The sequence below is a fragment of the Colletes latitarsis genome, unplaced genomic scaffold (genome assembly GCF_051014445.1).
Source record: "Colletes latitarsis isolate SP2378_abdomen unplaced genomic scaffold, iyColLati1 scaffold0025, whole genome shotgun sequence".
Taxonomy (NCBI): domain Eukaryota; kingdom Metazoa; phylum Arthropoda; class Insecta; order Hymenoptera; family Colletidae; genus Colletes; species Colletes latitarsis.
In genome coordinates this window covers 7,409,961-7,482,049 of record NW_027488375.1, presented here as the reverse complement: position 1 = coordinate 7,482,049, position 72,089 = coordinate 7,409,961, and positions in this window count along the sequence as shown.

Below are 72,089 nucleotides of genomic sequence, written 5' to 3'. Positions count from 1 at the left end.
TATGTGAAAAACGCGAAAGTATGAGTCTGATGAGGGCGAATCCCAGACCTATGCCAGACCTAACTTGCGTTATCCTCTAAAGTATTGATCGAAACCAGGTTTAATTGACTGTTTCAGCGTGGTACCACATTACTACGTGATACAATCCTGAAACAGCCCAGGATCTAGCCATGAAGTATGAGAAATATGCGAGAGTATGAGCCTGATGAGGGCAAATCCTAGACCTAACCCAGACCTAACATGCGTTATCCTCTAAAATATTGATCGCAACCAGGTTTAATGGACTGTTTCAGTGTGGTACCACACTACTACGTGATCCAAACCAGAAAAAACCCAGGATCTGTTCAACAAGTACGTGAAAACCGCGAAAGTATGAGTCTGATGAGGTCAAATCCCAGACCTATCCCAGAATTAACTTGCGTTATCCTCTAAAATATTGATCGAAACCAGGTTTAATCGACTGTTTCAGCGTGGTACCACATTACTATGTGATACAATCCAGAAACAGCCCAGGATCCAGCCATGAAGTATGAGAAATATGCGAAAGTATGAGCCTGATGGGGGCAAATCCTAGACCTACCCCAGACCAAACATGCGTTATCCTCTAAAATATTGATCGCAACCAGGTTTAATTGACTGTTTCAGTGTGGTACCACATTAATACGTGATCCAATCCAGAAATAGCCCAGGATCCAGTCATGAAGTATGAGAAATATGCGAAAGTATGAGCCTGATGAGGGCAAATCCTAGACCTAACCCAGACCTAACTTGCGTTATCCTCTAAAATATTTATCAAGACCAGGTTTAATTCAATGTTTCAGTGTGGTACCACATTACTACGTGATCCAAACCAGAAAAAACCCAGGATCCGTTCAACAAGTATGTGAAGAATGCGAAAGTATGAGTCTGATGAGTGAAAATCCCAGACCTAACGTAGACCTAACATGCGTTATCCTGTAAAATGTTGATCCAAACCTGGTTTAATCGACTGTTTCAGTGTGGTACCACATTACTATGTGATCCAAACCAGAAAATAATCCAGGATCTGTTCAACGAGTATGTGAAGTGTGCGAAAGTATGAGTCTGATGAGTGAAAATCCCAGACCTATCCCAGACCTAACATGCGTTATCCTCTAATATATTTATCAAGACCAGGTTTAATTGATTGTTTCAGTGTGGTCCCACATTACTACGAGATCCAAACCAGAAAAAACCCAGGATCCGTTCAACAAGTATGTGAAGAATGCGAAAGTATGAGTCTGATGAGTGAAAATCCCAGACCTAACCTAGATCTAACATGCGTTATCCTGTAAAATGTTGATCCAATCCAGGTTTAATGGGCTGTTTCAGTGTGGTACCACACTACTACGTGATCCAAACCAGAAAAAACCCAGGATCTGTTCAACAAGTATGTGAAAAACGCGAAAGTATGAGCCTGATGTGGGCAAATCCCAGACCTATCCCAGACCTAACTTGCGTTATCCTCTAAAATATTTATCAACACCAGGTTTAATTGATTGTTTCTGTGCGGTCCCACATTACTACGTGATCCAAACCAGAAAAAACCCAGGATCCGTTCAACAAGTATGAGAAGAATGCGAAAGTATGAGTCTGATGAGTGAAAATCCCAGGCCTAACCTAGACCAAACATGCGTTATCCTCAAAAATATTGATCGAAACCTGCTTTAATCGACTGTTTCAGTGTGGTACCACATTACTATGTGATCCAAACCAGAAAATAACCCAGGATCTGTTCAACGAGTATGTGAAGTGTGCGAAAGTATGAGTCTGATGAGTGAAAATCCCAGGCCTAACCTAGACCTGACATGCGTTATCCTCAAAAATATTGATCGAAACCTGGTTTAATCGACTGTTTCAGTGTGGTACCACATTACTACGTGATCCAATCCAGAAATAGCCCAGGATCCAGCCATGAAGTATGAGAAATATGCGAAAGTATGAGCCTGATGAGGGCAAATCCTAGACCTAACCCGGACCTAACATGCGTTATCCTCTAAAATATTTATCAAAACCAGGTTTAATCGACTGTTTCAGTGTGGTACCACTATGCTACGTGATCCAAACCAGAAAAAACCCAGGATCAGTTCAACAAGTATGTGAAAAACGCGAAAGTATGAGCCTGATGAGGGCAAACCCCAGGCCTAACCTAGACCTAACATGAATTATTATCTAAAATATTGGTCGAAACCAGGTTTAATTGACTGTTTCAGTGTTGTACTTCATTACTACGTGATGCAATCCAGAAAAAGCCCAGGATCTAGCCATCAAGTATGAGAAATATTCGAAAGTATGAGCCTGATGAGGGCAAATCCTAGACCTAACCCAAACCTAACATGCGTTATCCTCTAAAATATTGATCAAGACCAGGTTAAATGAATGTTTCAGTGTGGTACCACATTATTACGTGAACCAAACCAGAAAAAACCCAGGATCTGTTAAACGAGTATGTGAAGTGTGCGAAAGTATGAGCCTGATGAGGGCGAATCCCAGAACTATCCCAGACCTAACTTTTTTTTTTTTTTTTTTTTTTTTTTTTGTCGTGGGGAAAATCTTCGAAAGACTCCCTCCCACCTCCTTGGGGAGAGGTGGGAGGGGTGTGTGGGATTCCCCGCGCCCGTACAACGACAGGCGCGGGACCTACCCACTAAAAACCCCACGGTGACCCTTCGGCACGCTTTGGGAGGATACCGGGAATCGCTCGAAGCATTCTTCCGGTATCCTCCCCGTGCCCGCGCTCTCGCGCCCATCCCCCGTGGGGACAATCGGTCCCCCCAGTAGACACACTGCCTCATAGCGGCGGGACGGGGCCACTCCATCCCGCCGCTATCCGTCCCGGGGCCGCGTTTAGTGGCGGCTGCGAGCCCCAACTCGCAACCGCCCGCGACCCCGTTTCCACCCCTCGGCGGCCGGGCGTTCATGGCCGCACCAGACCGCCGAGGGTGCCTCCCCTTGCGTCGGACCGGTAGGGGGAGGCACTCCTACCCCCAACCGGTCCGACCCGGCGCCGCCTGGCGGGAGGAGGGTCCCCTCAGGACCCCCCTCCCAGCCTAGGTCATCCGCCACGCCGAGGCGGGCGCCCGCGACGCCTCGCGACCGGGCGACGACCTCGGGCCACCGCACGAGCGCGAGCTTCAGCGCGCCGCTGAAGCTCGCGCTCCCTCCCCGCGGCCTCCTTCTGCAACATTACGTTCTCGCAGAAGGAGGCCACGGCCCTCCACTTCTCCTCGCTGCCGAGCATGGCGCGCACCACGCCCGGCAGCGAGACATCCCGCCCGACGACGCCGACCAGGACACGGCGCTCCCCCTCCCACGCGGGGCATACCTCCAGGGTATGATCCGCCGTGTCCTGCTCAGCGTCGCAGTGGCAGCAACGCGCCGTCGGCTCCTTCCCTATCCGGCACAGGTATCTTCCGAAGCTGCCATGCCCGGAAAATACCTGTGCCAGCCGGTAGGTGAGGCTGCCATGGCCTCTGTCCAGCCACTCCTTCAGGAGTGGCCGAACAGCCCCGACAGTCCGGTGCCCCGCGGTTGGCAGAGCCAGCCGCTCCTGCCACGCGAGCAACACGGACTGCCGGGCCTGGCGCTTCAAATCGCCCCAAGCAGGTTCCTGCCCGCCCGGGACCGCCCCCACCCCCGCGCGACGGTCGACGCGGTGCCGGTACATCACCGCGTGCGACCGCGCGAGCAGGATCCCAGACCTAACTTGCGTTATCCTCCAAAATATTGATCGAAACAAGGTTTAATTGACTGTTTCAGCGTGGTACCACATTACTACGTGATACAATCCGGAAACAGCCCAGGATCTAGCCATGAAGTATGTGAAGTGTGCGAAAGTATGAGCCTGATGAGAGCAAATCTTAGACCTAACACAGACCTAAGATGCGTTATCCTCTTAAATATTTATCCAGACCAGGTTTCATTGAATGTTTCAGTGTGGTACCACATTACTACGTGATACAATCCGGAAACAGCCCAGGATCTAGCCATGAAGTATGTGAAGTGTGCGAAAGTATGAGCCTGATGAGAGCAAATCTTAGACCTAACACAGACCTAAGATGCGTTATCCTCTTAAATATTTATCCAGACCAGGTTTCATTGAATGTTTCAGTGTGGTACCACATTACTACGTGATCCAATCCAGAAATAGCCCAGGATCTAGCCATGAAGTATGAGAAATATGCGAAGGTATGAGCCTGATGAGGGCGAATCCCTGACCTATCCCAGACCTAACTTGCGTTATCCTCCAAAATATTGATCGAAACAAGGTTTAATTGACTGTGTCAGCGTGGTACCACATTACTACGTGATACAATCCGGAAACAGCCCAGGATCTAGCCATCAAGTATGAGAAATATGCGAAAGAATGAGTCTGATGAGTGCAAATCCCAGACCTAACCTAGTCCTAACATGAATTATTCTCTAAAATATTGATCGAAACCAAGTTTAATTGACTGTTTCAGTGTGGTACCACATTACTACGTGATCCAATCCAGTAAAACCCCAGGATCCGTTCAACAAGTATGTGAAGAATGCGAAAGTATGAGTCTGATGAGTGAAAATCCTCGGCCTAACCTAGATCTAACATGCGTTATCCTCAAGAATATTGATCGAAACCAGGTTTAATGGACAGTTTCGGTGTGGTACCACACTACTACGTGATCCAAACCAGAAAAAACCCAGGATCCGTTCAACAAGTATGTGAAGAATGCGAAAGTATGAGTCTGATGAGAGAAAATCCCAGGCCTAACCTAGACCTAACATGCGTTATCCTCTAAAATATTGATCGAAACCAGGTTTAATTGACTGTTTCAGTGTGGTACCACATTACTACGTGATCCAATCCAGAAATAGCCCAGGATCTAGCCATGAGGTATGAGAAATATGCGGAAGTATGAACCTGATGAGGGCAAATCCTAGACCTAACCCAGACCTAACATGCGTTATCCTCAAAAATATTTATCAAGACCAGGTTTAACTGAATGTTTCAGTGTGGTACCACATTACTACGTGATCCATACCAGAAAAAACCCAGGATCTGTTCAACAAGTATCTGAAGAATGCGAAAGTATGAGTCTGATGAGTGAAAATTTCAGGGCTAACATAGACCTAACATGCATTATCCTCTAAAATATTGATCCAAACCAGGTTTAGTGGACTGTTTCAGTGTGGTACCACTTTACTACGTAATCCAAACCAGAAAAAACCCTCGATCAGGTCAACATGTATGTTAGAACTGCGAAAGTATGACCCCGATGAGGGCAAATCCCAGGCCTAACCTAGACCTAACATGAATTATTCTCGAAAATATTGATCGAAACCAGGTTTAATTGACTGTTTCAGTGTTGTACTTCATTACTACGTGATGCAATCCAGAAAATGCCCAGGATCTAGCCATCAAGTATGAGAGATATGCGAAAGAATGAGCCTGATGAGAGCAAATCTTAGACCTAACACAGACCTAAGATGCGTTATCCTCTTAAATATTTATCCAGACCAGGTTTCATTGAATGTTTCAGTGTGGTACCACATTACTACGTGATCCAATCCAGAAATAGCCCAGGATCTAGCCATGAAGTATGAGAAATATGCGAAGGTATGAGCCTGATGAGGGCAAATCCTAGACCTAACCCAAACCTAACATGCGTTATCCTCTAAAATATTGATCAAGACCAGGTTTAATTGAATGTTTCAGTGTGGTACCACATTACTACGTGAACCAAACCAGAAAAAACCCAGGATCTGTTAAACAAGTATGCGAAAAATGCGAAAGTATGAGCCAGATGATTGCAAATACCACAGCTATCCCAGTCATAACCAGCGTTACCCTCTAAAATATTATTCGCAACCAGGTTTAATTGACTGTTTCAGTGTGGTACTTCATTACTACGTGATGCAATCCAGAAAAAGCCCAGGATCTAGCCATCAAGTATGAGAGATATGCGAAAGAATGAGCCTGATGAGAGCAAATCTTAGACCTAACACAGACCTAAGATGCGTTATCCTCTAAAATATTTATCCAGACCAGGTTTCATTGAATGTTTCAGTGTGGTACTACATTAATACTTGATCCAATCCAGGAAGAGCCCAGGATCTAGCCATGAAGTATTAGAAATATGCGAAAGTATGAGCCTGATGAGAGCAAATCCCAGACCTAACCTTGACCTAACATGAATTATTCTCTAAAATATTGATCGAAACCAGGTTTAATTGACTGTTTCAGTGTGGTCCCACATTACTACGTGATCCAAACCAGAAAAAACCCAGGATCCATTCAACAAGTATGTGAAGAATGCGAAAGTATGAGTCTGATGAGTGAAGATCCCAGGCCTAACCTAGACCTAACATGAATTATTCTCTAAAATATTGATCGAAACCTGGTTTAATCTATTGTTTCAGTGTGGTACCACATTACTATTAGATCCAAACCAGAAAATAACCCAGGATCTGTTCAACGAGTATGTGAAGTGTGCGAAAGTATGAGTATGATGAGGGCAAATCCCAGACCTATCCCAGACCTAACATGCGTTATCCTCTAAAATATTTATCAAGACCAGGTTTAGTTGATTGTTTCAGTGTGGTCCCACATTACTACGTGATCCAAACCAGAAAAAACCCGGGATCCGTTCAACAAGTATGTGAAGAATGCGAAAGTATGAGTCTGATGAGTGAAAATCCCAGACATAACCTAGACCTAACATGCGTTATCCTCTAAAATATTGATCCAAACCAGGTTTAATTGACTGTTTCAGTGTGGTCCCACATTACTACGTGATACAACCCTGAAACAGCCCAGGATCTAGCCATGAAGTATGAGAAATATGCGAATGTATGAGCCTGATGAGGACAAATCCTAGACCTAACCCAAACCTAACATGCGTTATCCTCCAAAATATTTATCAAGACCAGGTTTAATTGAATGTTTCAGTGTGGTGCCACTTTACTACGTGATCCAAAGCATTAAGAACCCTCGATCAGGTCAACATGTATGTTAAAACTGCGAAAGTATGACCCTGATGAGGGCAAATCCCAGGCCTTACCTAGACCTAACATGCGTTGTCCTCTAAAATATTGATGGAAACCAGGTTTAATTGACTAATTCAGTGTTGTACTTCATTACCACGTGATGCGATCCAGAAAATCCCAGGATCTAGCCATCAAGTATGAGAAATATGCGAAAGAATGAGCCTGATGAGAGCAAATCCCAGACCTAACCTAGACATAACATACATTATTCTCTAAAATATTGATCAAAACCAGGTTTAATTGACTGTTTCAGTGTGGTACCACATTACTACGTGATCCAATCCAGAAATAGCCCAGGATCTAGCCATGAAGTATGAGAAATATGCGAAAGTATGAGCCTGACGAGGGCAAATCCTAGACCTTACCCAGACCTAACATGCGTTATCCTCTAAAATATTTATCATAACCAGGTTTAATTGAATGTTTCAGTGTGGTACCACATTACTACGTGAACCAACCCAGAAAAAACCCAGGATCCGTTCAACAAGTATGTGAAGAATGCGAAAGTATGAGTCTGATGAGTGAAAATCCCAGGTCTAACCCAGACCTAACATGCGTTATCCTCTAAAATAATGATCGAAACCAGGTTTAATTGACTGTTCTAGTTGTGGTACCACATTACTACGTGAACCAAACCAGAAAAAACCCAGGATCCGTTCAACAAGTATGTGAAGAATGCGAAAGTATGAGTCTGATGAGTGAAAATCCCAGGACTAACCTAGACCTAACATGCGTTATCCTCAAAAATATTGATCGAAACCAGGTTTAATTGACTGTTTCAGTGTGGTACCACATTACTATGTGATCCAATCCAGAAATAGCCCAGGATCTAGCCGTGAAGTATGAGAAATATGCGAATGTATGAGTCTGTCGAGGGCAAATCCTAGACCTAACTCAGACCTAACATGCGTTATCCTCTAAAATATTTATCATGACCAGGTTTAATTGATTGTTTCAGTGTGGTCCCACATTACTACGTGATCCAAACCAGAAAAAACCCATGATCCGTTCAACAAGTATGTGAAGAATGCGAAAGTATGAGTCTGATGAGGGCTAATCCCAGACCTATCCCAGACCTAACTTGCGTTATCGTCTAAAATAATGAACGAAACCAGGTTTAATTGACTGTTTTAGTTGTGGTACCACTTTACCACGTGATCCAAAGCAGAAAAAACCCTCGATCAGGTCAACATGCATGTTAAAACTGCGAAAGTATGACCCTGATGAGGTCAAATCCCAGACTTATCCCAGACCTGACATGCGTTATCCTCTAAAATAGTTATCAAGACCAGGTTTAATTGATTGTTTCGGTGTGGTCCCACATTACTACGTAATCCAAACCAGAAAAAACCCAGGATCCGTTCAACAAGTATGTGAAGAATGCGAAAGTATGAGTCTCATGAGTGAAAATCCCAGACATAACCTAGACCTAACATGCGTAATATTGATCCAAACCAGGTTTAATGGACTGTTTCAGTGGGGTTCCACTTTACTACGTGATCCAAAGCAGAAAAAACACTCGATCAGGTCAACATGTATGTTAAAACTGCGAAAGTATGACCCTGATGAGGGCAAATCCCAGACCTATCCCAGACCTAACTTGCGTTATCCTCAAAAATATTGATCGAAACCAGGTTTAATTGACAGTTTCAGCGTGGTACCACATTACTATGTGATACAATCCAGAAACAGCCAAGGATCTAGCCATGAAGTATGAGAAATATGCGAATGTATGAGCCTGATGAGGACAAATCCTAGACCGAACCCAAACCTAACATGCGTTATCCTCTAAAATATTTATCAAGACCAGGTTTAATTGAATGTTTCAGTGTGGTACCACATTACTACGTGAACCAACCCAGAAAAAACCCAGGATCCGTTCAACAAGTATGTGAAGAATGCGAAAGTATGAGTCTGATGAGTGAAAATCCCAGGTCTAACCCAGACCTAACATGCGTTATCCTCTAAAATAATGATCGAAACCAGGTTTAATTGACTGTTCTAGTTGTGGTACCACTTTACCACGTGATCCAAAGCAGTAAAAACCCTCGATCAGGTCAACATGCATGTTAAAACTGCGAAAGTATGACCCTGATGAGGTCAAATCCCAGACTTATCCCAGACCTGACATGCGTTATCCTCTAAAATAGTTATCAAGACCAGGTTTAATTGATTGTTTCGGTGTGGTCCCACATTACTACGTAATCCAAACCAGAAAAAACCCAGGATCCGTTCAACAAGTATGTGAAGAATGCGAAAGTATGAGTCTGATGAGTGAAAATCCCAGGTCTAACCCAGACCTAACATGCGTTATCCTCTAAAATATTGATCCAAACCAGGTTTAATGGACTGTTTCAGTGTGGTACCACTTTACTACGTGATCCAAAGCATTAAGAATCCTCGATCAGGTCAACATGTATGTTAAAACTGCGAAAGTATGACCCTGATGAGGGCAAATCCCAGGCCTTACCTAGACCTAACATGCGTTGTCCTCTAAAATATTGATGGAAACCAGGTTTAATTGACTGTTTCAGTGTTGTACTTCATTACTACGTGATGCAATCCAGAAATAGCCCAGGATCTAGCCGTGAAGTATGAGAAATATGCGAAAGTATGAGTCTGACGAGGGCAAATCCTAGACCTAACTCAGACCTAACATGCGTTATCCTCTAAAATATTTATCATGACCAGGTTTAATTGATTGTTTCAGTGTGGTCCCACATTACTACGTGATCCAAACCAGAGAAAACCCAGGATCCGTTTAAGAAGTATGTGAAGAATGCGAAAGTATGAGTCTGATGAGTGAAAATCCCAGGCCTAACCTAGACCTAACATGCGTTATCCTCAAAAATAATGATCGAAACCAGGTTTAATTGACTGTTTCTGCGTGGTACCACATTACTACGTGATCCAAAGCATTAAGAATCCTCGATCAGGTCAACATGTATGTTCAAACTGCGAAAGTATGACCCTGATGAGGGCAAATCCCAGGCCTTACCTAGACCTAACATGCGTTGTCCTCTAAAATATTGATGGAAACCAGGTTTAATTGACTGTTTCAGTGTTGTACTTCATTACTACGTGATGCAATCCAGAAATAGCCCAGGATCTAGCCGTGAAGTATGAGAAATATGCGAAAGTATGAGTCTGACGAGGGCAAATCCTAGACCTAACTCAGACCTAACATGCGTTATCCTCTAAAATATTTATCATGACCAGGTTTAATTGATTGTTTCAGTGTGGTCCCACATTACTACGTGATCCAAACCAGAGAAAACCCAGGATCCGTTTAAGAAGTATGTGAAGAATGCGAAAGTATGAGTCTGATGAGTGAAAATCCCAGGCCTAACCTAGACCTAACATGCGTTATCCTCAAAAATATTGATCGAAACCAGGTTTAATTGACTGTTTCTGCGTGGTACCACATTACTACATGATACAATCCAGAAACAGCCAAGGATCTAGCCATGAAGTATGAGAAATATGCGAATGTATGAGCCTGATGAGGACAAATCCTAGACCTAACCCAAACCTAACATGCGTTATCCTCTAAAATATTTATCAAGACCAGGTTTAATTGAATGTTTCAGTGTGGTACCACATTACTACGTGATCCAAACCAGAAAAAACCCAGGATCCGTTCAACAAGTATGTGAAGAATGCGAAAGTATGAGTCTGATGAGGGCTAATCCCAGACCTATCCCAGACCTAACTTGCGTTATCGTCTAAAATAATGATCGAAACCAGGTTTAATTGACTGTTTTAGTTGTGGTACCACTTTACCACGTGATCCAAAGCAGAAAAAACCCTCGATCAGGTCAACATGCATGTTAAAACTGCGAAAGTATGACCCTGATGAGGTCAAATCCCAGACTTATCCCAGACCTGACATGCGTTATCCTCTAAAATAGTTATCAAGACCAGGTTTAATTGATTGTTTCGGTGTGGTCCCACATTACTACGTAATCCAAACCAGAAAAAACCCAGGATCCGTTCAACAAGTATGTGAAGAATGCGAAAGTATGAGTCTGATGAGTGAAAATCCCAGACATAACCTAGACCTAACATGCGTTATCCTCTAAAATATTGATCCAAACCAGGTTTAATGGACAGTTTCAGTGGGGTACCACTTTACTACGTGATCCAAAGGAGAAAAAACACTCGATCAGGTCAACATGTATGTTAAAACTGCGAAAGTATGACCCTGATGAGGGCAAATCCCAGACCTATCCCAGACCTAACTTGCGTTGTCCTCTGAGATATTGATCCAAACCAGGTTTAATTGACTGTTTCAGTGTGGTCCCACATTATTACGTGATCCAAACCAGAAAAAACCCAGGATCTAGCCATCAAGTATGAGAAACATGCGAAAGAATGAGCCTGATGATAGCAAATCCCAGACCTAACCTAGACCTAACATGAATTATTCTCTAAAATATTGATCGAAACCAGGTTTAATTGATTGTTTCGGTGTGGTCCCACATTACTACGTAATCCAAACCAGAAAAAACCCAGGATCCATTCAACAAGTATGTGAAGAATGCGAAAGTATGAGTCTGATGAGTGAAGATCCCAGGCCTAACCTAGACCTAACATGAATTATTCTCTAAAATATTGATCGAAACCTGGTTTAATCTATTGTTTCAGTGTGGTACCACATTACTATTAGATCCAAACCAGATAATAACCCAGGATCTGTTCAACGAGTATGTGAAGTGTGCGAAAGTATGAGTCTGATGAGGTCAAATCCCTGACCTATCCCAGACCTAACTTACGTTATCCTCAAAAATATTGATCGAAACCAGGTTTAATTGACTGTTTCAGCGTGGTACCACATTACTACGTGATACAATCCAGAAACAGCCAAGGATCTAGCCATGAAGTATGAGAAATATGCGAATGTATGAGCCTGATGAGGACAAATCCTAGACCTAACCCAACCCTAACATGCGTTATCCTCTAAAATATTTATCAAGACCAGGTTTAATTGAATGTTTCAGTGTGGTACCACATTACTACGTGAACCAAACCAGAAAAAACCCAGGATCCGTTCAACAAGTATGTGAAGAATGCGAAAGTATGAGTCTGATGAGTGAAAATCCCAGGTCTAACCCAGACCTAACATGCGTTATCCTCTAAAATATTGATCCAAACCAGGTTTAATGGACTGTTTCAGTGTGGTACAACTTTACTACGTGATCCAAAGCATTAAGAATCCTCGATCAGGTCAACATGTATGTTAAAACTGCGAAAGTATGACCCTGATGAGGGCAAGTCCCAGGCCTTACCTAGACCTAACATGCGTTGTCCTCTAAAATATTGATGGAAACCAGGTTTAATTGACTGTTTCAGTGTGGTACCACATTACTATGTGATCCAATCCAGAAATAGCCCAGGATCTAGCCGTGAAGTATGAGAAATATGCGAAAGTATGAGTCTGACGAGGGCAAATCCTAGACCTAACTCAGACCTAACATGCGTTATCCTCTAAAATATTTATCATGACCAGGTTTAATTGATTGTTTCAGTGTGGTCCCACATTACTACGTAATCCAAACCAGAAAAAACCCAGGATCCGTTTAACAAGTATGTGATGAATGCGAAAGTATGAGTCTGATGAGTGAAAATCCCCGGCCTAGCCTAGACCTAACATGCGTTATCCTCAAAAATATTGATCGAAACCAGGTTTAATTGACTGTTTCAGCGTGGTACCACGTTACTACGTGATACAATCCAGAAATAGCCCAGGATCTAGCCATGAAGTATGAGAAATATGCGAAAGAATGAGCCTGATGAGAGCAAATCCCAGACCTAACCTAGACCTAACATGAATTATTCTCTAAAATATTGATCAAAACCAGGTTTAATTGACTGTTTCAGTGTGGTACCACATTACTACGTGATCTAGTCCAGAAATAGCCCAGGATCTAGCCATGAAGTATGAGAAATATGCGAAAGTATGACCCTGACGAGGGCAAATCCTAGACCTAACCCAGACCTAACTTGCGTTATCCTCTAAAATATTTATCAAGACCAGGTTTAATTGATTGTTTCAGTGTGGTCCGACATTACTACGTGATCCGAACCAGAAAAAACCCAGGATCCGTTCAACAAGTATGTGAAGAATGCGAAAGTATGAGTCTGATGAGTGAAAATCCCAGGCCTAACCTAGACCTAACATGCGTTATCCTCAAAAATATTGATCGAAACCTGGTTTAATCGACTGTTTCAGTGTGGTACCACATTACTATGTGATCCAAACCAGAAAATAACCCAGGATCTGTTCAACGAGTATGTGAAGTGTGCGAAAGTATGAGTCTGATGAGGGCAAATCCTAGACCTATCCCAGACCTAACATGCGTTATCCTCTAAAATATTGATCGAAACCAGGTTTAATTGACTGTTTCAGCGTGGTACCACATTACTACGTGATACAATCCAGAAACAGCCCAGGGTCTAGCCATGAAGTATGAGAAATATGCGAAAGTATGAGCCTGATGAGGGCGAATCCCAGACCTATCCCAGACCTAACTTGCGTTATCCTCTAAAATATTGATCGAAATCAGGTTTAATTTACTGTTTCAGCGTGGTACCACATTACTACGTGATACAATCCAGAAACAGCCCAGGGTCTAGCCATGAAGTATGAGAAATATGCGAAAGTATGAGCCTGATGAGGGCAAATCCAAGACCTAACCCAAACCTAACATGAGTTATCCTCTAAAATATTTATCATGACCAGGTTTAATTGAATGTTTCAGTGTGGTACCACATTACTACGTGAACCAAACCAGAAAAAACCCTGTATCCGTTCAACAAGTATGTGAAGAATGCGAAAGTATGAGTCTGATGAGTGAAAGTCCCAGGGCTAACCTAGACCTAACAAGCGTTGTCCTCTAAAATATTGATGGAAACCAGGTTTAATTGACTGTTTCAGTGTTGCACTTCATTACTACGTGATCCATACCAGTAAAAACCCAGGATCCGTTCAACAAGTATGTGAAGAATGCGAAAGTATGAGTGTGGTGAGTGAAAAACCCCGGCCTAACCTAGACCTAACATGCGTTATCCTCAAATATATTGATCGAAACCTGGTTTAATGTTCGGTTTCAGTGTGTTACCACATTACTACGTGATCCAATCCAGAAATAGCCCAGGATCTAGCCATGAAATATGAGAAATATGCGAAAGTATGAGCCCGACGAGGGCAAATCCTAGACCTAACCCAGACCTAACATGCGTTATCCTCTAAAATATTTATCAAGACCAGGTTTAATTGATTGTTTCAGTGTGGTCCCACATTACTACGTGATCCAAACCAGATAAAACCCAGGTTCCGTTCAACAAGTATGTGAAGAATGCGAAAGTATGAGTCTGATGAGTGAAAATCCCAGGTCTAACCCAGACCTAACATGCGTTATCCTCTAAAATATTGACCCTAACCAGGTTTAATGGACTGTTTCAGTGTGGTACCACTTTACTACGTGATCCAAAGCATTAAGAATCCTCGATCAGGTCAACATGTATGTTAAAACTGCGAAAGTATGACCCTGATGAGGGCAAATCCCAGGCCTTACCTAGACCTAAGATGCGTTGTCCTCTAAAATATTGATGGAAACCAGGTTTAATTGACTGTTTCAGTGTTGAACTTCATTACTACGTGATGCAATCCAGAAATAGCCCATGATCTAGCCGTGAAGTATGAGAAATATGTGGAAAGTATGAGTCTGACGAGGGCAAATCCTAGACCTAACTCAGACCTAACATGCGTTATCCTCTAAAATATTTATCATGACCAGGTTTAATTGATTGTTTCAGTGTGGTCCGACATTACTACGTGATCCAAACCAGAAAAAACCCAGGATCCGTTTAAGAAGTATGTGAAGAATGCGAAAGTATGAGTCTGATGAGTGAAAATCCCAGGCCTAACCTAGACCTAACATGCGTTATCCTCAAAAATATTGATCGAAACCTGGTTTAATCGTCGGTTTCAGTGTGTTACCACATTACTACGTGATCCAAACCAGAAAAAACCCAGGATCCGTTTAAGAAGTATGTGAAGAATGCGAAAGTATGAGTCCGATGAGTGAAAATCCCAGGCCTAACCTAGACCTAACATGCGTTATCCTCAAAAATATTGATCGAAACCAGGTTTAATTGACTGTTTCTGCGTGGTACCACATTACTACATGATACAATCCAGAAACAGCCAAGGATCTAGCCATGAAGTATGAGAAATATGCGAATGTATGAGCCTGATGAGGACAAATCCTAGACCTAACCCAAACCTAACATGCGTTATCCTCTAAAATATTTATCAAGACCAGGTTTAATTGAATGTTTCAGTGTGGTACCACATTACTACGTGAACCAAACCAGAAAAAACCCAGGATCCGTTCAACAAGTATGTGAAGAATGCGAAAGTATGAGTCTGATGAGTGAAAATCCCAGGACTAACCTAGTCCTAACATGCGTTATCCTCAAAAATATTGATCGAAACCAGGTTTAATTGACTGTTTCAGTGTGGTACCACATTACTACATGATACAATCCAGAAACAGCCAAGGATCTAGCCATGAAATATGAGAAATATGCGAAAGTATGAGTCTGACGAGGGCAAATCCTAGACCTAACCCAGACCTAACATGCGTTATCCTCTAAAATATTTATCAAGACCAGGTTTAATTGATTGTTTCAGTGTGGTCCCACATTACTACGTGATCCAAGCCAGAAAAAACCCAGGATCTGTTCAACGAGTATGTGAAGTGTGCGAAAGTATGAGTCTGATGAGGACAAATCCCAGACCTATCCGAGACCTAACATGCATTATCCTCTAAAATATTTATCAAGACCAGGTTTAATTGAATGTTTCAGTGTGGTACCACATTACTACGTGATCCAATCCAGAAATAGCCCGGGATCTAGCCATGAAATATGAGAAATATGCGAAAGTATGAGCCTGACGAGGGCAAATCCTAGACCTAACCCAGACCTAACATGCGTTATCCTCTAAAATATTTATCAAGACCAGGTTTAATTGATTGTTTCAGTGTGGTCCCACATTACTACGTGATCCAAGCCAGAAAAAACCCAGGTTCCGTTCAACAAGAATGTGAAGAATGCGAAAGAATGAGTGTGGTGAGTGAAAAACCCCGGCCTAACCTAGACCTAACATGTGTTATCCTCAAATATATTGATCGAAACCTGGTTTAATCGTCGGTTTCAGTGTGTTACCACATTACTACGTGATCCAATCCAGAAATAGCCCAGGATCTAGCCATGAAGTATGAGAAATATGCGAAAGTATGAGCCTGATGGGGGCAAATCCTAGACCTAACCCAGACCTAACATGTGTTATCCTCTAAAATATTGATCGAAACCAGGTTTAATCGACTGTTTCAGTGTGGTACCACACTACTACGTGACCCAAACCGGGAAACACCCAGGATCTGTTCAACAAGTGTGTGAAAAACGCGAAAGTATGAGCCTGATGAGGGCAAATCCCAGTCCTATCCCAGACCTAACTTGCGTTATCCTCAAAAATATTGATCGAAACCTGGTTTAATCGACTGTTTCAGTGTGGTACCACATTACTACGTGACCCAATCCAGAAATAGCCGAGGATCTAGCCATGAAGTATGAGAAATATGCGAAAGTATGAGCCTGACGAGGACAAATCCTAGACCTAACCCAGACCAAACATGCGTTATCCTCAAAAATATTGATCGAAACCGGGTTTAATCGACTGTTTCAGTGTGGTACCACACTACTACGTGACCCATACCGGAAAAAACCCAGGATCTGTTCAACAAGTATGTGAAAAACGCGAAAGTATGAGCCTGTCGAGGGCAAACCCTAGACCTAACCCAGACCTAACATGCGTTATACTCTAAAATATTTATCAAGACCAGGTTTAATTGATTGTTTCAGTGTCGTCCCACATTACTACGTGATCCAAACCAGAAAAAACCCAGGATCCGTCCAACAAGTATGTGAAGAATGCGAAAGTATGAGTCTGATGAGTGAAAATCCCCGGCCTAACCTAGACCTAACATGCGTTATCCTCAAAAATATTGATCGAAACCAGGTTTAATCGACTGTTTCAGTGTGGTACCACATTACTACGTGATCCAAACCAGAAAAAAACCCAGGACCTGTTCAACAAGTATCTGAAGTATGTGAAAGTATGAGTCTGATGAGGGCAAATCCCAGGCCTAAACTAGACCTAACATGCGTTATCCTCAAAAATATTGATCAAAACCTGGTTTAATCGACTGTTTCAGTGTGGTACCACATTACTATGTGATCCAAACCAGAAAATAACCCAGGATCTGTTCAACGAGTTTGTGAAGTGTGCGAAAGTATGAGTATGGTGAGGGCAAATCCCAGACCTATCCCAGACCTATCATGCGTTATCCTCTAAAATATTTATCATGACTAGGTTTAATTGATTGTTTCAGTGTGGTCCCACATTACTACGTGATCCAAACCGGAAAAAACCCAGGATCCGTTTAACAAGTATGGGAAGAATGCGAAAGTATGAGCCTGACGAGGGCAAATCCTAGACCTAACCCAGACCTAACATGCGTTATCCTCAAAAATATTGATCAAAACCTGGTTTAATCGACTGTTTCAGTGTGGTACCACATTACTACGTGATCCAAACCAGAAAATAACCCAGGATCTGTTCAAGGAGTTTGTGAAGTGTGCGAAAGTATGAGTATGGTGAGGGCAAATCCCAGGCCTAAACTAGACATAACTTTCGTTATCCTCTAAAATGTTGATCGAAACCAGGTTTAATTGACTGTTTTAGTGTGGTACCACTTTACTACGTGATCCAAAGCAGCGAAAACCGTCGATCAGGTCAACATGCATGTTAAAACTGCGAAAGTATGAGTCTGATGAGGGCAAATCCCAGACCTATCCCAGACCTAACATGCGTTATCCTCAAAAATATTAATCGAAACCAGGATTAATCGACTGTTTCAGTGTGGTACCACGTTACTACGTGATCCAAACCAGAAAAAAACCCTGGATCTTGTCAAGGAGTATGTGAAGTGTGCGAAAGTATGAGTCTGATGAGGGATAATCCGAGACCTATCCCAGACCTAACTTGCGTTATCCTCTAAAATAGTGATCGAAACCAGGTTTAATTGACTGTTTTAGTTGTGGTACCACTTTACTACGTGATCCAAAGCAGAAAAAACCCTCGATCAGGTCAACATGCATGTTAAAAATGTGAAAGTATGACCCTGATGAGGGCAAATCCCAGGCCTAACCTAAACCTAACACGCGTCATCTTCTAAAATATTGAGCGAAACCAGGTTTAATTGATTGTTTCAGTGTGGTACCACATTACTACGTGATGCAATCCAGAAATATCCCAGGATATAGCCATGAAGTATAAGAAATATGCGATAGTATGAGTCTGATGGGGGCAAATCCCAGACCTATCCCAGACCAAACTTGCGTTATCCTCTAAAATATTGATCCAAACCAGGTTTAATGGACTGTTTCAGTGAGGTCCCACATTACTACGTGATCCAAACCAGAAAAAACCCAGGATCCGTTCAAGAAGTATGTGAAGAATACGAAAGTATGTGTCTGATGAGTGAAAATCCCAAGCCTAATCTAGACCTAACATGCGTTATCCTCAAAAATATTGATCGAAACCTGGTTTAATCGACTGTTTCAGTGTGGTACCACATTACTACGTGACCCAAACCAGAAAAAACCTAGGATCTGTTCAACAAGTATGTGAAAAACGCGAAACTATGAGCCTGATGAGGGCAAATCCCAGACCTATCCCAGACCAAACTTGCGTTATCCTCTAAAATATTGATGGAAACCAGGTTTAATTGACTGTTTCAGTGTGGTACCACATTACTACGTGATGCAATCCAGAAAAACTCCAGGATCTAGCCATCAAGTATGAGAAATATGCGAAAGAATGAGCCTGATGAGAGCAAATCCCAGACCTAACCTAGACCTAACATGAATTATTCTCTAAAATATTTATCAAGACCAGGTTTCATTGATTGTTTCAGTGTGGTCCCGCATTACTACGTGATGCAAACCAGAAAAAACCCAGGATCCGTTCAACAAGTATGTGAAAAACGCGAAAGTATGAGCCTGATCAGGGCAAATCCCAGGCCTAACCTAGACCTAACATGCGTGGTCCTCTAAAATATTGATGGAAACCAGGTTTAATTGTCTGTTTCAGTGTTGTACTTCCTTACTACGCGATGCAATCCAGAAAAAGCCCAGGATCTATCCATCAAGTATGAGAAATATGCGAAAGAATGAGCCTGATGAGAGCAAATCCCAGACCTAACCTAGACCTAACATGGATTATTCTCTAAAATATTGATCAAAACCAGGTTTAATTGACTGTTTCAGTGTGGTACCACATTACTACGCGATCCAATCCAGAAATAGCCCAGGATCCGGCCATGAAGTATGAGAAATATGCGAAAGTATGAGCCTGATGGGGGCAAATCCTAGACCTAACCCTAACCTAACATGCGTTATCCTCTAAAATATTTATCAAGACCAGGTTTAATTGAATGTTTCAGTGTGGTACCACATTACTACGTGAACCAAACTAGAAAAAACCCAGGAGCCGTTCAACAACTATGTGAAGAATGCGAAAGTGTGAGTCTGATGAGTGAATATCCCCGGCCTAACCTAGACCTAACATGCGTTATCCCCAAAAATATTGATCGAAACCAGGTTTAATCGACTGTTTCAGTGTGGTACCACATTACTACGTGATCCAAACCAGAAAAAACCCCAGGATCTTTTCAACAAGTATGTGAAGAATGCGAAAGTATGAGTCTGATGAGGGCAAATCCCAGACCTAAACTAGACATAACTTTCGTTATCCTCTAAAATATTGATCGAAACCAGGTTTAATTGACTGTTTTAGTGTGGTACCACTTTTCTACGTGATCCAAAGTAGAGAAAACCCTCGATCAGGTCAACATGCATGTTAAAACTGCGAAAGTATGAGCATGATGTGGGCAAATCCCAGACCTATCCCAGACCTAACATGCGTTATCCTCAAAAATATTAATCGAAACCAGGCTTAATCGTCGGTTTCAGTGTGTTACCACATTACTACGTGATCCAATCCAGAAATAGCCCAGGATCTAGCCATGAAATATGAGAAATATGCGAAAGTATGAGCCTGACGAGGGCAAATCCTAGACCTAACCCAGACCTAACATGCGTTATCCTCTAAAATATTTATCAAGACCAGGTTTAATTGATTGTTTCAGTGTGGTCCCACATTACTACGTGATCCAAGCCAGAAAAAACCCAGGATCTGTTCAACGAGTATGTGAAGTGTGCGAAAGTATGAGTCTGATGAGGACAAATCCCAGACCTATCCGAGACCTAACATGCATTATCCTCTAAAATATTTATCAAGACCAGGTTTAATTGAATGTTTCAGTGTGGTACCACATTACTACGTGATCCAATCCAGAAATAGCCCGGGATCTAGCCATGAAATATGAGAAATATGCGAAAGTATGAGCCTGACGAGGGCAAATCCTAGACCTAACCCAGACCTAACATGCGTTATCCTCTAAAATATTTATCAAGACCAGGTTTAATTGATTGTTTCAGTGTGGTCCCACATTACTACGTGATCCAAGCCAGAAAAAACCCAGGTTCCGTTCAACAAGAATGTGAAGAATGCGAAAGAATGAGTGTGGTGAGTGAAAAACCCCGGCCTAACCTAGACCTAACATGTGTTATCCTCAAATATATTGATCGAAACCTGGTTTAATCGTCGGTTTCAGTGTGTTACCACATTACTACGTGATCCAATCCAGAAATAGCCCAGGATCTAGCCATGAAGTATGAGAAATATGCGAAAGTATGAGCCTGATGGGGGCAAATCCTAGACCTAACCCAGACCTAACATGTGTTATCCTCTAAAATATTGATCGAAACCAGGTTTAATCGACTGTTTCAGTGTGGTACCACACTACTACGTGACCCAAACCGGGAAACACCCAGGATCTGTTCAACAAGTGTGTGAAAAACGCGAAAGTATGAGCCTGATGAGGGCAAATCCCAGTCCTATCCCAGACCTAACTTGCGTTATCCTCAAAAATATTGATCGAAACCTGGTTTAATCGACTGTTTCAGTGTGGTACCACATTACTACGTGACCCAATCCAGAAATAGCCGAGGATCTAGCCATGAAGTATGAGAAATATGCGAAAGTATGAGCCTGACGAGGACAAATCCTAGACCTAACCCAGACCAAACATGCGTTATCCTCAAAAATATTGATCGAAACCGGGTTTAATCGACTGTTTCAGTGTGGTACCACACTACTACGTGACCCATACCGGAAAAAACCCAGGATCTGTTCAACAAGTATGTGAAAAACGCGAAAGTATGAGCCTGTCGAGGGCAAACCCTAGACCTAACCCAGACCTAACATGCGTTATACTCTAAAATATTTATCAAGACCAGGTTTAATTGATTGTTTCAGTGTCGTCCCACATTACTACGTGATCCAAACCAGAAAAAACCCAGGATCCGTCCAACAAGTATGTGAAGAATGCGAAAGTATGAGTCTGATGAGTGAAAATCCCCGGCCTAACCTAGACCTAACATGCGTTATCCTCAAAAATATTGATCGAAACCAGGTTTAATCGACTGTTTCAGTGTGGTACCACATTACTACGTGATCCAAACCAGAAAAAAACCCAGGACCTGTTCAACAAGTATCTGAAGTATGTGAAAGTATGAGTCTGATGAGGGCAAATCCCAGGCCTAAACTAGACCTAACATGCGTTATCCTCAAAAATATTGATCAAAACCTGGTTTAATCGACTGTTTCAGTGTGGTACCACATTACTATGTGATCCAAACCAGAAAATAACCCAGGATCTGTTCAACGAGTTTGTGAAGTGTGCGAAAGTATGAGTATGGTGAGGGCAAATCCCAGACCTATCCCAGACCTATCATGCGTTATCCTCTAAAATATTTATCATGACTAGGTTTAATTGATTGTTTCAGTGTGGTCCCACATTACTACGTGATCCAAACCGGAAAAAACCCAGGATCCGTTTAACAAGTATGGGAAGAATGCGAAAGTATGAGCCTGACGAGGGCAAATCCTAGACCTAACCCAGACCTAACATGCGTTATCCTCAAAAATATTGATCAAAACCTGGTTTAATCGACTGTTTCAGTGTGGTACCACATTACTACGTGATCCAAACCAGAAAATAACCCAGGATCTGTTCAAGGAGTTTGTGAAGTGTGCGAAAGTATGAGTATGGTGAGGGCAAATCCCAGGCCTAAACTAGACATAACTTTCGTTATCCTCTAAAATGTTGATCGAAACCAGGTTTAATTGACTGTTTTAGTGTGGTACCACTTTACTACGTGATCCAAAGCAGCGAAAACCGTCGATCAGGTCAACATGCATGTTAAAACTGCGAAAGTATGAGTCTGATGAGGGCAAATCCCAGACCTATCCCAGACCTAACATGCGTTATCCTCAAAAATATTAATCGAAACCAGGATTAATCGACTGTTTCAGTGTGGTACCACGTTACTACGTGATCCAAACCAGAAAAAAACCCTGGATCTTGTCAAGGAGTATGTGAAGTGTGCGAAAGTATGAGTCTGATGAGGGATAATCCGAGACCTATCCCAGACCTAACTTGCGTTATCCTCTAAAATAGTGATCGAAACCAGGTTTAATTGACTGTTTTAGTTGTGGTACCACTTTACTACGTGATCCAAAGCAGAAAAAACCCTCGATCAGGTCAACATGCATGTTAAAAATGTGAAAGTATGACCCTGATGAGGGCAAATCCCAGGCCTAACCTAAACCTAACACGCGTCATCTTCTAAAATATTGAGCGAAACCAGGTTTAATTGATTGTTTCAGTGTGGTACCACATTACTACGTGATGCAATCCAGAAATATCCCAGGATATAGCCATGAAGTATAAGAAATATGCGATAGTATGAGTCTGATGGGGGCAAATCCCAGACCTATCCCAGACCAAACTTGCGTTATCCTCTAAAATATTGATCCAAACCAGGTTTAATGGACTGTTTCAGTGAGGTCCCACATTACTACGTGATCCAAACCAGAAAAAACCCAGGATCCGTTCAAGAAGTATGTGAAGAATACGAAAGTATGTGTCTGATGAGTGAAAATCCCAAGCCTAATCTAGACCTAACATGCGTTATCCTCAAAAATATTGATCGAAACCTGGTTTAATCGACTGTTTCAGTGTGGTACCACATTACTACGTGACCCAAACCAGAAAAAACCTAGGATCTGTTCAACAAGTATGTGAAAAACGCGAAACTATGAGCCTGATGAGGGCAAATCCCAGACCTATCCCAGACCAAACTTGCGTTATCCTCTAAAATATTGATGGAAACCAGGTTTAATTGACTGTTTCAGTGTGGTACCACATTACTACGTGATGCAATCCAGAAAAACTCCAGGATCTAGCCATCAAGTATGAGAAATATGCGAAAGAATGAGCCTGATGAGAGCAAATCCCAGACCTAACCTAGACCTAACATGAATTATTCTCTAAAATATTTATCAAGACCAGGTTTCATTGATTGTTTCAGTGTGGTCCCGCATTACTACGTGATGCAAACCAGAAAAAACCCAGGATCCGTTCAACAAGTATGTGAAAAACGCGAAAGTATGAGCCTGATCAGGGCAAATCCCAGGCCTAACCTAGACCTAACATGCGTGGTCCTCTAAAATATTGATGGAAACCAGGTTTAATTGTCTGTTTCAGTGTTGTACTTCCTTACTACGCGATGCAATCCAGAAAAAGCCCAGGATCTATCCATCAAGTATGAGAAATATGCGAAAGAATGAGCCTGATGAGAGCAAATCCCAGACCTAACCTAGACCTAACATGGATTATTCTCTAAAATATTGATCAAAACCAGGTTTAATTGACTGTTTCAGTGTGGTACCACATTACTACGCGATCCAATCCAGAAATAGCCCAGGATCCGGCCATGAAGTATGAGAAATATGCGAAAGTATGAGCCTGATGGGGGCAAATCCTAGACCTAACCCTAACCTAACATGCGTTATCCTCTAAAATATTTATCAAGACCAGGTTTAATTGAATGTTTCAGTGTGGTACCACATTACTACGTGAACCAAACTAGAAAAAACCCAGGAGCCGTTCAACAACTATGTGAAGAATGCGAAAGTGTGAGTCTGATGAGTGAATATCCCCGGCCTAACCTAGACCTAACATGCGTTATCCCCAAAAATATTGATCGAAACCAGGTTTAATCGACTGTTTCAGTGTGGTACCACATTACTACGTGATCCAAACCAGAAAAAACCCCAGGATCTTTTCAACAAGTATGTGAAGAATGCGAAAGTATGAGTCTGATGAGGGCAAATCCCAGACCTAAACTAGACATAACTTTCGTTATCCTCTAAAATATTGATCGAAACCAGGTTTAATTGACTGTTTTAGTGTGGTACCACTTTTCTACGTGATCCAAAGTAGAGAAAACCCTCGATCAGGTCAACATGCATGTTAAAACTGCGAAAGTATGAGCATGATGTGGGCAAATCCCAGACCTATCCCAGACCTAACATGCGTTATCCTCAAAAATATTAATCGAAACCAGGCTTAATCGACTGTTTCAGTGTGGTACCACATTACTACGTGATCCAAACAAGAAAAAAACCCAGGATCTTGTCAACGAGTATGTGAAGTGTGCGAAAGTATGAGTCTGATGAGGGCTAATCCCAGACCTATCCCAGACCTAACTTGCGTTATCCTCTAAAATAGTGATCGAAACCAGGTTTGATTGACTGTTTTAGTTGTGGTACCACTTTACTACGTGATCCAAAGCAGTAATAACCCTCGATCAGGTCAACATGCATGTTAAAACTGCGGAAGTATGAGCCTGATGAGGGCAAATCCCAGACCTATCCCAGACCTAACATGCGTTATCCTCTAAAATATTTATCAAGACCAGGTGTAATTGATTGTTTCAGTGTGGTCCCACACTACTATGTGATCCAAACCAGAAAAAACCCAGGATCCGTCCTACAAGTATGTGAAGAATGCGAAAGTATGAGTCTGATGACTGAAAATCCCCGGCCTAACCTAGACCTAACATGCGTTATCCTCAAAAATATTGATCGAAGCCAGGTTTAATCGACTGTTTCAGTGTGGTACCACACTACTATGTGATCCAAACCAGAAAAAACTCAGGATCCGTTCAACAGGTATGTGGAGAATGCGAAAGTATGAGTCTGATGAGTGAAAATCCTCGGCCTAACCTATACCTAATATGCGTCATCCTCAAAAATATTGATCGAAACCAGGATTAATCGACTGTTTCAGTGTGGTACCACATTACTACGTGATCCAAACCAGAAAAAAACCCTGGATCTTGTCAAGGAGTATGTGAAGTGTGCGAAAGTATGAGTCTGATGAGGGATAATCCGAGACCTATCCCAGACCTAACTTGCGTTATCCTCTAAAATAGTGATCGAAACCAGGTTTAATTGACTGTTTTAGTTGTGGTACCACTTTACTACGTGATGCAATCCAGAAATATCCCAGGATATAGCCATGAAGTATAAGAAATATGCGATAGTATGAGTCTGATGGGGGCAAATCCCAGACCTATCCCAGACCAAACTTGCGTTATCCTCTAAAATATTGATCCAAACCAGGTTTAATGGACTGTTTCAGTGAGGTCCCACATTACTACGTGATCCAAACCAGTAAAAACCCAGGATCCGTTCAACAAGTATGTGGAGAATGCGAAAGTATGAGTCTGATGAGTGAAAATCCTCGGCCTAACCTATACCTAACATGCGTTATCCTCAAAAATATTGATCGAAACCAGGTTTAATCGACTGTTCCAGTGTGGTACCACATGACTACGTGATCCAAACCAGAAAAAAACCCAGGACCTGTTCAACAAGTATTTGAAGTATGCGAAAGAATGAGTCTGATGAGAGCAAATCCCAGGCCTAAACTAGACCTAACATGCGTTGTCCTCAAAAATATTGATCAAAACCTGGTTTAATCGACTGTTCCAGTGTGGTACCACATTACTATGTGATCCAAACCAGAAAATAATCCAGGATCTGTTCAACGAGCATGTGAAGTGTGCGAAAGTATGAGTATGATGAGGGCAAATCCCAGACCTATCCCAGACCTAACATGCGTTATCGTCTAAAATATTTATCAAGACCAGGTTTAATTGATTGTTTCAGTGTGGTCCCACATTACTACGTGACACAATCCAGAAACAGCCCAGGATCTAGCCATGAAGTATGAGAAATATGCGAAAGTATGAGCCTGATGAGGGCAAATCCTAGACCTAACCCAAACCTAACATGCGTTATCCTCTAAAATATTTATCAAGACCAGCTTTAATTGAATGTTTCAGTGTGGTACCACATTACTACGTGATCCAAACCAGTAAAAACCCAGGATCCGTTCAACAAGTATGTGAAGAATTCGAAAGTATGAGTGTGTTGAGTGAAAAACCCCGGCCTAACCTAGACCTAACATGCGTTATCCTCAAAAATATTGACCGAAACCTGGTTTAATCGTCTGTTTCAGTGTGGTACCACATTACTATGTGATCCAAACCAGAACAAACCCCAGGATCTTTTCAACAAGTATGTGAAGAATGCGAAAGTATGAGCCTGATGAGGGCAAATCCCTGACCTATCCCAGACCTAACTTCCGTTATCCTCTAAAATATTGATCGAAACCAGGTTTAATTGACTGTTTCAGTGTGGTACCACATTACTACGTGATCCAGTCCAGAAATAGCCCAGGATCTAGCCATGAAGTATGAGAAACATGCGAAAGTATGAGCCTGACGAGGGCAAAGCCTAGACCTAACCCAGACCTAACATGCGTTATCCTCTAAAATATTTACCATGACCAGGTTTAATTGATTGTTTCAGTGTGGCCCCACATTATTACGTGATCCAAACCAGAAAAAACCCAGGATCCGTTCAACAAGTATGTGAAGAATGCGAATGTATGAGTCTGATGAGTGAAAATCCCAGGCCTAACCTAGACCTAACATGCGTTATCCTCAAAATTATTGATCGAAACCTGGTTTAATCGACTGTTTCAGTGTGGTACCACATTACTACGTGACCCAAACCAGAAAAAACCCAGAATCTGTTCAACAAGTATGTGAAAAACGCGTAAGTATGAGCCTGATGAGGGCAAATCCCAGACCTATCCCAGACCAAACTTGCGTTATCCTCTAAAATATTGATGGAAACCAGGTTTAATTGACTGTTTCAGTGTGGTACCACATTACTACGTGATGCAATCCAGAAAAACTCCAGGATCTAGCCATCAAGTAGGAGAAATATGCGAAAGAATGAGCCTGATGAGAGCAAATCCCAGACCTAACCTAGACCTAACATGCGTGGTCCTCTAAAATATTGATGGAAACCAGGTTTAATTGTCTGTTTCAGTGTTGTACTTCCTTACTACGTGATGCAATCCAGAAAAAGCCCAGGATCTATCCATCAAGTATGAGAAATATGCGAAAGAATGAGCCTGATGAGAGCAAATCCCAGACCTAACCTAGACCTAACATGGATTATTCTCTAAAATATTGATCAAAACCAGGTTTAATTGACTGTTTCAGTGTGGTACCACATTACTACGTGATCCAATCCAGAAATAGCCCAGGATCCAGCCATGAAGTATGAGAAATATGCGAAAGTATGAGCCTGATGGGGGCAAATCCTAGACCTAACCCTAACCTATCATGCGTTATCCTCTAAAATATTTATCAAGACCAGGTTTAATTGAATGTTTCAGTGTGGCACCACATTACTACGTGAACCAAACTAGAAAAAACCCAGGAGCCGTTCAACAACTATGTGAAGAATGCGAAAGTGTGAGTCTGATGAGTGAATATCCCCGGCCTAACCTAGACCTAACATGCGTTATCCCCAAAAATATTCATCGAAACCAGGTTTAATCGACTGTTTCAGTGTGGTACCACATTACTACGTGATCCAAACCAGAAAAAACCCCAGGATCTTTTCAACAAGTATGTGAAGAATGCGAAAGTATGAGTCTGATGAGGGCAAATCCCAGACCTAAACTAGACATAACTTTCGTTATCCTCTAAAATATTGATCGAAACCAGGTTTAATTGACTGTTTTAGTGTGGTACCACTTTTCTACGTGATCCAAAGCAGAGAAAACCCTCGATCAGGTCAACATGCATGTTAAAACTGCGAAAGTATGAGCATGATGTGGGCAAATCCCAGACCTATCCCAGACCTAACATGCGTTATCCTCAAAAATATTAATCGAAACCAGGCTTAATCGACTGTTTCAGTGTGGTACCACATTACTACGTGATCCAAACCAGAAAAAAACCCAGGATCTTGTCAACGAGTATGTGAAGTGTGCGAAAGTATGAGTCTGATGAGGGTTAATCCCAGACCTATCCCAGACCTAACTTGCGTTATCCTCTAAAATAGTGATCGAAACCAGGTTTGATTGACTGTTTTAGTTGTGGTACCACTTTACTACGTGGTCCAAAGCAGAAAAAACCCTCGATCAGGTCAACATGCATGTTAAAACTGCGGAAGTATGAGCCTGATGAGGGCAAATCCCAGACCTATCCCAGACCTAACATGCGTTATCCTCAAAACTATTGATCGAAACCAGGTTTAATCGACTGTTTCAGTGTGGTACCACACTACTACGTGACCCAAGCCGGAAAAAACCCAGGATCTGTTCAACAAGTATGTGAAAAACGCGAAAGTATGAGCCTGATGAGGGCAAATCCCAGACCTATCCCAGACCTAACTTGCGTTATCCTCTAAAATATTGAACGAAACCAGGTTTAATTGACTGTTTCAGCGTGGTACCACATTACTACGTGATACAATCCAGAAACAGCCCAGGATCTAGCCATGAAGTATGAGAAATATGCGAAAGTATGAGCCTGATGTGGGCAAATCCCAGGCCTATCCTAGACCTAACATGCGTTGTCCTCTAAAATATTGATCGAAACCAGGTCTAATTGACTGTTTTAGTGTGGTACCACTTTGCTACGTGATCCAAAGCAGAAAAAACCCTCGATCAGGTCAACATGCATGTTAAAACTGCAAAAGTATGAGCCTGATGAGGGCAAATCCCAGACCGATCTCAGTCCTAACATGCGTTATCCTCAGAAATATTAATCGAAACCAGGTTTAATCGACTGTTTCAGTGTGGTACCACATTACTACGTGATCCAATCCAGAAATAGCCCAGGATCTAGCCATGAAGTATGAGAAATAGGCGAAAGTATGAGCCTGATGAGGGCAAATCTTAGACCTAACCCAGACCTAACATGCGTTGTCCTCTAAAATATTTATCAAGACCAGGTTTAATTGATTGTTTCAGTGTGGTCCCACATTACTACGTGATGCAATCCAGAAAAAGCCCAGGATCTAGCCATCATGTATGAGAAATATGCGAAAGAATGAGCCTGATGAGAGCAAATCCCAGACCTAACCTAGACCTAACATGAATTATTCTCTAAAATATTGATCGAAACCAGGTTTAATTGACTGTTTCAGTGTGGACCCACATTACTACGTGATCCAAATCAGAAAAAACCCAGGATCCGTTCAACAAGTATGTGAAGAATGCCAAAGTATGTGTCTGATGAGTGAAAATCCCAGACCTAACCTAGACCTAACATGCGTTATCCTCTAAAATATTGATCCAAACCAGGTTTAATGGACTGTTTCAGTGTGGTACCACACTACTACGTGATCCAAACCAGAAAAAACCCAGGATCTATTCAACAAGTATGTGAAAAACGCGAAAGTATGAGCCTGATGAGAGCAAATCCCAGACCTATCCCAGACCTAACTTGCGTTGTTCTCTAAGATATTGATGGAAACCAGGTTTAATTGACTGTTTCAGTGTTGTACTTCATTACTACGTGATGCAATCCAGAAAAAGCCCAGGATCTAGCCATCAAGTATGAGAGATATGCGAAGGAATGAGCCTGATGAGAGGAAATCCCAGACCTAACCTAGACCTAACATGAATTATTCTCTAAAATATTGATCGAAACCAGGTTTAATTGACTGTTTCAGTGTGGTCCCACATTACTACGTGATCAAATCCAGAAATAGCCCAGGATCTAGCCATGAAGTATGAGAAATATGCGAAAGTATGAGCCTGACGAGGGCAAGTCCTAGACCTAACCCAGACCTAACATGCGTTATCCTCTAATATATTTATCATGACCAGGTTTAATTGATTGTTTCAGTGTGGTCCCACATTACTACCTGATCCAAACCAGAAAAAACCCAGGATCTATTCAACAAGTATGTGAAAATCGCGAAAGTATGAGCCTGATGAGGGCAAATCCCAGACCTATCCCAGACCGAACTTGCGTTATCCTCTGAAATATTGATCCAAACCAGGTTTAATCGACAGTTTCAGTGTGGTACCACACTACTACGTGACCCAAACCGGAAAAAACCCAGGATCTGTTCAACAAGTATGTGAAAAACGCGAAAGTATGAGCCTGATGAGGGCAAATCCCAGACCTATCCCAGACCTAACATGCGTTATCCTCTAAAATATTTATCAAGACCAGGTTTAATTGATTGTTTCAGTGTGGTCCCACATTACTACGTGATCCAAACCAGAAAAAACCCAGGATCCGTCCAACAAGTATGTGCAGAATGCGAAAGTATGAGTCTGATGAGTGAAAATCCCCGGCCTAACCTAGACCTAACATGCGTTATCCTCAAAAATATTGATCGAAACCAGGTTTAATCGACTGTTTCAGTGTGGTACCACATTACTACGTGATCCAAACCAGAAAAAAACCCAGGACCTGTTCAACAAGTATTTGAAGTATGCGAAAGTATGAGTCTGATGAGGGCAAATCCCAGACCTATCCCAGACCTAACATGCGTTATCCTCTAAAATATTTATCAAGACCAGGTTTAATTGATTGTTTCAGTGTGGTCCCACATTACTACGTGATCCAAACCAGAAAAAACCCAGGATCCGTCCAACAAGTATGTGAAGAATGCGAAAGTATGAGTCTGATGAGTGAAAATCCCCGGCCTAACCTAGACCTAACATGCGTTATCCTCAAAAATATTGATCGAAACCAGGTTTACTCGACTGTTTCAGTGTGGTACCACATTACTACGTGATCCAAACCAGAAAAAAACCCAGGACCGGTTCAACAAGTATTTGAAGTATGTGAAAGTATGAGTCTGATGAGGGCAAATCCCAGGCCTAAACTAGACCTAACATGCGTTATCCTCAAAAATATTGATCAAAACCTGGTTTAATCGACTGTTTCAGTGTGGTACCACATTACTATGTGATCCAAACCAGAAAATAACCCAGGATCTGTTCAACGAGTTTGTGAAGGGTGCGAAAGTATGAGTATGGTGAGGGCAAATCCCAGACCTATCCCAGACCTAACATGCGTTATCCTCTAAAATATTTATCATGACTAGGTTTAATTGATTGTTTCAGTGTGGTCCCACATTACTACGTGATCCAAACCGGAAAAAACCCAGGATCCGTTTAACAAGTATGGGAAGAATGCGAAAGTATGAGCCTGACGAGGGCAAATCCTAGACCTAACCCAGACCTAACATGCGTTATCCTCAAAAATATTGATCAAAACCTGGTTTAATCGACTGTTTCAGTGTTGTACCACATTACTATGTGATCCAAACCAGAAAATAACCCAGGATCTGTTCAACGAGTTTGTGAAGTGTGCGAAAGTATGAGTATGGTGAGGGCAAATCCCAGACCTATCCCAGACCTAACATGCGTTATCCTCTAAAATATTTATCATGACTAGGTTTAATTGATTGTTTCAGTGTGGTACCACATTACTACGTGAACCAAACTAGAAAAAACCCAGGAGCCGTTCAACAACTATGTGAAGAATGCGAAAGTGTGAGTCTGATGAGTGAATATCCCCGGCCTAACCTAGACCTAATATGCGTTATCCCCAAAAATATTGATCGAAACCAGGTTTAATCGACTGTTTCAGTGTGGTACCACATTACTACGTGATCCAAACCAGAAAAAACCCCAGGATCTTTTCAACAAGTATGTGAAGAATGCGAAAGTATGAGGCTGATGAGGGCAAATCCCAGACCTAAACTAGACATAACTTGCGTTATCCTCTAAAATATTGATCGAAACCAGGTTTAATTGACTGTTTTAGTGTGGTACCACTTTACTACGTGATCCAAAGCAGAAAAAACCCTCGATCAGGTCAACATGCATGTTAAAACTGCGAAGGTATGAGTCTGATGAGGGCAAATCCCAGACCTATCCCAGACCTAACATGCGTTATCCTCAAAAATATTAATCGAAACCAGGATTAATCGACTGTTTCAGTGTGGTACCACATTACTACGTGATCCAAACCAGAAAAAAACCCTGGATCTTGTCAAGGAGTATGTGAAGTGTGCGAAAGTATGAGTCTGATGAGGGATAATCCGAGACCTATCCCAGACCTAACTTGCGTTATCCTCTAAAATAGTGATCGAAACCAGGTTTAATTGACTGTTTTAGTTGTGGTACCACTTTACTACGTGATCCAAAGCAGAAAAAACCCTCGATCAGGTCAACATGCATGTTAAAACTGTGAAAGTATGACCCTGATGAGGGCAAATCCCAGGCCTAACCTAAACCTAACACGCGTCATCTTCTAAAATATTGAGCGAAACCAGGTTTAATTGATTGTTTCAGTGTGGTACCACATTACTACGTGATGCAATCCAGAAATATCCCAGGATATAGCCATGAAGTATAAGAAATATGCGATAGTATGAGTCTGATGGGGGCAAATCCCAGACCTATCCCAGCCCAAACTTGCGTTATCCTCTAAAATATTGATCCAAACCAGGTTTAATGGACTGTTTCAGTGAGGTCCCACATTACTACGTGATCCAAACCAGAAAAAACCCAGGATCCGTTCAAGAAGTATGTGAAGAATACGAAAGTATGTGTCTGATGAGTGAAAATCCCAGGCCTAACCTAGACCTAACATGCGTTATCCTCAAAAATATTGATCGAAACCTGGTTTAATCGACTGTTTCAGTGTGGTACCACATTACTACGTGACCCAAACCAGAAAAAACCCAGGATCTGTTCAACAAGTATGTGAAAAACGCGAAAGTATGAGCCTGATGAGGGCAAATCCCAGACCTATCCCAGACCTAACTTCCGTTATCCTCTAAAATATTGATCGAAACCAGGTTTAATTGACTGTTTCAGTGTGGTACCACATTAGTACGTGATCCAGTCCAGAAATAGCCCAGGATCTAGCCATGAAGTATGAGAAACATGCGAAAGTATGAGCCTGACGAGGGCAAAGCCTAGACCTAACCCAGACCTAACATGCGTTATCCTCTAAAATATTTACCATGACCAGGTTTAATTGATTGTTTCAGTGTGGCCCCACATTATTACGTGATCCAAACCAGAAAAAACCCAGGATCCGTTCAACAAGTATGTGAAGAATGCGAATGTATGAGTCTGATGAGTGAAAATCCCAGGCCTAACCTAGACCTAACATGCGTTATCCTCAAAATTATTGATCGAAACCTGGTTTAATCGACTGTTTCAGTGTGGTACCACATTACTACGTGACCCAAACCAGAAAAAACCCAGAATCTGTTCAACAAGTATGTGAAAAACGCGTAAGTATGAGCCTGATGAGGGCAAATCCCAGACCTATCCCAGACCAAACTTGCGTTATCCTCTAAAATATTGATGGAAACCAGGTTTAATTGACTGTTTCAGTGTGGTACCACATTACTACGTGATGCAATCCAGAAAAACTCCAGGATCTAGCCATCAAGTAGGAGAAATATGCGAAAGAATGAGCCTGATGAGAGCAAATCCCAGACCTAACCTAGACCTAACATGAATTATTCTCTAAAATATTTATCAAGACCAGGTTTCATTGATTGTTTCAGTGTGGTCCCACATTACTACGTGATGCAAACCAGAAAAAACCCAGGATCCGTTCAACAAGTATGTGAAAAACGCGAAAGTATGAGCCTGATGAGGGCAAATCCCAGGCCTAACCTAGACCTAACATGCGTGGTCCTCTAAAATATTGATGGAAACCAGGTTTAATTGTCTGTTTCAGTGTTGTACTTCCTTACTACGTGATGCAATCCAGAAAAAGCCCAGGATCTATCCATCAAGTATGAGAAATATGCGAAAGAATGAGCCTGATGAGAGCAAATCCCAGACCTAACCTAGACCTAACATGGATTATTCTCTAAAATATTGATCAAAACCAGGTTTAATTGACTGTTTCAGTGTGGTACCACATTACTACGTGATCCAATCCAGAAATAGCCCAGGATCCAGCCATGAAGTATGAGAAATATGCGAAAGTATGAGCCTGATGGGGGCAAATCCTAGACCTAACCCTAACCTAACATGCGTTATCCTCTAAAATATTTATCAAGACCAGGTTTAATTGAATGTTTCAGTGTGGTACCACATTACTACGTGAACCAAACTAGAAAAAACCCAGGAGCCGTTCAACAACTATGTGAAGAATGCGAAAGTGTGAGTCTGATGAGTGAATATCCCCGGCCTAACCTAGACCTAACATGCGTTATCCCCAAAAATATTGATCGAAACCAGGTTTAATCGACTGTTTCAGTGTGGTACCACATTACTACGTGATCCAAACCAGAAAAAACCCCAGGATCTTTTCAACAAGTATGTGAAGAATGCGAAAGTATGAGTCTGATGAGGGCAAATCCCAGACCTAAACTAGACATAACTTTCGTTATCCTCTAAAATATTGATCGAAACCAGGTTTAATTGACTGTTTTAGTGTGGTACCACTTTTCTACGTGATCCAAAGCAGAAAAAACCCTCGATCAGGTCAACATGCATGTTAAAACTGCGGAAGTATGAGCCTGATGAGGGCAAATCCCAGACCTATCCCAGACCTAACATGCGTTATCCTCAAAACTATTGATCGAAACCAGGTTTAATCGACTGTTTCAGTGTGGTACCACACTACTACGTGACCCAAGCCGGAAAAAACCCAGGATCTGTTCAACAAGTATGTGAAAAACGCGAAAGTATGAGCCTGATGAGGGCAAATCCCAGACCTATCCCAGACCTAACTTGCGTTATCCTCTAAAATATTGAACGAAACCAGGTTTAATTGACTGTTTCAGCGTGGTACCACATTACTACGTGATCCAATCCAGAAATAGCCCAGGATCTAGCCATGAAGTATGAGAAATAGGCGAAAGTATGAGCCTGATGAGGGCAAATCTTAGACCTAACCCAGACCTAACATGCGCTGTCCTCTAAAATATTTATCAAGACCAGGTTTAATTGATTGTTTCAGTGTGGTCCCACATTACTACGTGATGCAATCCAGAAAAAGCCCAGGATCTAGCCATGAAGTATGAGAAATATGCGAAAGTATGAGCCTGATGTGGGCAAATCCCAGGCCTAACCTAGACCTAACATGCGTTGTCCTCTAAAATATTGATCGAAACCAGGTCTAATTGACTGTTTTAGTGTGGTACCACTTTGCTACGTGATCCAAAGCAGAAAAAACCCTCGATCAGGTCAACACGCATGTTAAAACTGCAAAAGTATGAGCCTGATGAGGGCAAATCCCAGACCGATCTCAGTCCTAACATGCGTTATCCTCAGAAATATTAATCGAAACCAGGTTTAATCGACTGTTTCAGTGTGGTACCACATTACTACGTGATCCAATCCAGAAATAGCCCAGGATCTAGCCATGAAGTATGAGAAATAGGCGAAAGTATGAGCCTGATGAGGGCAAATCTTAGACCTGACCCAGACCTAACATGCGTTGTCCTCTAAAATATTTATCAAGACCAGGTTTAATTGATTGTTTCAGTGTGGTCCCACATTACTACGTGATGCAATCCAGAAAAAGCCCAGGATCTAGCCATCATGTATGAGAAATATGCGAAAGAATGAGCCTGATGAGAGCAAATCCCAGACCTAACCTAGACCTAACATGAATTATTCTCTAAAATATTGATCGAAACCAGGTTTAATTGACTGTTTCAGTGTAGACCCACATTACTACGTGATCCAAATCAGAAAAAACCCAGGATCCGTTCAACAAGTATGTGAAGAATGCCAAAGTATGTGTCTGATGAGTGAAAATCCCAGACCTAACCTAGACCTAACATGCGTTATCCTCTAAAATATTGATCCAAACCAGGTTTAATGGACTGTTTCAGTGTGGTACCACACTACTACGTGATCCAAACCAGAAAAAACCCAGGATCTATTCAACAAGTATGTGAAAAACGCGAAAGTATGAGCCTGATGAGAGCAAATCCCAGACCTATCCCAGACCTAACTTGCGTTGTTCTCTAAGATATTGATGGAAACCAGGTTTAATTGACTGTTTCAGTGTTGTACTTCATTACTACGTGATGCAATCCAGAAAAAGCCCAGGATCTAGCCATCAAATATGAGAGATATGCGAAGGAATGAGCCTGATGAGAGGAAATCCCAGACCTAACCTAGACCTAACATGAATTATTCTCTAAAATATTGATCGAAACCAGGTTTAATTGACTGTTTCTGTGTGGTCCCACATTACTACGTGATCAAATCCAGAAACAGCCCAGGATCTAGCCATGAAGTATGAGAAATATGCGAAAGTATGAGCCTGACGAGGGCAAGTCCTAGACCTAACCCAGACCTAACATGCGTTATCCTCTAATATATTTATCATGACCAGGTTTAATTGATTGTTTCAGTGTGGTCCCACATTACTACCTGATCCAAACCAGAAAAAACCCAGGATCTGTTCAACAAGTATGTGAAAATCGCGAAAGTATGAGCCTGATGAGGGCAAATCCCAGACCTATCCCAGACCGAACTTGCGTTATCCTCTAAAATATTGATCGAAACCAGGTTTAATCGACTGTTTCAGTGTGGTACCACATTGCTACGTGATCCAAACCAGAAAAAACCCAGGATCAGTTCAACAAGTATGTGAAAAACTCGAAAGTATGAGCCTGATGAGGGCAAATCCCAGACCTATCCCAGACCTAACTTGCGTTATCCTCAAAAATATTGATCGAAACCTGGTTTAATTGACTGTTTCAGTGTGGTACCACATTACTACGTGATCCAATCCAGAAACAGCCCCGGATCTAGCCATGAAGTATGAGAAATATGCGAAAGTATGAGCCTGATGTGGGCAAATCCCAGGCCTAACCTAGACCTAACATGCGTTGTCCTCTAAAATATTGATCGAAACCAGGTTTAATTGACTGTTTTAGTGTGGTACCACTTTACTACGTGATCCAAAGCAGAAAAAACCCTCGATCAGGTCAACATGTATGTTAAAACTGCGAAAGTATGACCCTGATGTGGGCAAATCCCAGGCCTAACCTAGACCTAACATGCGTTGTCCTCTAAAATATTGATGGAAACCAGGTTTTATTGACTGTTTCAGTGTTGCACTTCATTACTACGTGATCCAAACCAGTAAAAACCCAGGATCCGTTCAACAAGTATGTGAAGAATGCGAAAGTATGAGTGTGATGAGTGAAAAACCCCGGCCTAACCTAGACCTAACATGCGTTATCCTCAAATATATTGATCGAAACCTGGTTTAATCGTCTGTTTCAGTGTGTTACCACATTACTATGTGATCCAAACCAGAAAATAACCCAGGATCTGTTCAACGAGTATGTGAAGTGTGCGAAAGTATGAGTCTGATGAGGGCAAATCCCAGACCTATCCGAGACCTAACATGCATTATCCTCTAAAATATTTATCAAGACCAGGTTTAATTGATTGTTTCAGTGTGGTCCCACATTACTACGTGATACAATCCAGAAACAGCCCGGGATCTAGCCATGAAGTATGAGTGTTTAAATATCGCATGAGTCCGAGACGCAGAAACTCGGCCGCGATGCCCGTATCTATATGGAATTCGCGTAATTCTAGATGGTTGTGCTGTCATGGAAATTTTCCATCGTTCAGATTGGTATACCGCGGCTATTTACGTGTTTTTTCAAGCTAGCTTCACTGAAATTCTCGAGTTTTGGAGCAAATTCCAGGAATGTGTTGTTAGCGCTGAGAAAGAGAGAGAAAAGAGATCTATCGGAAAAAGATCGACAGACGAAACGCGGCAGCGCCGCGCCGTGGCCACGCGGCGCGTAGCAGCCCGGGCCCAGCAACGCGAGGCGTAGCTACCCGGTTCTGCGCTTGCGCGACGGAGCCGGCCGCGGCCGTCGCTGCTTGCAGATCGTCACGGTTCTTTCTTGAGCCGTTGGCGATCGAGAGCGGACCTTGTGACGGTCGCGTTCCCATTTCCCTACGAGCTCCGAGGTGGATGAGCCGATCTCTCTCCTCGTAATAGAATCAGTTTGCGGACAAATAGTTTATTGGAAAATCTCGTCATAGCGACTTGAGATTTTCCCCAGAAAACGGACAATCTGCCTGACGTTGCAGCGATCGCAAGGCACGCCGAGTGTGAAGCGATCGTAGACGCAGGATTGTGATTGAACGTTGCAGTTCGTGGATGCGACTGCGACGTTGGAGATTCGGTGTGGATCGCCTTGAGTCTTCTTCCAATTATCCGGTTAGAGCTACTGGAGGGCTGATACCGACATACAGGTATCACCTAGTGGTAGTTCACCGTTTCTAGAGGTCATACGAAACCCACTGGAACCACCCGTCCTGTGTACCAGTGAGAGTACACCGACCGGTGGGGTGGAAAGTTTCACCGACCAAGATTAGAGCTATACGGCGTAGGAGCCACCGGAAGATAGATATTCAGGAAGAATATCACTTCCAAATGTTAAAGTCCCTTAGTACTTTAACATTTGGTCCTTCGAGCCGGATTCGAGGAAAGAAAAGACAGTAGAGAGTTACAAGTACGTTCACGTAAGTCGCTACTTACGAGACGAATTTTCGAGTTGATTTTCAATCCTCGAATAAAAGATCACCATGGCATTGGCCAGAGAGGTCGGTCGTAGCGAGATTGAAATCGATTTCGATGACCTGACCTGCCGGTTTGAAGCAATGTCACGGTCGATAACAAATTTAAAGAAACGAGGTCGAGCTCAGTACAATGAGATACTTCTCAAGTCAAAGCTCGACTCGGTTTCCGAACAGTACAAGAAAGCTGTTGATCAGTACTTGGCTGTTCGAAGAAAATATCCACCTGCGAAGTGCGAGAAAAGCAACTTCGTTTTGAAAGGTGGAATTGAAGCATGGGAGACTATGTTTATGGAGTTTCAGGCGTACATTGCTACGGAACTGACGCAACTAGCCGCTGAGAGAAAAACAGCGGCGTCGTCGGTCGACCAGCATGATGTCGCTATTGAGCTTCCAAAGCAACGTCTGAATAAATTCGGCGGGGATCCTCGTAAATGGAGCCATTTCGAGGATCTATTCACCGCTAGTATAATCAATAACCCGAGGCTTTCAGATGTGCATCGATTGCAATATCTGAACGCCTGTGTGGAAGATCAAGCGTTGGCTGCGATCGCACACCTTGAAATTACTGAAGGTAATTTCGAGGTAGCGTGGCAAACCCTGAAAGATCAGTTCGGGCTTCCACGTATGGTGACCGCCAAACTGCTTGATCAATTGACAAAAATGAAGACGATTAAAAAGGATGACCTGACTAGCTTACATCAGGTCACTGTCGTCTTCAAGCAGGCTTTTGCCGCTTTTGAAAAACTGGGCACGACAAGAGAGCAGCGAGATTGGCTGCTGGCCCATGCAATCAAAAGCAGGCTTGAAGGGTCTCTCCTTCTGGAGTGGGAACTGTCGCAGAAGCTCTCCACGAAATATCCCTCGTTTCACGAACTAGTGGAATTTCTGGAGGTGCGTGCTCGCGCTATCACAATAACGGATGATGGTAAGGGCAAATCTTCGACGAGTAACCCACCGAAAATTAAAGTACGGAGTTACAACTCCGTCGTGGAAAGTCGCTCGGAGAACAGCGAATCTTGTGGATTTTGCGGCCTCGAGCATGGAATAGCACAATGCAGTGCTTTCCAAGGCTTGACGGTAGACTACCGCTATCGTTACGCAAAAGATAGTCGGTTGTGCATTATCTGCTTGTCGCCGGGTCACGAGCGGTTCAGCTGTCCATCCGAAAAAGTATGCTCTAAATGCAATGGCAGACACCATACTCTGCTGCATTTCGAGCGTTACGGAAAGGAAACGGAAAGTCGTAAGCCTACGACAGAGTTTTCAAAGGACAAAGAAAAGAAAAAACGGGCAGTCGACCCGCAACGTCTCTACCTGGCAGGACAGAAAAGTCAACCGGGTGGCGACGAAACGGAGAAAATCCCCGATACTGAATGAAGGCATTTCGCGAGCGTTCCAATACCGCGAATTCAAATTCGCAAGAAATGGAAGCCGCGGAACTTCTTCAATTCAAGCGGTGGATTTGTGGAAAAAATTGGTTCGGACAATCAAGAGATTGTTGGCCAAAAGACGCCTTCGTGCATCGAGATCGATGCGGTAGAAGCGAAGGTCGATGTAGCGAATCAGATGCGGCACGTAATTTTCAAAATTGCAAGCTGTATCGATAGCACGCATTTTTGATAAATCACCGGTGTGAAAACCAGTGAAATCTCACTGAAAGCGCACTCTGAGTGAATTCACGCAAAAAGCGGAGAAATATAGATTTGTTTCTGTACGATCGAAGCGGAAAATCGCGATCGATCGCTGCTTTAAGTGATAACTCAGACGATTAAGCGTCTCTCACACGGAGTTATGTTCGGTCGAAAGTCGATTGAAAGACTTTCCGACAGGAATCAGTGGAAACTGAACGTCTCTCGCGTTGTTTAACCGATCGAGGGCGATTCAGAAATTTCCTGAAGTGATCTAGAGACAAGCGGGACGTGATTATTTCATGTTTCGCCAAAGTCTTGATCAGAAGATGCGGGACGTAATTATTTTACGTTCCTATAAAGTCTTGGAAAGAGGCATATGGCCCATAAATTGCTAAAATCAAATTATGTGGTTTTAGTGCAGAACTCTCTATTCTCCCATAAATCTATGGAAAATGGGACGAATAGAGAATGTTTCATTGGTAAGGGATAGGCACGTGTCGTTAAAGAACGCACGGCCGAATCTATCTCTACACGACCAATTTCGGGGTCGTGTAAATTTTCTGTGAATTTTTCCACGATAGCGACAAGTGGCAACGTCGCTTTCGAGGAAACATTGAAATTCCAGATTTTGTTGTCGAAGAATTCGGAAGGTGAAGTACCACCGCGTTCATAGAAACCGGTGTCTACTTGCATCTATCCGTCGTTGCTAGGGCTCAATCCGAGGTACGGGTTGCCTAGCAACGTAAACAACCCGAGCGAGACTGCGGTCCACGCGTCGCCATATTCCATTCAGTCAATTCTGAACTACCATGAGCGACACAAGTAGCAATCCAGAAAGTACAATTATGATCTCGGGGGACCCCGAGATCGACATTCAGTTTGGACGAATCCTGAAGTTGGCGGAAACGTCTCAGCCCTCTTGGGCAGAAGAGGTAGAGGCCGCCGCTGCTCCCGAACCGGACGTCGAGATAAATTTGGGGCTGGACAAGGTCCGGATCCGGGCTCGAGTTGTACAGGCCGGAGGAAAATATAATGCCCGCATCCCCGGAGGGACGTATGTCCTTCGGTGGGCACCAGGCGGGCGGCTGTTACATAGCGCCTGGCGGCCAGACAAGCTGGAAGGACCGGCCCAGCCGCGAGACCAGCAACAGGCGATACCGACGCCTCCACCGCCACGGCATGGGCAGCCAGCACCAGCGCAAGCTGGCAGCAACCCGGCTGCTAAGAAGCGACGAAGGAGAAGGCAGGCCAAACCTGCTGCGGAGCCACAGCCGGGGCCAAGCGGATTCCGCCAAACGCAGAGGCCCTTGCCAAAGAAGGCACGGCAGACAAAGGGCTATGCGGGGATGCATCTCCGGACGGTTGACGCTACCACGAGAGCATTGGCAGATCAAATGCTGCAAACCTCAATGAGGATTCTGCAACAGGCCACTGCTGGACAACAGTAAGTACTTTTAATTATTAAAAATTTTTTAATTTTTTGAATTAAAAGTGCGCGTCTCTCTTTCTCGGTTCGCGTAAAATCCTTGCCGTACGGGACAACCGCGTCCTCTTAGTGTTGCACAATTCGTGCAAGGGGGGCGGTATGTTTAAATATCGCATGAGTCCGAGACGCAGAAACTCGGCCGCGATGCCCGTATCTATATGGAATTCGCGTAATTCTAGATGGTTGTGCTGACATGGAAATTTTCCATCGTTCAGATTGGTATACCGCGGCTATTTACGTGTTTTTTCAAGCTAGTTTCACTGAAATTCTCGAGTTTTGGAGCAAATTCTAGGAATGTGTTGTTAGCGCTGAGAAAGAGAGAGAAAAGAGATCTATCGGAAAAAGATCGATAGACGAAACGCGGCAGCGCCGCGCCGTGGCCACGCGGCGCGTAGCAGCCCGGGCCCAGCAACGCGAGGCGTAGCTACCCGGTTCTGCGCTTGCGCGACGGAGCCGGCCGCGGCCGTCGCTGCTTGCAGATCGTCACGGATCTTTCTTGAGCCGTCGGCGATCGAGAGCGGACCTTGTGACGGTCGCGTTCCCATTTCCCTACGAGCTCCGAGGTGGATGAGCCGATCTCTCTCCTCGTAATAGAATCAGTTTGCGGACAAATAGTTTATTGGAAAATCTCGTCATAGCGACTTGAGATTTTCCCCAGAAAACGGACAATCTGCCTGACGTTGCAGCGATCGCAAGGCACGCCGAGTGCCCCTCAGGGGCTGCCAGCCTTTCAGCTGCAGTACGGGCTTAACGAACCCGGGGTACCCGAGTCATACACACACCGTAAGCCTCCTGTTGGTCGTCACAACGACCCATTCGCAATTCCCTATTGGTTTTGTGAATGGTACGTGACGGCAGGAGGAACGGGGGTCTTGGCTTAACCGCCTGGGCCACGAGTATGGCGACTCTATAAAATCGCCCTCCAATCCTAAGCTATGGTGCGCGGCGATGGGATGCATGGTTGGGGGAGAAGGCCCAATCCCAAGCGACCACCTCCGGGGAACCTGCCGAATCCCCGGAGTATTAGGCTTACCCGGGTAAGGCGGCTCTGTCCGGGTGGACCTTTATTTCCGACCATCTCGTGGGATTTTTATGGACACAGAAAATAAAATGGGGATGGGGCGTGTTTTGTCGGTTGGGGAGGACGGAGACGGGGTTGGGGTTAGGGTGGCGGCGCTCGCGCCCCACTCAGCGCCAGGTCCAGCTTCGTGGAGGGTGGAGGAGGACGACGAGACGGCGTCGGTCTCGTCCTTCTCCTCCAGCACGAGCCACATAGGCTCTAAGAGGAAGAGGACGGGGCAGGCCGTCGTCGAGGTGGGCGGGGCGATGAGCCCGTCGGTGAGGCTGAGTTGCCTCAGGGACGAGGTGACCGAGGAGATATCGGAGAGGATCTCCTCGTCCCTGAGGCGGGTGGAGAAAGTCGCCGCTGCCTGCGCCTTTAAGGGGCAGAAAAGCGGTGGCGCGGAGGCCCTGAAGGCCGCGGCGGAGGAAATGAGGGAGGCGGCGCGGGAGCTCAGAGGGCGGAACGCCCGTCTGCAGCTCCTGTTGGAGGAGGAGCGACAGGGGAGGAGGAGGGCAGAGGCGCTGTGGAACAGCGCGGCCCTCCCTCCCATCCTCCCTCCTCCTCCACCGCCGCGTCCCTCGGCGGAGGTAAATAAGCGGAGTGCGGCGGCAGTGGTGCGGGGCACCGCGGGCCCCTCCACCCGCACTCCGCCCGTGAAGAAGTCCCCGTCCTCCTCAGAAGACGATCTTCTGAGGAGGATTGGGGACATGATTGATGGCAAGCTGGCCGCCTTCCGGGAGGAGCTCCTCGCCGGAAGAGCGGTCAGCAGGAAGGCGGTGCCTCCCCGACCTGTTCCCGTACAGTCGGGGAAGGCAAAGAAGGGCGGAGTGAAGGCTCCGCCCAGCGTTGCGGCACCAGGGCCCCGGGTCGCGACCCCCAAGGGGGGTGGTGTACCCGTGGTCGCGGTGGTCGCGTCCTCCACAGCACCCTCCCAAGGGGGGGTGGCGTGGAGTGAGGTGGTGGGGCGGAAGGCGAAGCGGGCGGCGAGGAAGGCCCCGCAACCGCAGCCTCCGCCTCCGCCGCCGGCGGCCAAGGTAAAGGCCGCGAAGGTCGGGAAGGCACGACCAGGTCGTCCCCCAAAAACGGCAGCGGTGACGCTGACCGTTGCGCAGGGGGGCGACCTGACCCTCGCGGAGGCGATGCGGCTCGCCAGGGAGAATATCTCCCTGGAAGAGCTGGGCATCGCCTCCGTGAGGGCGAAGAGGGCCGTGACCGGGGGTCTCTTGCTGGAGATCCCCGGTGCAGAAGGCGGCGCGAAGGCGGACCGTCTCGCCCAGAGGCTCCGGGAGCAGCTGGGCGAGCGAGGTGTCCGGGTCGCCCGGCCCACGAAGCGCACGGAGATGCGCGTTTGTGGGCTGGACGACTCGGTCAGCGCACAGGATGTGTCCCGTGCCCTTGCGAGGGCGGGGGACTGTCCTGTGGAGGACCTGCGGATCGGAGAGATCCGCAGGTCGCCCTCCGGCCTCGGGTCGGTGTGGGCCCGGTGCCCCCTCTCCGCCGCCCGTAAGGTGGCGGAATCCGGGAGGGTGTTGGTGGGGTGGGTTTCGGCGCGAGTGGAAATCCTCGCGCCGCGCCCGCTCCAGTGTCACCGCTGCCTCGAATTGGGGCACGTGAGGCAGTGGTGCACCTCGCCGGTGGACCGCAGCGGTCAGTGTTACCGCTGCGGTGCCAAAGAGCACCGTGCGAGCCAGTGCTCGGCGGCCCCCCACTGCCCGCTGTGTGCGGACATGGGGAGGCCAGCCGATCACAGGGTGGGGAGCAAGAAGTGCTCCCCCCCCTCCCGGAAGGAGAGGAAGAGGCGGGCTGCACCGGCTCCGGTGCCAAGGGCGGTGGCATCGTCCTCCATGGAGGTGGACGGTGCTACGGGGACGGACGGCCGGGAGGAGGCTGGCGCGGCCATTAATTAATGCCGCCCCGCCTCCTCCTCCAGGCCAACCTCAACCACTGCCGCGCGGCACAGGACTTGATGTCCCAAGTCCTCGCGGAGTGGGGGGTTGGCCTGGCGGTCGCCGCCGAGCCGTACCGCGTCCCTGATCACCCTCATTGGGTGGGCGACGCGGACGGCTTGGTGGCGACGGTATGGGGAGGGGGCGACGGGTCCCCACCGTTCTCCTTGTTGGAGCGCGGTCGGGGATTCGTCGCCGTGGACTGGGGGGGAGTCGCTGTGGTGGGGTGCTACATTTCGCCCCGTAGCGGTCACGCTGCGTTCGAGCTGTACCTGGCCGAGGTCGCGGCATGCGTGCAGCGCTACGCGGCCCGGCCGGTGCTGGTCCTGGGGGATTTTAATGCCAAGTCGGTGGCTTGGGGATCCCCCAGGACCTCCGTTCGCGGCGGGATCCTGGACGATTGGGCGGCGGGGCTCGACCTCCGGGTATTGAACCAGGGGTCGGAGCACACATGCGTGCGGCGATATGGGGGGTCCATCGTGGATGTTGGATTCGCGACCCCCAACGCCGTGCGCATGGTGTCGGGTTGGCACGTGGTCGCGGGGGCAGAGACACTCTCCGATCACCGGTACATCCGGATGGAGGTCTCTGCCGCCGCGAGTGCATCCCGACACGGCCGCCTGCGTGGCACCCCACCACGCCGCTGGGCGCTTCGGCGCCTGGACAAGGACGCTCTGATGGCAGCTGCCCTCGCTGCAACTTGGCCGCAGGGAGCGGCCGAGTTGCCGAGCATAGAGGAGGAGGTCGCCCGGCTCGGAGCATTGGTCGCGGGTATTTGCGACGCGGCGATGCCTCGGGTCGGGCGGGCTTCTCCTCGCCGGGCGGTGTACTGGTGGTCGGACGCGATCGCGGAGTTGCGAGTCGCGACTGTCCGCGCCCGACGCCAGTACACCCGCGCGCGCCGTCGTCAACGTACAGGCGACGGCGTGGCGCGAGCGAGGGCAGCTGATGACCTGTATGGAGCATACCGCGTGGCGCGGGTTGCTCTGCAGGTCGCCATCAAACGGGCCAAGACCCAGGCATGGAAGGAGCTCCTCCAGACCCTTGATGACGATCCATGGGGGCGCCCATATAAGGTGGTGCTGAATAAGCTCCGCCCGTGGGCGCCACCCGTCACCGAGGGTCTTGACCCCCGGCTGCTGGAGGACGTGGTCAATACACTCTTCCCAAATGGGGAGAGGGGACCGCGTCCTCCGGCGGCGGCGGCTGTCCCAGTGGAGTGGACGGCCGAGCTGGGGGTCACGCAGGAGGAGCTGGCAGCGGCCATCAGACGGCTCGGGGTTCGTAACACGGCCCCGGGTCCGGATGGTGTGCCCGGCCGGGTTTGGGTCTTGACCCAGGGCGTCCTTGGGGCCGACCTCAGGCGGTTGTTCGACCGCTGCCTGAGGGACGGGCGATTCCCCCCCAGTTGGAAGGTGGCGAGGATGGTCCTCCTCCGGAAGGAGGGTCGGCCCGCGGAGTCTCCCTCCGCATACCGGCCCATTTGTCTCCTCGACGAGGTGGGCAAGCTCTTCGAGCGTGTGATTGCTGCCCGCCTCGTCGAGCACCTGTCGCGTGGTGATCCCGGTCTGGCCGACTGCCAGTTCGGTTTCCGGGGGGGGCCGATCGACTATCGACGCGATAGGTCGTGTGAGGGCCCTCTCGGAGGCGGCCGTCTCCCGGGGAGGGGTGGCATTGGCAATATCCTTGGATATTGCCAATGCCTTTAACACCCTCCCCTGGGAAGGGATAAGGAGGGGGCTCGAATATCATCGAGTCCCCCCTTGTCTCAGGGCGGTCGTCGGGGATTATCTCCGCGGCAGGTGGATCGAGTATCCGGGCCGGGATGGTGATATGCGGAGGGAGGTGTACTGCGGTGTTCCGCAGGGGTCGGTCCTCGGGCCACTCCTGTGGAACATCGCGTACGACTCGGTGTTGCGGGCCGGCCTCCCCGACGGCGTCAGCACGGTGTGTTATGCGGATGACACACTGGTGCTGGCCGTCGGGGCGCACTGGGGGAGGGCCATGCGTCGCGCGGAGGAGGGGTCGCAACGCGTCGTCGACCGGATCAGGGGGATGGGGATGACGGTGGCGGTCCATAAGACCGAGGTGATTGCGTTTCATTCACCTCGGCAGGATCCGCCACCCCCTCTGATTCGGGTGGGTGGGGCTGACATCGAGGTGAAGCCCCAGATCAGGTATCTGGGGCTGATCCTCGATAGCCACTGGCGTTTCGAGAAGCATTTCCGCTGCCTGATCCCCCGGTTGGAAAGGATGGTTGCGGCTCTGAGCCGGATCCTGCCCAACCTGGGAGGCCCGGCGGGCCGAGTTCGTCGCCTCTATGTGGCAATGGTCCAGTCGGTGGCCCTATACGGGGCCCCCGTCTGGGCGGACGACCTGGCTGCCTCCAGGCGCAGCATGACTATGCTGCGTCGGGTGCAGAGGCGCATGGCGCTCAGGGTCGTCCGCGGGTATCGGACCATGTCACATGAGGCGGCGACGGTTCTAGCGGGGATGCCGCCCATGGACCTGCTCGCGCGGTCGCACGCGGCGATGTACCGGCACCGCGTCGACCGTCGCGCGGGGGTGGGGGCGGTTCCGGGCGGGCAGGAACCTGCTTGGGGCGATTTGAAGCGCCAGGCCCGGCAGTCCGTGTTGCTCGCGTGGCAGGAGCGGCTGGCTCTGCCAACCGCGGGGCACCGGACTGTCGGTGCGTTTCGGCCACTCCTGAAGGAGTGGCTGGACAGAGGCCATGGCAGCCTCACCTACCGGATGGCACAGGTATTTTCCGGGCATGGCAGCTTCGGAAGATACCTGTGCCGGATAGGGAAGGAGCCGACGGCGCGTTGCTGCCACTGCGACGCTGAGCAGGACACGGCGGATCATACCCTGGAGGTATGCCCCGCGTGGGAGGGGGAGCGCCGTGTCCTGGTCGGCGTCGTCGGGCGGGATGTCTCGCTGCCGGGCGTGGTGCGCGCCATGCTCGGCAGCGAGGAGAAGTGGAGGGCCGTGGCCTCCTTCTGCGAGAACGTAATGTTGCAGAAGGAGGCCGCGGGGAGGGAGCGCGCCGCTGAAGCTCGCGCTCGTGCGGTGGCCCGAGGTCGTCGCCCGGTCGCGAGGCGTCGCGGGCGGCCGCCTCGGCGTGGCGGATGACCTAGGCTGGGAGGGGGGTCCTGAGGGGACCCTCCTCCCGCCAGGCGGCGCCGGGTCGGACCGGTTGGGGGTAGGAGTGCCTCTCCCTACCGGTCCGACGCAAGGGGAGGCACCCTCGGCGGTCTGGTGCGGCCATGAACGCCCGGCCGCCGAGGGGTGGAAACGGGGCCGCGGGCGGTTGCGAGTTGGGGCTCGCAGCCGCCACTAAACGCGGCCCCGGGACGGATAGCGGCGGGATGGAGTGGCCCCGTCCCGCCGCAATGAGGCAGTGTGTCTACTGGGGGGACCGATTGTCCCCCCGGGGGATGGGCGCGAAAGCGCGGGCACGGGGAGGATACCGGAAGAATGCTTCGAGCGATTCCCGGTATCCTCCCAAAGCGTGCCGAAGGGTCACCGTGGGGTTTTTAGTGGGTAGGTCCCGCGCCTGTCGTTGTACGGGCGCGGGGAATCCCACACACCCCTCCCACCTCTCCCCAAGGAGGTGGGAGGGAGTCTTTCGAAGATTTTCCCCACGACAAAAAAAAAAAAAAAAAAAAAAAAAAAAAAAAAAAAAGGCACGCCGAGTGTGAAGCGATCGTAGACGCAGGATTGTGATTGAACGTTGCAGTTCGTGGATGCGACTGCGACGTTGGAGATTCGGTGTGGATCGCCTTGAGTCTTCTTCCAATTATCCGGTTAGAGCTACTGGAGGGCTGATACCGACATACAGGTATCACCTAGTGGTAGTTCACCGTTTCTAGAGGTCATACGAAACCCACTGGAACCACCCGTCCTGTGTACCAGTGAGAGTACACCGACCGGTGGGGTGGAAAGTTTCACCGACCAAGATTAGAGCTATACGGCGTAGGAGCCACCGGAAGATAGATATTCAGAAAGAATATCACTTCGTGGTGCTCTCCGTGCATCGGGCGTCGGAGAACCCGCTCCAATATACCGTCGTGAGGGGACAATAAGTAGGGCCTAAGCGTACGGTGGAGCAAAGGGTTCGAAGAGCCTTCCTTCCATCGCTACACCCACTACCAGCTGTGAGTCGACCACACTGGGCTGTGAACGTAGGGTGGTTGGAATTGCAGGGGATTGAGTCCTGAACTGGTGAGCCGCAGGCCAGTTCCTCGGGACAGGAGCCTCCGTCGAGGTAGCCACGGCTGGCTGCCGGGCGTTCCTTTGATGAAGGAATCGCCGGCTTGGCAACCACGTGTGCATACCGCAGGTCGCTCCTGAGGAGCAGCTGACGAGGGAGCCGAACTAGGACAAGACGTCCTCTTGCGTGGGTGGTGTAGAAACGCCACCCGCACGGGGAGCGTGCTCGCGGGATATAGCCTCTTGGAGCCTTACAACCTCCATTTGGTTTCCCGTCCGTGGCATTGCAAAGAGAACCCGGTAGAACGGAGAAAAGCTCGTCTACCCGGTTGTGCGCGTCGGTGAGATCGTAGAAAGAGAATCTCATCGACCAGAAAGAGAAGAATACAGTCCACTAGCTAGAGCGCTAGATAGCCAGCCAGCTCTCCCCTCCAAGCACACCAGACTGTCGCTGGAGCGCGATAAACAGCTGACGAGCGCGTGATTGTTGACTTCTCCGCAAATGTATTTATTAGGCGGATTCTTTTGTTTCAGAAAGCCTCCGCAGTAGAAAATTGAAATAAGGAGACTAAAAAAGAGGAGACGAGGCCGCAATAGGAGCCGTCGTCAGTTTTTTCTTTTAGTTTCTAGTTTTGTTTTGTTAAAATGTTTAAATAGTTCATTTATATTTTTGTAATAAAAACTTTATTGAAAAACTTGTAACATTTTCTCTCCCTGTCTGTTTCCTCATCCGGACCCACGTTAAAGTCCCTTAGTACTTTAACAATGAGAAATATGCGAAAGTATGAGCCTGACGAGGGCAAATCCTAGACCTAACCCAGACCAAACATGCGTTATCCTCATAAATATTGATCGAAACCAGGTTTAATCGACTGCTTCAGTGTGGTACCACATTACTACGTGATCCAAACCAGAAAAAACCCAGGATCCGTTCAACAAGTATGTGAAGAATGCGAAAGTATGAGTCTGATGAGTGAAAATCCCCGGCCTAACCTAGACCTAACATGCGTTATCCTCAAAAATATTGATCGAAAGCTGGTTTAATCGTCTGTTTCAGTGTGGTACCACACTACTACGTGACCCAAACCGGAAAAACACCCAGGATCTGTTCAACAAGTATGTGAAGAACGCGAAAGTATGAGCCTGATGAGGGCAAATCCCAGACCTATCCCAGACCTAACTTGCGTTATCCTCAAAAATATTGATAGAAACCTGGTTTAATCGACTGTTTCAGTGTGGTACCACATTACTACGTGATCCAATCCAGAAATAGCCCAGGATCTAGCCATGAAATATGAGAAATATGCGAAAGTATGAGCCTGACGATGGCAAATCCTAGACCTAACCCAGACCTAACATGCGTTATCCTCTAATATATTTATCAAGACCAGGTTTAATTGATTGTTTCAGTGTGGTCCCACATTACTACGTGATCCAAACCAGAAAAAACCCAGGATCCGTTCAACAAATATGTGAAGAATGCGAAAGTATGAGTCTGATGAGTGAAAATCCCAGACCTATCGTCAGACCTAACATGCGTTATCCTCTAAAATATTTATCAAGACCAGGTTTAATTGAATGTTCCAGTGTGGTACCACATTACTACGTGAACCAAACCAGAAAAAACCCTGTATCTGTTCAACAAGTATGTGAAGAATGCGAAAGTATGAGTGTGATGAGTCAAAAACGTCGGCCTAACCTAGACCTAACAAGCGTTATCCTCAAAAATATTGATCGCAAGCTGGTTTAATCGTCTGTTTCAGTGTGGTACCACATTACTATGTGATCCAAACCAGTAAAAACCCAGGATCCGTTCAACAAGTATGTGAAGAATGCAAAAGTATGAGTGTGATGAGTGAAAAACCCCGGCCTAACCTAGACCTAACATGCGTTATCCTCAAATATATTGATCGAAACCTGGTTTAATTGACTGTTTCAGTGTTGCACTTCATTACTACGTGATCCAAACCAGTAAAAACCCAGGATCCGTTCAACAAGTATGTGATGAATGCGAAAGTATGAGTCTGATGAGTGAAAAACCCAGACCTATCGTCAGACCTAACATGCGTTATCCTCTAAAATATTTATCTATACCAGGTTTAATTGAATGTTTCAGTGTGGTACCACATAACTAAGTGAACCAAACCAGAAAAAACCCTGTATCTGTTCAACAAGTATGTGAAGAATGCGAAAGTATGAGTGTGATGAGTGAAAAACGCCGGCCTATCCTAGACCTAACATGCGTTATCCTCAAAAATATTGATCGAAAGCTGGTTTAATCGTCTGTTTCAGTGTGGTACCACATTACTATGTGATCCAAACCAGAAAATAACCCAGGATCTGTTCAACGAGTATGTGATGTGTGCGAAAGTATGAGTCTGATGAGGGCAAATCCCAGACCTATCCCAGACCTAACATGCATTATCCTCTAAAATATTTATCAAGACCAGGTTTAATTGATTGTTTCAGTGTGGTCCCACATTACTACGTGACACAATCCAGAAACAGCCCAGGATCTAGCCATGAAGTATGAGAAATATGCGAAAGTATGAGCCTGATGAGGGCAAATCCTAGACCTAACCCAAACCTAACATGCGTTATCCTCTAAAATATTTATCAAGACCAGGTTTAATTGAATGTTTCAGTGTGGTACCACATTACTACGTGATCCAAACCAGTAAAAACCCAGGAACCGTTCAACAAGTACGTGGAGAATGCGAAAGTATGAGTTTGATGAGTGAAAATCGTCGGCCTAACCTAGACCTAACATGCGTTACCCTCAAAAATATTGATCGAAACCAGGTTTAATCGACTGTTTCAGTGTGGTACCACATTACTACGTGATCCAAACCAGTAAAAACCCAGGATCCGTTCAACAAGTATGTGGAGAATACGAAAGTATGAGTCTGATGAGTGAAAATCCTCGGCCTAACCTAGACCTAACATGCGTTGTCCTCTAAAATATTGATGGAAACCAGGTTTAATTGACTGTTTCAGTGTTGCACTTCATTACTACGTGATCAAAACCAGTAAAAACCCAGGATCCGTTCAACAAGTATGTGAAGAATGCGAAAGTATGAGTGTGATGAGTGAAAAACCCCGGCCTAACCCAGACCTAACATGCGTTATCCTCAAATATATTGATCGAAACCTGGTTTAATTGACTGTTTCAGTGTTGCACATCATTACTACGTGATCCAAACCAGTAAAAACCCAGGATCCGTTCAACAAAAATGTGAAGAATGCGAAAGTATGAGTCTGATGAGTGAAAATCCCAGACCTATCGTCAGACCTAACATGCGTTATCCTCTAAAATATTTATCTAGACCAGGTTTAATTGAATGTTTCAGTGTGGTACCACATAACTAAGTGAACCAAACCAGAAAAAACCCTGCATCTGTTTAGCAAGTATGTGAAGAATGCGAAAGTATGAGTGTGATGAGTGAAAAACGCCGGCCTAACCTAGACCTAACATGCGTTATCCTCAAAAATATTGATCGAAAGCTGGTTTAATCGTCTGTTTCAGTGTGGTACCACATTACTATGTGAGCCAAACCAGAAAATAACCCAGGATCTGTTCAACGAGTATGTGATGTGTGCGAAAGTATGAGTCTGATGAGGGCAAATCCCAGACCTATCCCAGACCTAGCATGCGTTATCCTCTAAAATATTTATCAAGGTCAGGTTTAATTGAATGTTTCAGTGTGGTACCACATTACTACGTGACACAATCCAGAAACAGCCCAGGATCTAGCCATGAAGTATGAGAAATATGCGAAAGTATGAGCCTGATGAGGGCAAATCCTAGACCTAACCCAAACCTTACATGCGCTATCCTCTAAAATATTTATCAAGACCAGGTTTAATTGAATGTTTCAGTGTGGTACCACATTACTACGTGATCCAAACCAGTAAAAACCCAGGATCCGTCCAACAAGTATGTGGAGAATGCGAAAGTATGAGTTTGATGAGTGAAAATCCTCGGCCTAACCTAGACCTAACATGCGTTATCCTCAAAAATATTGATCGAAACCAGGTTTAATCGACTCTTTCAGTGTGGTACCACATTACTACGTGATCCAAACCAGTAAAAACCCAGGATCGGTTCAACAAGTATGTGGAGAAGCGAAAGTATGAGTCTGATGAGTGAAAATCCTCGGCCTAACCTAGACCTAACATGCGTTGTCCTCTAAAATATTGATGGAAACCAGATTTAATTGACTGTTTCAGTGTTGCACTTCATTACTACGTGATCCAAACCAGTAAAAACACAGGATCCGTTCAACAAGTATGTGAAGAATGCGAAAGTATGAGTCTGATGTGTGAAAATCCCAGGGCTAACCTAGACCTAACAAGCGTTATCCTCTAAAATATTTATCAAGACCAGGTTTAATTGACTGTTTCAGCGTGGTACCACATTACTACGTGACACAATCCAGAAACAGCCCAGGATCTAGCCATGAAGTATGAGAAATATGCGAAAGTATGAGCCTAATGAGGGCAAATCCTAGACCTAACCCAAACCTAACATGCGTTATCCTCTAAAATATTTATCAAGGTCAGGTTTAATTGAATGTTTCAGTGTGGTACCACATTACTACGTGATCCAAACCAGTAAAAACCCAGGATCCGTTCAACAAGTATGTGAAAAACGCGATAGTATGAGTCTGTTGAGTGAAAATCCTCGGCCTAACCTATACCTAACATGCGTAATCCTCAAAAATATTGACCGAAACCAGGTTTAATCGACTGTTTCAGTGTGGTACCACATTACTACGTGATCCAAACCAGAAAAAAACCCAGGACCTGTTCAACAAGTATTTGAAGTATGCGAAAGAATGAGTCTGATGAGGGCAAATCCCAGGCCTAAACTAGACCTAACATGCGTTATCCTCAAAAATATTGATCAAAACCTAGTTTAATCGACTGTTTCAGTGTGGTACCACATTACTATGTGATCCAAACCAGAAAATAACCCAGGATCTGTTCAACGAGTATGTGAAGTGTGCGAAAGAATGAGTATGATGAGGGCAAATCCCAGACCTATCCCAGACCTAACATGCGTTATCCTCAAAAATATTGATCGAAACCTGGTTTAATCGACTGTTTCAGTGTGGTACCACTATGCTACGTGATCCAAACCAGAAAAAACCCAGGATCAGTTCAACAAGTATGTGAAGAATGCGAAAGTATGAGTCTGATGAGTGAAAGTCCCAGGCCTAACCTAGACCTAACATGCGTTATCCTCAAAAATATAGATCGAAACCTGGTTTAATCGACTGTTTCAGTGTGGTACCACATTACTACCGGACCCAAACCAGAAAGACCCAGGATCTGTTCAACAAGTATGTGAAGAATGCGAAAGTATGGGTCTGAGGAGTGAAAATCCCAGACCTATCCCAGACCAAACTTGCGTTATCCTCTAAAATATTCATCGAAACCTGGTTTAATGGACTGTTTCAGTGTGGTACCACTATGCTACGTGATCCAAACCAGAAAAAACCCAGGATCAGTTCAACAAGTATGTGAAAAACGCGAAAGTATGAGCCTGATGAGGGCGAATGCGAGACCTATCGCAGACCTAACTTGCGTTATCCTCTAAAATATTGATCGAAACCAGGTTTAATTGATTGTTTCAGCGTGGTACCACATTACTACGTGATACAATCCAGAAACAGCCCAGGATCTAGCCATGAAGTATGAGAAATATGCGAAAGTATGAGCCTGATGAGGGCAAATCCTAGACCTAACCCAAACCTAACATGCGTTATCCTCTAAAATATTGATCCAAACCAGGTTTAATGGACTGCTTCAGTGTGGTACCTCTTTACTACGTGATCCAAAGCAGAAAAAAACCCAGGATCTGTTCAATAAGTATGTGAAGTATGCGAAAGTATGAGTCTGATGAGGGCAAATCCCAGGCCTAAACTAGACCTAACATGCGTTATCCTCAAAAATATTGATCGAAACCTGGTTTAATCGACTGTTTCAGTGTGGTACCACATTACTACCGGACCCAAACCAGAAAGACCCAGGATCTGTTCAACAAGTATGTGAAGAATGCGAAAGTATGGGTCTGAGGAGTGAAAATCCCAGACCTATCCCAGACCAAACTTGCGTTATCCTCTAAAATATTCATCGAAACCTGGTTTAATCGACTGTTTCAGTGTGGTACCACTATGCTACGTGATCCAAACCAGAAAAAACCCAGGATCAGTTCAACAAGTATGTGAAAAACGCGAAAGTATGAGCCTGATGAGGGCGAATCCGAGACCTATCCCAGACCTAACTTGCGTTATCCTCTAAAATATTGATCGAAACCAGGTTTAATTGATTGTTTCAGCGTGGTACCACATTACTACGTGATACAATCCAGAAACAGCCCAGGATCTAGCCATGAAGTATGAGAAATATGCGAAAGTATGAGCCTGATGAGGGCAAATCCTAGACCTAACCCAAACCTAACATGCGTTATCCTCTAAAATATTGATCCAAACCAGGTTTAATGGACTGCTTCAGTGTGGTACCTCTTTACTACGTGATCCAAAGCAGAAAAAAACCCAGGATCTGTTCAATAAGTATGTGAAGTATGCGAAAGTATGAGTCTGATGAGGGCAAATCCCAGGCCTAAACTAGACCTAACATGCGTTATCCTCTAAAATATTCATCAAGACCAGGTTTAATTGATTGTTTCCGTGTGGTCCCACATTACTACGTGATCAAAACCAGTAAAAACCCAGGATCCGTTCAACAAGTATGTGGAGAATGCGAAAGTATGAGTTTGATGAGTGAAAATCCTCGGCCTAACCTAGACCTAACATGCGTTATCCTCAAAAATATTGATCGAAACCAGGTTTAATCGACTGTTTCAGTGTGGTACCACATTACTACGTGATCCAAACCAGTAAAAACCCAGGATCCGTTCAACAAGTATGTGGAGAATGCGAAAGTATGAGTCTGATGAGTGAAAATCCTCGGCCTAACCTAGACCTAACATGCGTTGTCCTCTAAAATATTGATGGAAACCAGGTTTAATTGACTGTTTCAGTGTTGCACTTCATTACTACGTGATCCAAACCAGTAAAAACCCAGGATCCGTTCAACAAGTATGTGAAGAATGCGAAACTATGAGTGTGATGAGTGAAAAACCCCGGCCATACCTAGACCTAACATGCGTTATCCTCAAAAATATTGATCGAAACCTGGTTTAATCGTCTGTTTCAGTGTGGTGCCACATTACTATGTGATCCAAACCAGAAAAAACCCTGTATCTGTTCAACAAGTATGTGAAGAATGCGAAAGTATGAGTCTGATGAGTGAAAATCCCAGGGCTAACCTAGACCTAACAAGCGTTATCCTCTAAAATATTTATCAAGACCAGGTTTAATTGACTGTTTCAGCGTGGTACCACATTACTACGTGACACAATCTAGAAACAGCCCAGGATCTAGCCATGAAGTATGAGAAATATGCGAAAGTATGAGCCTGATGAGGGCAAATCCTAGACCTAACCCAAACCTAACATGCGTTATCCTCTAAAATATTTATCAAGGTCAGGTTTAATTGAATGTTTCAGTGTGGTACCACATTACTACGTGATCCAAACCAGTAAAAACCCAGGATCCGTTCAACAAGTATGTGGAGAATGCGAAAGTATGAGTCTGATGAGTGAAAATCCTCGGCCTAACCTATACCTAACATGCGTTATCCTCAAAAATATTGACCGAAACCAGGTTTAATCGACTGTTTCAGTGTCGTACCACATTACTACGTGATCCAAACCAGAAAAAAACCCAGGACCTGTTCAACAAGTATTTGAAGTATGCGAAAGAATGAGTCTGATGAGGGCAAATCCCAGACCTATCCCAGACCAAACTTGCGTTATCCTCTAAAATATTGATCGAAACCAGGTTTAATCGACTGTTTCAGTGTGGTACCACATTGCTACGTGATCCAAACCAGAAAAAACCCAGGATCAGTTCAACGAGTATGTGAAAAACGCGAAAGTATGAGCAGGATGAGGGCGAATCCCAGACCTATCCCAGACCTAACTTGCGTTATCCTCTAAAATATTGATCCAAACCAGGTTTAATGGACTGTTTCAGTGTGGTCCCACATTACTACGTGATCCAAACCAGAAAAAACCCAGGATCCGTTCAACAAGTATGTGAAGAATACGAAAGTATGTGTTTGATGAGTGAAAATCCCAGGCCTAACCTAGACCTAACATGCGTTATCCTCATAAATATTGATCGAAACCTGGTTTAATCGACTGTTTCAGTGTGGTACCACATTACTACCTGACCCAAACCAGAAAAAACCCAGAATCTGTTCAACAAGTATGTGAAAAACGCGTAAGTATGAGCCTGATGAGGGCAAATCCTAGACCTAACCCAGACCTAACATGCGTTGTCCTCTAAAATATTTATCAAGACCAGGTTTAATTGATTGTTTCAGTGTGGTCCCACATTACTACGTGATGCAATCCAGAAAAAGCCCAGGATCTAGCCATCAAGTATGAGAAATATGCGAAAGAATGAGCCTGATGAGAGCAAATCCCAGACCTAACCTAGACCTAACATGAATTATTCTCTAAAATATTGATCGATACCAGGTTTAATCGACTGTTTCAGCGTGGTACCACATTACTACGTGATACAATCCAGAAACAGCCCAGGATCTAGCCATGAAGTATGAGAAATATGCGAAAGTATGAGCCTGATGAGGGCAAATCCTAGACCTAACCCAAACCTAACATGCGTTATCCTCTAAAATATTGATCCAAACCAGGTTTAATGGACTGTTTCAGTGTGGTCCCACATTACTACGTGATCCAAACCAGAAAAAACCCAGGATCCGTTCAACAAGTATGTGAAGAATACGAAAGTATGTGACTGATGAGTGAAAATCCCAGGACTAACCTAGACCTAACATGCGTTATCCTCATAAATATTGATGGAAACCAGATTTAATTGACTGTTGCAGTGTTGTACTTCATTACTACGTGATGCAATCCAGGAAAAGCCCAGGATCTAGCCATCAAGTATGAGAAATATGCGAAAGAATGGGCCAGATGAGAGCAAATCCCAGACCTAACCTAGACCTAACATGAATTATTCTCTTAAATATTGATCGAAACCTGGTTTAATCGACTGTTTCAGTGTGGTACCACATTACTACATGATCCAAACCAGAAAAAACCCAGGATCTGTTCAACAAGTATGTGAAGAATGCGAAAGTATGAGCCTGATGAGTGAAAATCCCAGGCCTAACCTAGACCTAACATGCGTTATCCTCATAAATATTGATCGAAACCTGGTTTGATCGACTGTTTCAGTGTGGTACCACATTACTATGTGATGCAATCCAGAAATAGCCCAGGATCCGTTCAACAAGTATGTGAAGAATGCGAAAGTATGAGCCTGATGAGAGCAAATCCCAGACCTAACCTAGACCTAACATGAATTATTCTCTAAAATATTGATCGAAACCAGGTTTTATTGACTGTTTCAGTTTGGTCCCACATTACTACGTGATCCAAACCAGAAAAAACCCAGGCTCCGTTCAACAAGTATGTGAAGAATGCGAAAGTATGAGTCTGATGAGTGAAAATCCCAGGCCTAACCTAGACCTAGCATGCGTTATCCTCTAAAATATTGATCGAAACCTGGTTTAATCGACTGTTTCAGTGTGGTACCACATTACTATGTGATCCAACCCAGAAAATAACCCAGGATCTGTTCAAGGAGTATGTGAAGTGTGTGAAAGTATGAGTCTGATGAGGTCAAATCCCAGACCTATCCCAGACATAATTTGCGTTATCCTCTAAAATTTTGATCGAAACCAGGTTTACTCGACTGTTTCAGTGTGGTACCACATTACTACGTGATCCAAACCAGAAAAAACCCAGGATCCGTTCAACAAGTATGTGAAGAATGCGAATGTATGAGTCTGATGAGTGAAAATCCCAGACCTAACCTAGACCTAACATGCGTTATCCTCTAAGATATTGATCCAAACCAGGTTTAATGGACTGTTTCAGTGTGGTACCACACTACTACGTGATCCAAACCAGAAAAAACCCAGGATCTGTTCAACAAGTATGTGAAAAACGCGAAAGTATGAGCCTGTTGAGGGCAAATCCCAGACATATCCCAGACCTAACTTGCGTTGTCCTCTAAGGTATTGATGGGAACCAGGTTTAATTGACTGTTTCAGTGTTGTACTTCATTATTACGTGATGCAATCCAGAAAGAGCCCAGGATCTAGCCATCAAGTATGAGAAATATGCGAAAGAATGAGCCTGATGAGAGCAAATCCCAGACATAACCTAGACCTAACATGAATTATTCTCTAAAATATTGATCGAAATCAGGTTTAATCGACTGTTTCAGTGTGGTATCACAGTACTACGTGACCCAACCCAGAAAAAACCCATGATCTGTTCAACAAGTATGTGAAAAACGCGAAAGTATGAGCCTGATGAGTGAAAATCCCAGACCTAACCTAGACCTAACATGCGTTATCCTCTAAAATATTGATCCAAACCAGGTTTAATGGACTGTTTCAGTGTGGTACCACACTACTACATGATCCAAACCCGAAAAAACCCAGGATCTGTTCAACAAGTATGTGAAGAATGCGAAAGTATGAGTCTGAAGAGTGAAAATCCCAGGGCTAACCTAGACCTAACATGCGTTGTCCTCTAAGATATTGACGGAAACCAGGTTTAATGGACTGTTTCAGTGCGGCACCACATTACTACGTCATCCAAACCAGAAAAAACCCAGGATCAGTTCAACAAGTATGTGAAGAATGCGAAAGTATGAGTCTGATGAGTGAAAATCCCAGGGCTAACATAGACCTAACATGCGTTATCCTCTAAAATATTGATCGAAACCAGGTTTAATCGACTGTTTCAGTGTGGTATCACACTACTACGTGACCCAAACCAGAAAAAACCCATGATGTGTTCAACAAGTATGTGAAAAACGCGAAAGTATGAGACTGATGAGGGCAAATCCTAGACCAAACCTAGACCTAACATGAATTATTCTCTAAAATATTGATCGAAACCAGGTTTAATTGACTGTTTCAGTGTGGTCCCACATTACTACGTGATCCAAACCAGGAAAAACCCAGGATCAGTTCAACAAGTATGTGAAGAATGCGAAAGTATGAGTCTGATGAGTGAAAATCCCAGGGCTAACCTAGACCTAACATGCGTTATCCTCTAAAATATTGATCGAAACCAGGTTTAATTGACTGTTTCAGTGTTGTACTTCATTATTACGTGATGCAATCCAGAAAGAGCCCAGGATCTAGCCATCAAGTATGAGAAATATGCGAAAGAATGAGCCTGATGAGAGCAAATCCCAGACATAACCTAGACCTAACATGAATTATTCTCTAAAATATTGATCGAAATCAGGTTTAATCGACTGTTTCAGTGTGGTATCACAGTACTACGTGACCCAACCCAGAAAAAACCCATGATCTGTTCAACAAGTATGTGAAAAACGCGAAAGTATGAGCCTGATGAGTGAAAATCCCAGACCTAACCTAGACCTAACATGCGTTATCCTCTAAAATATTGATCCAAACCAGGTTTAATGGACTGTTTCAGTGTGGTACCACACTACTACATGATCCAAACCCGAAAAAACCCAGGATCTGTTCAACAAGTATGTGAAGAATGCGAAAGTATGAGTCTGAAGAGTGAAAATCCCAGGGCTAACCTAGACCTAACATGCGTTGTCCTCTAAGATATTGACGGAAACCAGGTTTAATGGACTGTTTCAGTGTGGCACCACATTACTACGTCATCCAAACCAGAAAAAACCCAGGATCAGTTCAACAAGTATGTGAAGAATGCGAAAGTATGAGTCTGATGAGTGAAAATCCCAGGGCTAACATAGACCTAACATGCGTTATTCTCTAAAATATTGATCGAAACCAGGTTTAATTGACTGTTTCAGTGTGGTATCACACTACTACGTGACCCAAACCAGAAAAAACCCATGATGTGTTCAACAAGTATGTGAAAAACGCGAAAGTATGAGACTGATGAGGGCAAATCCTAGACCAAACCTAGACCTAACATGCGTTATCCTCTAAAATATTGATCGAAACCAGGTTTAATTGACTGTTTCAGTATTGTACTTCATTACTACGTGATGCAATCCAGAAAAAGCCCAGGATCTAGCCATCAAGTATGAGAAATATGCGAAAGAATGAGCCTGATGAGAGGAAATCCCAGACCTAACCTAGACCTAACATGAATTATTCTCTAAAATATTGATCGAAACCAGGTTTAATTGACTGTTTCAGTGTGGTCCCACATTACTACGTGATCAAATCCAGAAATAGCCCAGGATCTAGCCATGAAGTATGAGAAATATGCGAAAGAATGAGCCTGATGAGAGGAAATCCCAGACCTAACCTAGACCTAACATGAATTATTCTCTAAAATATTGATCGAAACCAGGTTTAATTGACTGTTTCAGTGTGGTCCCACATTACTACGTGATTAAATCCAGAAATAGCCCAGGATCTAGCCATGAAGTATGAGAAATATGCGAAAGTATGAGCCTGATGAGGGCAAATCTTAGACCTAACCCAGACCTAACATGCGTTGTCCTCTAAAATATTTATCAAGACCAGGTTTAATTGATTGTTTCAGTGTGGTCCCACATTACTACGTGATGCAATCCAGAAAAAGCCCAGGATCTAGCCATCATGTATGAGAAATATGCGAAAGAATGAGACTGATGAGAGCAAATCCCAGACCTAACCTAGACCTAACATGAATTATTCTCTAAAATATTGATCGAAACCAGGTTTAATTGACTGTTTCAGTGTGGACCCACATTACTACGTGATCCAAATCAGAAAAAACCCAGGATCCGTTCAACAAGTATGTGAAGAATGCCAAAGTATGTGTCTGATGAGTGAAAATCCCAGACCTAACCTAGACCTAACATGCGTTATCCTCTAAAATATTGATCCAAACCAGGTTTAATGGACTGTTTCAGTGTGGTACCACACTACTACGTGATCCAAACCAGAAAAAACCCAGGATCTGTTCAACAAGTATGTGAAAAACGCGAAAGTATGAGCCTGTTGAGGGCAAATCCCAGACATATCCCAGACCTAACTTGCGTTGTCCTCTAAGGTATTGATGGGAACCAGGTTTAATTGACTGTTTCAGTGTTGTACTTCATTATTACGTGATGCAATCCAGAAAGAGCCCAGGATCTAGCCATCAAGTATGAGAAATATGCGAAAGAATGAGCCTGATGAGAGCAAATCCCAGACCTAACCTAGACCTAACATGAATTATTCTCTAAAATATTGATCGAAACCAGGTTTAATTGACTGTTTCAGTGTGGACCCACATTACTACGTGATCCAAATCAGAAAAAACCCAGGATCCGTTCAACAAGTATGTGAAGAATGCCAAAGTATGTGTCTGATGAGTGAAAATCCCAGACCTAACCTAGACCTAACATGCGTTATCCTCTAAAATATTGATCCAAACCAGGTTTAATGGACTGTTTCAGTGTGGTACCACACTACTACGTGATCCAAACCAGAAAAAACCCAGGATCTATTCAACAAGTATGTGAAAAACGCGAAAGTATGAGCCTGATGAGAGCAAATCCCAGACCTATCCCAGACCTAACTTGCGTTGTTCTCTAAGATATTGATGGAAACCAGGTTTAATTGACTGTTTCAGTGTTGTACTTCATTACTACGTGATGCAATCCAGAAAAAGCCCAGGATCTAGCCATCAAATATGAGAGATATGCGAAGGAATGAGCCTGATGAGAGGAAATCCCAGACCTAACCTAGACCTAACATGAATTATTCTCTAAAATATTGATCGAAACCAGGTTTAATTGACTGTTTCAGTGTGGTCCCACATTACTACGTGATCAAATCCAGAAATAGCCCAGGATCTAGCCATGAAGTATGAGAAATATGCGAAAGTATGAGCCTGACGAGGGCAAGTCCTAGACCTAACCCAGACCTAACATGCGTTACCTCTAATATATTTATCATGACCAGGTTTAATTGATTGTTTCAGTGTGGTCCCACATTACTACCTGATCCAAACCAGAAAAAACCCAGGATCTGTTCAACAAGTATGTGAAAATCGCGAAAGTATGAGCCTGATGAGGGCAAATCCCAGACCTATCCCAGACCGAACTTGCGTTATCCTCTAAAATATTGATCGAAACCAGGTTTAATCGACTGTTTCAGTGTGGTACCACATTGCTACGTGATCCAAACCAGAAAAAACCCAGGATCAGTTCAACAAGTATGTGAAAAACTCGAAAGTATGAGCCTGATGAGGGCAAATCCCAGACCTATCCCAGATCTAACTTGCGTTATCCTCAAAAATATTGATCGAAACCTGGTTTAATTGACTGTTTCAGTGTGGTACCACATTACTACGTGATCCAATCCAGAAACAGCCCCGGATCTAGCCATGAAGTATGAGAAATATGCGAAAGTATGAGCCTGATGTGGGCAAATCCCAGGCCTAACCTAGACCTAACATGCGTTGTCCTCTAAAATATTGATCGAAACCAGGTTTAATTGACTGTTTTAGTGTGGTACCACTTTGCTACGTGATCCAAAGCAGAAAAAACCCTCGATCAGGTCAACATGCATGTTAAAACTGCAAAAGTATGAGCCTGATGAGGGCAAATCCCAGACCTATCTCAGACCTAACATGCGTTATCCTCAGAAATATTAATCGAAACCAGGCTTAATCGACTGTTTCAGTGTGGTACCACATTACTACGTGATCCAAACCAGAAAAAAACCCAGGATCTTGTCAACGAGTATGTGAAGTGTGCGAAAGTATGAGTCTGATGAGGGCTAATCCCAGACATATCCCAGACCTAACAAGCGTTATCCTTTAAAATATTGATCCAAACCAGGTTTAATTGACTGTTTCAGTGTGGTACCACTTTACTGCGTGATCCAAAGCAGAAAAAACCCTCGATCAGGTCAACATGTATGTTAAAACTGCGAAAGTATGACCCTGATGTGGGCAAATCCCAGGCCTAACCTAGACCTAACATGCGTTGTCCTCTAAAATATTGATGGAAACCAGGTTTTATTGACTGTTTCAGTGTTGCACTTCATTACTACGTGATCCAAACCAGTAAAAACCCAGGATCCGTTCAACAAGTATGTGAAGAATGCGAAAGTATGATCGTGATGAGTGAAAAACCCCGGCCTAACCTAGACCTAACATGCGTTATCCTCAAATATATTGATCGAAACCTGGTTTAATCGTCTGTTTCAGTGTGTTACCACATTACTATGTGATCCAAACCAGAAAATAACCCAGGATCTGTTCAACGAGTATGTGAAGTGTGCGAAAGTATGAGTCTGATGAGGGCAAATCCCAGACCTATCCGAGACCTAACATGCATTATCCTCTAAAATATTTATCAAGACCAGGTTTAATTGTTTGTTTCAGTGTGGTCCCACATTACTACGTGATACAATCCAGAAACAGCCCAGGATCTAGCCATGAAGTATGAGTGTTTAAATATCGCATGAGTCCGAGACGCAGAAACTCGGCCGCGATGCCCGTATCTATATGGTATTCGCGTAATTCTAGATGGTTGTGCTGTCATGGAAATTTTCCATCGTTCAGATTGGTATACCGCGGCTATTTACGTGTTTTTTCAAGCTAGCTTCACTGAAATTCTCGAGTTTTGGAGCAAATTCCAGGAATGTGTTGTTAGCGCTGAGAAAGAGAGAGAAAAGAGATCTATCGGAAAAAGATCGACAGACGAAACGCGGCAGCGCCGCGCCGTGGCCACGCGGCGCGTAGCAGCCCGGGCCCAGCAACGCGAGGCGTAGCTACCCGGTTCTGCGCTTGCGCGACGGAGCCGGCCGCGGCCGTCGCTGCTTGCAGATCGTCACGGTTCTTTCTTGAGCCGTTGGCGATCGAGAGCGGACCTTGTGACGGTCGCGTTCCCATTTCCCTACGAGCTCCGAGGTGGATGAGCCGATCTCTCTCCTCGTAATAGAATCAGTTTGCGGACAAATAGTTTATTGGAAAATCTCGTCATAGCGACTTGAGATTTTCCCCAGAAAACGGACAATCTGCCTGACGTTGCAGCGATCGCAAGGCACGCCGAGTGTGAAGCGATCGTAGACGCAGGATTGTGATTGAACGTTGCAGTTCGTGGATGCGACTGCGACGTTGGAGATTCGGTGTGGATCGCCTTGAGTCTTCTTCCAATTATCCGGTTAGAGCTACTGGAGGGCTGATACCGACATACAGGTATCACCTAGTGGTAGTTCACCGTTTCTAGAGGTCATACGAAACCCACTGGAACCACCCGTCCTGTGTACCAGTGAGAGTACACCGACCGGTGGGGTGGAAAGTTTCACCGACCAAGATTAGAGCTATACGGCGTAGGAGCCACCGGAAGATAGATATTCAGGAAGAATATCACTTCCAAATGTTAAAGTCCCTTAGTACTTTAACATTTGGTCCTTCGAGCCGGATTCGAGGAAAGAAAAGACAGTAGAGAGTTACAAGTACGTTCACGTAAGTCGCTACTTACGAGACGAATTTTCGAGTTGATTTTCAATCCTCGAATAAAAGATCACCATGGCATTGGCCAGAGAGGTCGGTCGTAGCGAGATTGAAATCGATTTCGATGACCTGACCTGCCGGTTTGAAGCAATGTCACGGTCGATAACAAATTTAAAGAAACGAGGTCGAGCTCAGTACAATGAGATACTTCTCAAGTCAAAGCTCGACTCGGTTTCCGAACAGTACAAGAAAGCTGTTGATCAGTACTTGGCTGTTCGAAGAAAATATCCACCTGCGAAGTGCGAGAAAAGCAACTTCGTTTTGAAAGGTGGAATTGAAGCATGGGAGACTATGTTTATGGAGTTTCAGGCGTACATTGCTACGGAACTGACGCAACTAGCCGCTGAGAGAAAAACAGCGGCGTCGTCGGTCGACCAGCATGATGTCGCTATTGAGCTTCCAAAGCAACGTCTGAATAAATTCGGCGGGGATCCTCGTAAATGGAGCCATTTCGAGGATCTATTCACCGCTAGTATAATCAATAACCCGAGGCTTTCAGATGTGCATCGATTGCAATATCTGAACGCCTGTGTGGAAGATCAAGCGTTGGCTGCGATCGCACACCTTGAAATTACTGAAGGTAATTTCGAGGTAGCGTGGCAAACCCTGAAAGATCAGTTCGGGCTTCCACGTATGGTGACCGCCAAACTGCTTGATCAATTGACAAAAATGAAGACGATTAAAAAGGATGACCTGACTAGCTTACATCAGGTCACTGTCGTCTTCAAGCAGGCTTTTGCCGCTTTTGAAAAACTGGGCACGACAAGAGAGCAGCGAGATTGGCTGCTGGCCCATGCAATCAAAAGCAGGCTTGAAGGGTCTCTCCTTCTGGAGTGGGAACTGTCGCAGAAGCTCTCCACGAAATATCCCTCGTTTCACGAACTAGTGGAATTTCTGGAGGTGCGTGCTCGCGCTATCACAATAACGGATGATGGTAAGGGCAAATCTTCGACGAGTAACCCACCGAAAATTAAAGTACGGAGTTACAACTCCGTCGTGGAAAGTCGCTCGGAGAACAGCGAATCTTGTGGATTTTGCGGCCTCGAGCATGGAATAGCACAATGCAGTGCTTTCCAAGGCTTGACGGTAGACTACCGCTATCGTTACGCAAAAGATAGTCGGTTGTGCATTATCTGCTTGTCGCCGGGTCACGAGCGGTTCAGCTGTCCATCCGAAAAAGTATGCTCTAAATGCAATGGCAGACACCATACTCTGCTGCATTTCGAGCGTTACGGAAAGGAAACGGAAAGTCGTAAGCCTACGACAGAGTTTTCAAAGGACAAAGAAAAGAAAAAACGGGCAGTCGACCCGCAACGTCTCTACCTGGCAGGACAGAAAAGTCAACCGGGTGGCGACGAAACGGAGAAAATCCCCGATACTGAATGAAGGCATTTCGCGAGCGTTCCAATACCGCGAATTCAAATTCGCAAGAAATGGAAGCCGCGGAACTTCTTCAATTCAAGCGGTGGATTTGTGGAAAAAATTGGTTCGGACAATCAAGAGATTGTTGGCCAAAAGACGCCTTCGTGCATCGAGATCGATGCGGTAGAAGCGAAGGTCGATGTAGCGAATCAGATGCGGCACGTAATTTTCAAAATTGCAAGCTGTATCGATAGCACGCATTTTTGATAAATCACCGGTGTGAAAACCAGTGAAATCTCACTGAAAGCGCACTCTGAGTGAATTCACGCAAAAAGCGGAGAAATATAGATTTGTTTCTGTACGATCGAAGCGGAAAATCGCGATCGATCGCTGCTTTAAGTGATAACTCAGACGATTAAGCGTCTCTCACACGGAGTTATGTTCGGTCGAAAGTCGATTGAAAGACTTTCCGACAGGAATCAGTGGAAACTGAACGTCTCTCGCGTTGTTTAACCGATCGAGGGCGATTCAGAAATTTCCTGAAGTGATCTAGAGACAAGCGGGACGTGATTATTTCATGTTTCGCCAAAGTCTTGATCAGAAGATGCGGGACGTAATTATTTTACGTTCCTATAAAGTCTTGGAAAGAGGCATATGGCCCATAAATTGCTAAAATCAAATTATGTGGTTTTAGTGCAGAACTCTCTATTCTCCCATAAATCTATGGAAAATGGGACGAATAGAGAATGTTTCATTGGTAAGGGATAGGCACGTGTCGTTAAAGAACGCACGGCCGAATCTATCTCTACACGACCAATTTCGGGGTCGTGTAAATTTTCTGTGAATTTTTCCACGATAGCGACAAGTGGCAACGTCGCTTTCGAGGAAACATTGAAATTCCAGATTTTGTTGTCGAAGAATTCGGAAGGTGAAGTACCACCGCGTTCATAGAAACCGGTGTCTACTTGCATCTATCCGTCGTTGCTAGGGCTCAATCCGAGGTACGGGTTGCCTAGCAACGTAAACAACCCGAGCGAGACTGCGGTCCACGCGTCGCCATATTCCATTCAGTCAATTCTGAACTACCATGAGCGACACAAGTAGCAATCCAGAAAGTACAATTATGATCTCGGGGGACCCCGAGATCGACATTCAGTTTGGACGAATCCTGAAGTTGGCGGAAACGTCTCAGCCCTCTTGGGCAGAAGAGGTAGAGGCCGCCGCTGCTCCCGAACCGGACGTCGAGATAAATTTGGGGCTGGACAAGGTCCGGATCCGGGCTCGAGTTGTACAGGCCGGAGGAAAATATAATGCCCGCATCCCCGGAGGGACGTATGTCCTTCGGTGGGCACCAGGCGGGCGGCTGTTACATAGCGCCTGGCGGCCAGACAAGCTGGAAGGACCGGCCCAGCCGCGAGACCAGCAACAGGCGATACCGACGCCTCCACCGCCACGGCATGGGCAGCCAGCACCAGCGCAAGCTGGCAGCAACCCGGCTGCTAAGAAGCGACGAAGGAGAAGGCAGGCCAAACCTGCTGCGGAGCCACAGCCGGGGCCAAGCGGATTCCGCCAAACGCAGAGGCCCTTGCCAAAGAAGGCACGGCAGACAAAGGGCTATGCGGGGATGCATCTCCGGACGGTTGACGCTACCACGAGAGCATTGGCAGATCAAATGCTGCAAACCTCAATGAGGATTCTGCAACAGGCCACTGCTGGACAACAGTAAGTACTTTTAATTATTAAAAATTTTTTAATTTTTTGAATTAAAAGTGCGCGTCTCTCTTTCTCGGTTTGCGTAAAATCCTTGCCGTACGGGACAACCGCGTCCTCTTAGTGTTGCACAATTCGTGCAAGGGGGGCGGTATGTTTAAATATCGCATGAGTCCGAGACGCAGAAACTCGGCCGCGATGCCCGTATCTATATGGAATTCGCGTAATTCTAGATGGTTGTGCTGACATGGAAATTTTCCATCGTTCAGATTGGTATACCGCGGCTATTTACGTGTTTTTTCAAGCTAGTTTCACTGAAATTCTCGAGTTTTGGAGCAAATTCTAGGAATGTGTTGTTAGCGCTGAGAAAGAGAGAGAAAAGAGATCTATCGGAAAAAGATCGATAGACGAAACGCGGCAGCGCCGCGCCGTGGCCACGCGGCGCGTAGCAGCCCGGGCCCAGCAACGCGAGGCGTAGCTACCCGGTTCTGCGCTTGCGCGACGGAGCCGGCCGCGGCCGTCGCTGCTTGCAGATCGTCACGGTTCTTTCTTGAGCCGTCGGCGATCGAGAGCGGACCTTGTGACGGTCGCGTTCCCATTTCCCTACGAGCTCCGAGGTGGATGAGCCGATCTCTCTCCTCGTAATAGAATCAGTTTGCGGACAAATAGTTTATTGGAAAATCTCGTCATAGCGACTTGAGATTTTCCCCAGAAAACGGACAATCTGCCTGACGTTGCAGCGATCGCAAGGCACGCCGAGTGCCCCTCAGGGGCTGCCAGCCTTTCAGCTGCAGTACGGGCTTAACGAACCCGGGGTACCCGAGTCATACACACACCGTAAGCCTCCTGTTGGTCGTCACAACGACCCATTCGCAATTCCCTATTGGTTTTGTGAATGGTACGTGACGGCAGGAGGAACGGGGGTCTTGGCTTAACCGCCTGGGCTACGAGTATGGCGACTCTATAAAATCGCCCTCCAATCCTAAGCTATGGTGCGCGGCGATGGGATGCATGGTTGGGGGAGAAGGCCCAATCCCAAGCGACCACCTCCGGGGAACCTGCCGAATCCCCGGAGTATTAGGCTTACCCGGGTAAGGCGGCTCTGTCCGGGTGGACCTTTATTTCCGACCATCTCGTGGGATTTTTATGGACACAGAAAATAAAATGGGGATGGGGCGGGTTTTGTCGGTTGGGGAGGACGGAGACGGGGTTGGGGTTAGGGTGGCGGCGCTCGCGCCCCACTCAGCGCCAGGTCCAGCTTCGTGGAGGGTGGAGGAGGACGACGAGACGGCGTCGGTCTCGTCCTTCTCCTCCAGCACGAGCCACATAGGCTCTAAGAGGAAGAGGACGGGGCAGGCCGTCGTCGAGGTGGGCGGGGCGATGAGCCCGTCGGTGAGGCTGAGTTGCCTCAGGGACGAGGTGACCGAGGAGATATCGGAGAGGATCTCCTCGTCCATGAGGCGGGTGGAGAAAGTCGCCGCTGCCTGCGCCTTTAAGGGGCAGAAAAGCGGTGGCGCGGAGGCCCTGAAGGCCGCGGCGGAGGAAATGAGGGAGGCGGCGCGGGAGCTCAGAGGGCGGAACGCCCGTCTGCAGCTCCTGTTGGAGGAGGAGCGACAGGGGAGGAGGAGGGCAGAGGCGCTGTGGAACAGCGCGGCCCTCCCTCCCATCTTCCCTCCTCCTCCACCGCCGCGTCCCTCGGCGGAGGTAAATAAGCGGAGTGCGGCGGCAGTGGTGCGGGGCACCGCGGGCCCCTCCACCCGCACTCCGCCCGTGAAGAAGTCCCCGTCCTCCTCAGAAGACGATCTTCTGAGGAGGATTGGGGACATGATTGATGGCAAGCTGGCCGCCTTCCGGGAGGAGCTCCTCGCCGGAAGAGCGGTCAGCAGGAAGGCGGTGCCTCCCCGACCTGTTCCGGTACAGTCGGGGAAGGCAAAGAAGGGCGGAGTGAAGGCTCCGCCCAGCGTTGCGGCACCAGGGCCCCGGGTCGCGACCCCCAAGGGGGGTGGTGTACCCGTGGTCGCGGTGGTCGCGTCCTCCACAGCACCCTCCCAAGGGGGGGTGGCGTGGAGTGAGGTGGTGGGGCGGAAGGCGAAGCGGGCGGCGAGGAAGGCCACGCAACCGCAGCCTCCGCCTCCGCCGCCGGCGGCCAAGGTAAAGGCCGCGAAGGTCGGGAAGGCACGACCAGGTCGTCCCCCAAAAACGGCAGCGGTGACGCTGACCGTTGCGCAGGGGGGCGACCTGACCCTCGCGAAGGCGATGCGGCTCGCCAGGGAGAATATCTCCCTGGAAGAGCTGGGCATCGCCTCCGTGAGGGCGAAGAGGGCCGTGACCGGGGGTCTCTTGCTGGAGATCCCCGGTGCAGAAGGCGGCGCGAAGGCGGACCGTCTCGCCCAGAGGCTCCGGGAGCAGCTGGGCGAGCGAGGTGTCCGGGTCGCCCGGCCCACGAAGCGCACGGAGATGCGCGTTTGTGGGCTGGACGACTCGGTCAGCGCACAGGATGGGTCCCGTGCCCTTGCGAGGGCGGGGGACTGTCCTGTGGAGGACCTGCGGATCGGAGAGATCCGCAGGTCGCCCTCCGGCCTCGGGTCGGTGTGGGCCCGGTGCCCCCTCTCCGCCGCCCGTAAGGTGGCGGAATCCGGGAGGGTGTTGGTGGGGTGGGTTTCGGCGCGAGTGGAAATCCTCGCGCCGCGCCCGCTCCAGTGTCACCGCTGCCTCGAATTGGGGCACGTGAGGCAGTGGTGCACCTCGCCGGTGGACCGCAGCGGTCAGTGTTACCGCTGCGGTGCCAAAGAGCACCGTGCGAGCCAGTGCTCGGCGGCCCCCCACTGCCCGCTGTGTGCGGACATGGGGAGGCCAGCCGATCACAGGGTGGGGAGCAAGAAGTGCTCCCCCCCCTCCCGGAAGGAGAGGAAGAGGCGGGCTGCACCGGCTCCGGTGCCGAGGGCGGTGGCATC